This window comes from Mytilus californianus, unplaced genomic scaffold, assembly GCF_021869535.1.
Source record: "Mytilus californianus isolate M0D057914Y unplaced genomic scaffold, xbMytCali1.0.p SCAF_13, whole genome shotgun sequence".
NCBI classification, from domain to species: Eukaryota; Metazoa; Mollusca; class Bivalvia; order Mytilida; family Mytilidae; genus Mytilus; species Mytilus californianus.
Window position 1 is genome coordinate 44,967,842 of NW_026262615.1, and position 72,089 is coordinate 45,039,930.

Here is a 72,089-nt window from a genome sequence, read left to right on the forward strand (position 1 = left end):
ATGGCACACTTAATGGTGTGCTATATTTTTCAAAAGATATTCAACATCACCCTAGGTGTGTGTGTGTTATTGTATATTTAAACGTGCATTATGTCGTAATTTCGAAATGGAACGTACGTGCTCAGTCGCAACTCTTTAATGATGATGTATTCTAGAAATAACTTCGTCCGTATGATATTATTGTTTATGCTGTTGGAGTATGAACTTTGTAGAAATTGATTGTAATCAATTGAAATTTCGAACATACGTTAACTGTTTCCCAAAATATTTGCAGCAAAAATTACGTGTATTTAAAAATATTTCGAATCCGCTTTCAGTAGCTTCCGACAAACTGACTGAACTGCTAACACTCTAATTTGATTTACATTGTCCTCCTTTAGCTGGGAAACACAACTGAATCATAATAAACATTTTCCAGTTTGTACTTGCAGCTTATCAGTACTAGTTGTATACTTGCTATCGATTTAATTTTGAAGAAAGGAACAATACGTAGCAAGAATGACATCAATAATGCGTTCTTTTTACAAACCGATCGTCATTTAGACATTCTGTTAACCTTTGGAAAGCAACACCAGGCTCCGCTTTATTGGAAGCATCAGGTGCAAGTTCCTTGTTAACGGTTCAACAAGTAATAAGCAATTCATACGAATAATACAGTGTATTTTCCTGTGTTGAATTTGTCATTGACAAGGCAATAAACACTATCTTGCACGTCTATGGCATCAACAATAATATGTTCACCTTTTCTGTAGTTTTAGACAACTTTAAAAAAAAAAAAATTATGCAAGTATGTTGCTTTATATCATATTTGTTTTTTTGTTATTGGTTTTTACATGCATCAGGCCGTTAGTTTACTTGTTTGGATTTTTTTACATTTGTCACGTAAGGCCTGCTTTGCAGTTTGAGTTTAGCTCATTGTTGAAGGCCACATGGTGACCTATATTTGCTTATATCTACACCATTTGGTCTCTTGTGGATATTTGTCTCATTGACTACCATACCACATAATCTTGTTTAAATATTTTTCTGATTTTTATATTTAAATTGGATTTTGTAACGATCGGTCCGTAACAATCGTCTTCTATGTCAGTTGGTCTCCTGTGGAAATGTGTCTCATTGGAAATAATGCAACACCTTTTGATTTTGTTTAAATGAAATAAAAGCTATAATATTATGCATCAGAAGTGTTTAAATCGATTTTATTCATCACAGTCATTAGAATGCTTAAAGAAAAAAAAAGTAATAGCAAGTTATATTCTTATTTACAAAACTCAAGGCATAAAACAGTTCAATTCATTGTAATCAAAACAGCAATGCATATGTTTGGGGAAAGAGGGGAGACAGGAAAACAATTTGAATTAATGATTAGAGTAAAAACAAACCAGTTAAACTGTGATATGATAATTATTTCCAAAGAGTTTGTTAAAGTTTCGCTTGTGTGTTCTTTAAAACCTTCACAGATAAACGCCTGTAGATCATAAATTGTTCTGCTATTTGTTTTGGATGCAATATGAAATAATTAAATATACTTTGACTGACTCTAATATTAAAAAAGCCATACATGTCATATGCATTCGGAAAACGCCAAATAATTCAAAATATACTTTCATATTCTTGTATGTGTTAGATAAGGAAAAAGAACAAAATTGGAATAATATATCGCAATTTTACCCCACAAAAATGCACAATAGAAAAACTGTACGAAATAACCAAAATGATAGTACAATATTATATGTATCTTTATGTGGATTTTCAGCCGTGAGGTAAGTCGGTCCATTTAAGTCTGAAAAGAATCGATTTTTTTCTTGATGTGGGACTGCATTTGGAAGAAATAAATTGTTTTCGTCTTTTCCATGTTATCATTGCGTTGTTTATTTAAATATATTTTGCATTTCACTTTCATTCAATATTTTCAAGAGTTTTATGGACAAGGGTATGCATTTGCCCTAGGTTGTACATACTTTCATCTTTTTGAAATAAATTGTCCACTAATTTTCTGTCTTGCTTATAGGTACTAGTATTTGTTAACGTATCAAATATAAGTTACTGATCGAGTTATGTCCTGGAGTTCCACAAATTATGATTCCACGATTTTTGACTCGTTTCCGGTAAAAAAATATGATAATCGCATCTAGAAAATGATGCTATATTGCATAGAGATAGAAATTTTCCTAGCAACAGGACACCTACGGACCCCTCAAAGAGGTGTTCCAAGTGTTCTTAACATGCAGAGAGCGTGGCACTATCCCTACGCGAATCATCGGATTTGTCGTCCCCATTCTGACCGGACGTGGCAGCGTATTTTACATCACGCACAGCCAAACGGACGCCCTACTTTGGCAAGGGTTTTATTGCCGGTCGGAAGAAGATCTATAGTGGCCACATTTCTATTTCCAGCCAGCCTTGTGGTTTATTTTTTTTTGTTTGTTATTTCTTGATATTTCGTTATCCGTAAAAGTTAGCCTCATTTTGTGCATCCTTTTAAAATAAATGTTTTGCTACCAGAAAAGTTAAAGGCGTTGCCTGTTAGTGTAGTCTACGACCAACCTCAATTCTTCTGGTTACAAACTTGCACCTGATATAACCTATTAAATATTGTTGAACGAAACATGTTTGCCCTAATAGTCTTACTCGTTTCTTTTTCTATAAAGAACGCTCGAAAGAATGTTTGAAGAGCCGTTGAATGAATTTACACTATATGCTTGTACAACCAACCGATAGTGTTGCATATGTAGTACCGATAGCCAGTATTAGAGTGTGTGTGAAGACCGTCCGCGTCCTTGGTATATCATACCACATCTTCTAATTGTTATAAAAACAATCCAAGAAAGCCCTTCTGAATCTGAGTGTGCACATTCTAAAGTTATGTTTTATTTTATCATACACGAGTAGCTTCAACCATCATAAAAGTTGTTAAATTTCTCTGACATTTGCAAACGATATAGAAGACACAGTGCTGTATATTTTTACCAAAACTACTATAATATTTGTGTTGATACCAAATATGAACTTTTCAACGTCTTTTCTACCTTCATCCCAAACATAATCTATAATAAACGAAGTATTGAAATTTTTCACAAGACTGAATTGAATAATATTAATTGTAATGTTTTTCAGTACAACTTTTTTTTATGCCGTACAGTCATATCCACTTTCCGGCATGTCCAAATGTTGTCATTTCCAGCTTCACAAAAATCATACTCTGGTCACAGTTATGCCTAGGCTTTTTTAACACAGCACAAGCATTTATTGTAATAAGAAGTATACTTCGCCTTAAATAATAAAAAGAATTATTTAAAAAAAAAGATAATTATATATTTTTTAAAGGGCACCTGAAGTGTACAGCTCAGATGAATATGGAATCAAGAGAAATAATCACACAATTAATACAAATTTAAGATGTTCAGGATCTGAGGAATACATTAGCGAATGTCAATTTGGAGTTGAAGGATATTCAAACTGTTCTAATGAGGAGGAGGTTGTAATTTCCTGCTGTAAGTAATTTTATGAGTTCAAGTAAGCAATTTTACTATTCAACAAATACAGCATTATGTCAAAACCGCAATGAATTGAATGTTTTGTTGAAAACAAAACCTTTTCATTAAGAATGCGACAAAGAAAAGCAAGTACATAATCCTGATCGTTGAAGGACCTTTTAAGCAGATGAAATCGCTTTGTTGGAGTCGTTTTGAACAAAATTACAATTACAAAGTCTTCAAACTATTTTTATTTTATTTCTTTGCAAAGCTACACAAATAAGATTGGTAAATGGAATGTACAAGAATGAAGGGAGACTAGAAGTGCAGAATAATGGAACCTGGGGAACTGTGTGTGCAGATAATTTTGACATATCGGAAGCCAGAGTGATTTGTTCGATGTTGGGTTTTGATAATCCGTGAGAACTATTCAACTTAATTTTTAGATAGTAATGCAAGTTTTATCATGCTGATGTTATAAGTCCTACAATGGACTGCTTTACTAAAATTAGTGTAAAAACATCATGATGATAAAATTATAATTGTGACTGATAACTTTGTCAGAACAATCCTAGTGCGTCACAATGACACAAACTAAATATATTTTAAAAGTTAAATGGCAGTATTCTCCAGACGCACGACCTAGAACAACTGTCATGCTCATGAGAATACAAGGAATTTTATATCGAATCTGGAATTGATATGAACATTCATTAAAAATTTAGTAATAGATTGTTGTACATGTTGTAACATGCTTTCTTTAGAATATACATTTAATCAAAGATCAGTTAATAATTATAACATTGAGAATCCAAAACATGTTTAACCCCGCCGCATTTTTGCGCCTGTCCCAAATCAGGAGCCTCTAGCCTTTGTTAGTCTTGTATTATTTTTAATTTTAGTTTCTTGTGTACAATTTGGAGTTTAGTATGGCGTTCATTATCACTGAACTAGTATATATATTTGTTTAGGGGCCAGCTGAAGGACGCCTCCGGGTGCGGGAATTTCTCGCTGCATTGAAGACCTGTTGGTGGCCTTCTGCTGTTGTCTGTTCTGTGGTCGGGTTGTTGTCTCTTTGACACATTCCCCATTTCCATTCTCAATTTTATATAAATTTGCATCTTTACCAAAAGCATGAACTTTTAAATATCGTGATATGTACCCTCGAAAAGCACTTTTATTTTTAAATTAGAAAGATCTCTACATGTTTAATCACAATCATTTAAACTTTTAAAGTTATAATACATACTTTTGGCTCATTGTTAGTCGTCATGAAACATTACAAAACGACATATCTATCGAAAGTTAACTTGACACTAAGTATACTTCCTAACAAAACAGTTTGCTTTACATTTCGATATTGTCTTAAAATTAACAAAGAATATGCCCCACTCCTGAAAGGATATATACTCTCTGCCCTGTAAAAGATGTTTGCATTTCACATATTCTATACGCTTCGTGCATGCATGTTGACATTTAATTTAAAAGTTATACCCTAAATTAAATCTTGGGATAAGAAAGTGCTCTCGTATCAATCCGTCTCCCTAAATTCTACATTTTTTTAAAGATTGGCATACATTATTGCATGTTGATAATTTGTTTGTTTTTCAGCTCACTCGCAAGACACCAATAAAGGCGACTGGCCTAATTTGATATCGATTTTGTCTTTTGGCTGAGGAACATAGAAAGACTGTTTGTCTATCTGTTCTTGTAAACGCTCTCGCATGTATAATTCTTGCCAAATTTGTATAAGATTAATATCAAAGCGCGAGCGCTTAAGCCTACATTTCTATAAGAAATTCATAAAATGTCTTAAGAAACAAAAATAATGGGGACGGATAAAATATAAGCAAAATATATATACAACTCGGTGGACTTTGGAACTCTTTCTTTTCAGTTTTTTTTATTTTCATTAGTCTGGATTTGCATGTCGGATGATACAAATGTATATGTATACCGGGATATGCTTACTCAGTCGATATAACCGGTATTCTGCATTTTATGTGAATGTGTTACTCTCACTTTATATACACATGGAAAAAGTCTCGCATCACCCTGATTTTTCACACAAAGCTAATTATTATGTATATATAATATTATTTATGGCTCCTAAATCATATGAATTATGCAATGCTGATATTGACAAGACAGCTGGAATAAATAAGAAAAAAAAGGTTGGACAAAGAACATTAACAAATGTAATCAAGTTCAATTTTTATCAAACAAGAGGAGAACTTGGGAACTAAAAATGTTAAATGAGTAACTATGAATATTTTCAAGTAGAAAAATTATTAGTGCTTTTCCTTTTTTTATGGAAACAATAAAAACAACAATGTCTTATACCGAGCGAAACCACCGTTCACAAATATCATCGATACAAACCGTCTTCTCATTCTAAGGTCCAAACGTTTAATGTGTTGTTGCAGTAGTCGTAACCATTCCTTATGCTATTTATAAAGATACTTATTCGATTGAGCAAATATAGGACATAATAAGTCTTCGTGGTACGTGTGATAGTACCACTATTTCAGAATTAGCCCAAGCTTTACAGCGGGAATTGCAACGACTACCACAACATAAAGGCAAATATGAGTCATGGAATAAGAAGATGGTAAGCATTGGTGTTTCCAATAAACGTTTGTTTCTTTCGGTATTGAACATTGTTATGTTTGTTGTAACCACGGACACATATTCTCATTCTCCAAACAAAGATATTTGTGATATTCAAGTTTTATTATTGTAAGCATCCAAATTTAAACATTGTTTTTTTTTGTTCCCTGCACATACTCTTGTTCTTTAAAAATAAAAGTCATTTAAATTTGCTATTTCTCTTTAACTTTTAAATTATTGTTTGCCTGTGGTCTTATAAATATTGGAATTGGATCATTTATAAACTTTCTGGGCAATAGATAATATCATTTGTTATAATACTTTGGTTTGCGAGAAAAAATCAGGGTGATACGATAGTCTTTTTGAGGTGTACACAACACCTTATAGTATGCATCCAAGAGAAATCCGTGATTCATTTACTAGCTGAATCGAAAATGTAATATTTATTATGACATTTTAAAAGTAAAAGTTACCAATGATTCGCATGCTTAAATTGAGCCAATATGCATGTTATACATTGTAGGTTTCCGGAAATATGTAACACGTCTTGCTTTGGAATAGGGAAATTGAAACCTGTAATATTAGATTTGAACTGTATAGGAAATGAGATTGATATTTCCCAGTGTGCGTTCAAAAGAGTGGTGAAAGTTTGCAGTAATATATTAGGAATATTTTGCAGTAAGGTTATCTGTTAATTTATCAAATTATATTGAAATAACGATAAAGTCGTACTACAAATAAATACAAGTGAAATATAGTGGTTTTACTTTTTAGAGGGTACCATTTTTCGTGGATTTAGAAAAAGATATGTTCTTTATCACAAGCGTGTTCCCAAAGCTTCTAACCTAAACATAGGCAAACATACATGTTCTATCCAGACATGTCGAATTAACGTCTCTTTCGAGTTTTTTTTTTTAAATTGTTTTCATTCACCCGAAACAGATTTTAGAACAACTATTTATTAATTGTCTTGGAGAAAAACGAGTTACAAGGAAACCCTACAATTAATAATACACCGATCTGTGAACAGTTGAAGGAAAGAAAATTTATTTTGTCCTTTTCAAAAATAAGGATTGAAGACATTTACATCTGGAAAGCTAGGGAGCAGTAATACAATACAGTAACTGTTATTACGATTTTGAAACATAATATTCAATTAGACAATATGTTTCATTAAAGCCTTACTACCGTGTTACCGTCGTATATCATCCTGACCCCTCGGTCACTAGCATGGTTTGATTTTGTCTGGCTAGGCAAGCTTACAGAAAATCTTTGAACGATTAGTGATATTTATAGTCTGCCATTGATCGTCTTATGTACGTGACTATGTGGTAACACAGTTACAATACCGTTAATAAGGCTTGTAGTCATAATCAGCTTCCCGACATAAATTTACTCTAACATTCGGTTAAAGCTTGCCTTGTATATGCGGTAAAAATGTTACTCTTTGAAATGATCTGTTGTCGTCAAAACTTCAAAAATGGAAATAAACCCCAAATAATTAAAAGTTCAGACAAATTTTCCATTTCCCCCTTTATTTACAAACGTCTTCAGCCACATATGAGCAAGATTCATAAATAAAAATTTATTGAAGCTCAATTATGAATAGATTACTGCTGTAGTATATTTTAACATATCAACGAGGTCATATATTGTAATGGGATGATATAATGTGCCCTTTTATTATCATCTTATTCTATGCTTATTAGAAAGGAGTTTGCTGACATAACAGTCAGGATTCTACTTCGTCAAAATTATCTCCCCATTACGCCAGCTTATTTTTACAATCGTAAAAATAGAAGCTATTGTAGCGATTACGCGCTTATAATTAAGCTCTTGAAAACCGATATATTTATCCACATAGCACTATTGCGATCCTTATATGCCTGTTGTATTTTAAAAGACAAATGTATCTAGTAGCTATTGATCATCATTTAATGTACTTTTCTGTTTTTAGTCAACTTAAAACTATTGTCTGATCAGTTGTCAGGGGGAATTTTCGAAAGTTAAAAAAACATTTTAAAAAATTCTTATTAAATATTTCGTGGAAGGGCAGACTAAAAATTTTAAGTGGTCAACGACTAATAACCCTAGACAAAAGACACAAGAAATGAAGTTTTTTTGAAGTTATGCATTTTTAAGATCCAGTTGTAAAATCTGTCGTCAAGTGCTTATAGTAAAACATTGTTATTCGAACACACCTACTTTGTTGTTATGACTCATTAGAAAGGTATTACGCTTGACCCATGTATATTATTTTTTATAACTGTGAATTTTATTAAATCAACATGAAGCCACAATAGATAAAAATAATAGAATCTGAAGCGAGATGATGTATCAAATATTTTTGCTTTATACATTTTTAAGACAGAAAGTCAACTCAAACACGCCCGAACACAAACAGATGTACTCGACTTTCTCTTTTCGGTGAAATAATTACCCATCTTTAGAAATAATTTCCAAAAAAACTATCGCCGGTATGGAACTTAATGCTTTGAAAAGATAAATCTGTTATCTTTTTGTGGATATGTTTTCGGCAGAATTTATGCTTATGCACAAAAAAGATCCACATGTATTTGCACCTATCACAATCAACTGTTTTATGAAAATGTGTCTATAATTTAAAAGTTTACAAATATCTCGAAGCTCCATACTATAATTTAAGTAAAAACACGTATTTAAATTGCATAAAATCCTTAATTATGCAACTCAATTAAACTTTTAAAGCCCTTAGAAACAGATGTGAACATTTCAAATATACCTATTTGGATTTGTTTACCTTCTCTAACAAAGAGTTCCATTTCTTTTGTTTAATTTCAACTGGGCATCCGCCTGATGACGAAACATATATTTATACTTTGATATATGAATCAATTCATATTTGTGCTTATAAAACCAGTGTCTGATCTGCTGCGCAAATCTTATTCCATATATATATATATATATCAATTGCAAATGATACAAAAATAAGATGTTAACCTTTGCATTCATCATTGATAAAAAAGAAAATATGAATAATTATATATATTGTATCGAACACAAAAATAGTACAATGTAGTAGTTCAAACACATTAGCTTTATATCAACATTGAACAACCCGAATTACGAATCGACAATTTTCGCATATTACAAGGTCGACTTTAGTTATGTAAGCAGTCATTCCTTTGAAGTATACTTGTTTGTTAAACCAGGGACTAACGTTCGACTCCTTGATGGTAGCAATCCTTCAGAAGGACGACTGGAAGTAAAACACAATAATGAATGGGGCACAGTCTGCAGTACCAACTTCGATGCATCGGATGGCCGTGTTGTTTGTCGCATGTTTGGTTATGATACAGAGTAAGTTTTTAATAAAGCTAAATACTTTTAATAATTGAATAAACAATATTATGTGAACTATATTTATTTCATGTCCAATGTGATGATACGTATATGTAAAAACACTTCAGTGAATCCGGATATCAGAATACACCATAATGCTTTTGTTTCTGTTTAATAAAGTCTTAGCGTTTCATCAAATGGGCGAGGATTTAGAACTTTCATATTGTTAATACATCTGTCTTTTGTATAATCTCTATGTAAAACTCTACATATGTTGTAGTTAGTTGTGTCGTACAGTTGGTTTGTATATGATATAGTACACATCAAGTATGTTAACTATTAAATTAATCTGACGTCAGTGGAGATATTTGAATACATTTATTTATTCATTTAAAGATTTCTATCCGACATCCTTCCTGTTTTCATTCCGTCCGTCCGTTTGTCTGTCAATTCAACATAGAGTACATGCGTTTTTGTCATACTTTTCTCATGATTTGAAAGCTGGGACTTTTTAAAGTATTCTAGATGTTATTAAATGTATTTGAGATGTACATGTTTCATGCTTTTGCATTTAAAGTTTTTCACTATGACAGGATTTTTTTATGCTAGAACATTTTTATATTGAAGTGCATGCACATATATTCAATATTTTGATATAGTCAAGATTTTTAATTATATATAAATTTCATAAGATACAAAATACATGGCTTTTCCGGCTTATTCGTCCTACACTTGTCAAGCTATGAAATTTGTTTTATTGTGCAGACTGGAAACGATAATTCAGGACTAAAAAACGTGTCCTTCCCCTCAAACGTATTTATTTCCTGAAACATTTCAATATGACGTCATTGTTCAACTGAACATATTTACGTTGTTGTGGAGCACCGAAATGTATGTTTTTGGGGAATGCCTGATGATATTTATATTCTAATAACTCACATATGTATCAACCTTTCTAAAAGTTATTCGGTACACACTATCATATGGTACACATGGTGGGAATGTCTTTTTCCCGTAAGTCGTCGAATTATCATTTTCGACTACCGTTAAATCCAAATTGAATTTTCGTCGAAATATCCTTACAATGATTCGTATGAGGTCTCAAAGAATAAAATGTTACCGTTATTGTTGAAAAATATATACCTTGATTCATGAATATCTGTCGCATGCCTTATCTTCGTTTAAGGAAAAGCAAACAGAATATATTCATTGTCCAAACTGTTTTGATAACCTTCAGATATCTTCAAGGTCTGCAAACACGGATATTATAACGTAATATAAGAAGGGGCGTCGAAATACCATACAAAAACATGATTTGTCATTAGATTGGTATTTACTAAATGGGTATTCTTATTCCAATAAAAGTTATTTGAGTTTTTTTCAAATATATATGAAAGTCATAGAAAAATAGGGTAGTTGATATTTAAATGTGCTTGCTCAATGTTTATTTGAAAATATTTCATGTATATTCATGACGAAAACACGTTAATAACTTTTACAACTTGTAGGTGTTACCATTTGGGCCATAATTTCTTCATTTGTTAAGCAGTTTCTTTGACTAACATTAAGATCTTCACTGCGTCTGGGTTTCGTGTTAAACATACAATATCATGTATGTTTATTTATATCCTTAATGTGACCCCTCTGATCATATCCAATTTCAGAAGGTATCTATTTTTCTGCACCAGATGCAATTAATGTCTTTTTGGTGATGCTCGAGGCCAACATATTCAAAATCTTTGATCAAAGAAAAGCATCGGTCATGTTTGGACGATATGTGATTTTACATTTTAGGGACACGTTTGAGCAAACTGGACACTTTTGCAAGGACGGACACGTTTGAGAATGTACCATATTTACTAAGAATGTTCACATAATAAAAACTAAGATTGTTGTTAAAACTTCCCAACAATACGATAAGAGCGCATTTTTTTTTCTGAAATTATCCATGCGGTGTACATGATTAATACGACTAACTTCTTCAGTTATTTGAAATAAGTATATTATGCTTTATAAATTTGATAGAATGCATAATGTTTGTTAATGTAAGATTTGCATATCGTCTTTAATTTTCCACACATGACAAGTCCTATTATGTCTCAGTAATTTACTTTGTTATAACATAACTTTCGTGTAACATGTGTAATGCCGATCGTTTGTACATATAGTACAGTGCAGTGCATATTATCGGGATGTTTATTTTCTTTAATTGTTTACCGGTGTAGTCAAGAATGTGGGAAACTTAGTTTGCCCGGCTAACTTCTACAGTCGAACCAGAACATTTGAATTTACAAACAGTCTGTATATACACACTGTTTTGTAAGTATATAAAAGTGGGCATAAGGTTAGGCTTTTGATTATTTTCAACCTTTATATAAATGAAAGGAGGTTGCATTGAGTAATTTTTATGGCATCGTGATGAGAGTTCGACAAACCCAGTAGTTCGTATAACAAACTTTAAAGGGCCTAGACATCAAAATATGGAACGAACATTACTATGTCTGTCTTCGAGAGTTGAGACTAGTAATAAGCGACAAAATTATGTAAAATCGCCCCTATTCATGTCATACAAACTGTAATTGACATTGAGTTGTTTAAAAATAATTAAAACTAACACTCGTCTTGTCTAATACGGGATGATGTTTTTCTAGAGAAAAAAAACTATGGATGTATCGAGACTTAAAATGTAATTTGAAATGGATGATGGTTTTAAATTTTTATTTGTTTTGCATTATTCAACAAGAAACTGTTAAAAGTTCCAAATGGTTGTATACTCTCAGAAATCTGTTTTATTAAATTTTTGAGTGATGCAGGACCCATTCAGATTTACATCGCAAAGAGGTTTTACTGTGAATTTGACAACGAGACAAGGCAAGAAGTCAAACTTAAAGCAATACTTAAAGACAAATCTAATTAAATGAAAACAAATAAAACTAAAATAAGTTATGTACTTTCTTAGCAAAGAGAACGTTTAAGAGAACAATTATCATGATACCAAAATTTGCAGCGTTTTCTTTATTTCTAGGAAATCCTTTTTCAGCAACAGAATGTTAAAGCCATGTTAATGATCAAATGTTACATATGTAAACAAACTTGTTTTGATGTGTTATATTGCCCAAAATAAAATAAACATTTGAAGGTTTTATATATAACTATATTTGAATTAAATGTGTATCCATTGTATTCATAGAAATCCGTCTATATATATTGGGGATCATTTTCAACTGAACGAAAGTAGGACGATATGGATGAACAATCTAGGTTGCTGGGGAACTGAAGACGATCTTGGACAGTGTAACTTTTCTCCCTGGGGACTTAATAATTGTTCTCATCAACAGGATGTTGGTATAGCTTGTGGTTAGTTTTATATTTTTGATATTTTCCAGCATACACAATAAAGTAAAGTTACATGTAATAAACATTTTATGTGGTTGAACTGGGAATGGACTAGTTGATGAACCATTCTATTTAAGCTTATTAGAAATTGTATATAGTGTAAAGTATATTACTCAATAGAATTTCAATTTTTAAACTTACGGTGGATAAAATGTTCGACTTCATTCCTACATTGCTAGTGACGTTTTAAAACAACACCTGGATCAAAGCAGGGAGATCATAAGTTAGATACATGATTTTTGCAGGAAAGAGTGTTACATTTCAGCATGTTTTGACTGAATGCGGACATTCTTTTGTATTACTTCAATACATTTCGTTTAACTAACACTTGTACAATTCGTCTTTTGTATTACTGATTTACTGAGTAAATAAAACTGAATTACATACTACGTTTATTATATGATCCAGATAACACGGGGACACTAAATATAAACAAAGTAGTAACCTTTTATGTACGTCATCTAACTTGGGAACCATATTATTACTTGTCTGTATTTATATCCCTGTGTTCTTGTTCAAGTAGAAATAAGAATTGATTTCAGATCTTTTAAAATTATTTACAACTTGTCTAGAATCAGAGAATTTAACATTATGTTGACGCATTCGCGTGAATGTTGTTGAAGACCATACGCTGACCTGATATTTAAGTTTTTATTCAGTTGTTGGATTGATATCTTATTGACGTGTATTATACATCTCATTTGATAATAATGCAGTACACGATTTTTTTATTTTATGAATTAATTCCTTTAAGTACATTAAAGGACAGAAAACGAAGGCAAATAACATAATTTGTCTCTTAAACTTTATTTTGTATCTGTATCCCTATAATTTGTATATTATCAGTCAAAATGTAAAGTGTGCATGCACTTGACATTCGTTTGTATTAATAGCTCAAAATAGATGATAATAATCGTTGCATGTCTTATATATTGTTTATATATTCATTGTTTCAGGTATCAGTGTACGATTAATTGGAGGAGCTTCCTATAACGAAGGAAGAGTAGAAGTTTACCATGCAAACGAATGGGGAACTATTTGTGAAAAGAATTTCTCAAAGAATGAAGGAATGGTTGTATGTCGTATGCTGGGCTTAAATACTGAGTAAAACATTTTTTTTAACTTTAAGCTATAGATTTTAATAAATACGTCTAGCTGTACATTGTAGGTTAATTGTGAGTAAACGTTTCTTTTGTTCAGTCTCTACGATGAATGCAAACTACAACAATCTCATTGTCGGTTTTGAGTAATGATAGTGTTTGTAAATTTGAGTTTGTTTGAATAAATGTGAATGTTTAAAATCCGTGATACAATAAAAACGCACCAATATTGTCGTAGGGATGTTCCGAATATTTGACAATATTAAAAGTAATGAAAAAAAACTGGTAAGGGAGATTGACTTTTAACAATATAAACAAACCATGTTGTACGAAATTGTAATGCTTTTTGATATTGATGATATTTAATAGCTACTGATAGATAGCTAAAAAATGACTCAATAATTAAGATGTTTTAAGTAACTTAATACTGACTTACCTTTTAGGATATGAATAATTATCAAAAAACTAAAATGTTCACTTACAGATAGAGCAATATTACAAAGAGCGTCGATATATATAATATTTATACGTATTAACTTTTGGGTTCATTTCTTACACGTAAACGTTCAACTTGGATGTAACAATGTAGAAGCAATTTACTGAATGTCTGGTCTAAATTGATAACAATATCTAAAAATGCGGTTTATTTTCGTAAGTTAGATACAGGCTTATGCTTTCATGGCGTTAAGTAATATTTTGCGATTGGTGACAATTGTATAATACAAATTTACACATCAATTGTTCACAATGCTTAAAGACAGACTACAAAAACACCAATATCAAAATTTCTGTTTTAATATAGATGTTTTCAAATGGCATAACGGTAGATTGTATCGCATAACCCGACAGTACATATTCAAATTTTCAATCAATCAATTTGGTCAAAATGACCTCAAATAACGTATAAATGTTTTGAGATTTATATATGATAAACTATAATAATAATAATTGACAAAAGTAAATAGAAAGTCAAATCACAAAAATACTGAACTCCGAGAAAAAATCAAAACGTAAAGTCCCTAATCAAATGGCAAAATCAAAAGCACAAACACATCAAACGAATGAACAACAACTGTCATATTCCTGACTTTGTACAGGCATTTTCGTATGTAGAAAATGGTGGATTTAACCTGGTTTTAAAGCGCTAAACCTCTCACTTGTATGACAGTTGCATCAAATTTAAATTTAGATATTATATTTAGATAGATTTAACAAAAATTTAAATTTAATTAGAATTTAAACCAAATGGAAACCGAAAACAAATCCACCAACTCGATTCAGATCCATTGATTGATTGCTGAATACTTTATGCAGCATGAACATAAAAAGGCAATGATGCAGCGAAAATTAGAACATTTCCGTTTAGCTGTGATTGTGTTTATTTAAAAATATTTGTCACGTTTATATAACATCAATTTCTCATAACACCAGTATAGGAATTCGAATACGAATAAAACTTGAAAACAAATGTTTAGCTTATAAATCTAGATATTAAATAATTCAAATAATCAACGCTGTTTCTATTCACGACAGCTTTTGATGGAATAGTCTGTCATTATTATACATATAAAGAAATTGACTGGAATCTGAAAAGATAGCTACAATTTTGGGTAGATTCTAAATATTGCTTAATCAATCACATTCAGCAGTTGATAATATCAGATTTTAAGAGTATTTTTTTCAAGCCCCAAAATATAGAATAGAAAATGATAACGTTTTCCATGATTTAACAAGGTACAATATTCTGAATTTTGTTTTTTGCATTTATGAAACATTTAAAACTTTTTCATTTATCTTGGCTTTCCTTAACATAATTATTAATTGCATGGAGCTATTTCACATAATATGTGAATATACAGCCCTTGGATGGAGTAAATTTCCTAAACAAAACGTGTATGGTGTAATGGTGTATGGCATAGGGTGCAATGGTAGAAAGTGTATGGTGCTATGGTGTATGGTGTAAGGTTGTAAGGGTGAAACGTGCGATCGGGAATGGTGTGAATGAATGGTGAACGACATTTAAAACTATGCAATATATTGATAAGAACTGATTCTTAATTTTATACATTAATTTACAATATTGTAATCAAAATTCGTTTTTTAAAATAAAAAAAATAGTTGTGTAGTCACACGCTTTCATTGAAAGTAAATTGCTTTAAGGTGTAATGTGTAAGGTGTATGGTGCAAAGGTGTAAGCGTATGGTGTAATGGCACAGAGTGTATGGTGTAATGGTGTATGGTGTAATGGTGTATGGTGAATGGTGTAATGGTGTATGGTGTTAGTGGGAAGTTTACACCATCCAAGGACTGTATGCATATTCGTATTACAAATTTGGTACAAGTTTAAAATATATTTTCAATGAAATTTTCAAATAAACTACTAATTTGTTTAAAATTAATTTATAACAGTAAGAAGATTTACTAAATTGTATTAAAAATATGGGGATTTATTATGACAGTATGATTCCACACTATGACTTAAATAAAAAAGGGGCATCTTGTATCCAGCTTTTTGTTTTAATTGTTTTTCTTTGAAGATATTTTTATTGGTGAACACATCTATTAATATAGGTTATTCTTAATTTTACTGTTCTTGTTGAATCGATGTGGCGCATATTTTTGTGATAAATTAAAATTCGCTAACTTTTGGTTTGAAATGGTTTTTTTCTGTATTTAGTCTGATTTCAGCATTGTAATAGCTCGTATATTCCTGCTTTGCTTTTTGGTAGTATGAAATATCTTTGCAGCGTAATTACTTTTACTAATAACAGTGTAGAGTTTTTTTTCTGTACATGTTGATTTTGAAATGTGCCTGTCTAAATTCAAGTTTCTCGTCCCGCAATTGTCGTTTATAACACAGCTATCTTAATTGATTTCGCTATTGTGAGTAATAATGACGGACATTTGTATTGGTTTTTTTTTTTAATATTTTCAAAACTGATATATAGATATATAGCTTGATATATTGGGAAGACACCTATCTTCTTTTTAAGTCGGTCAGTTGTCCATTACATGAATTTTTGTCTTTGTTGTAGTTGGGGTTGTTTGTTGACGTATAACCACATCTTCAGTCATTCATACTAATGTTATGAAGTAAAATATTATTGCTGCATCAGATTATAAATACTATGTAGAAGTAAAGCATTGACATTTCTTTACATATACAAAAAGGAGAAATAATTATAAGCAATATAAAGACTTTCTTTTTCATAAATAAATTCAACTTGATTGAAAAGAAAAACTGTTAATCTTTTCGAAATTCCACGAATATACTGTGTGCAAAATCACGCAAAAATGAAATTAAAATAAATCAATAGTCGTCGCTTCCACAGTTTCAAATATCATCGAAAATAAGGACATATTACATAAACAAGTTTTAAATTTTATTAAGGTATTTTGTTTCATCTTATTAGAAATGTAACAGTTGTTTCATCCTCAACACATGGCAATGGAAATCAGAGTATCGAGATCGAAGATTTAAAATGTTTGGGAACAGAATCACATATTGCTGCATGCACATTTCGTGGTTGGGGCCATGTGGAATGTATCAGCGGGGGCGCAGTCAGTGTTATCTGTGGTAATTAAATAAAGGAGTTTACTTTTCATGCGTAAATGACATTACAGCTGAAATCAGCATGATCAGTTATTCATTCAAGTTTTCATTTTAGACTTTCGTGTATCTAAATTGAAAGTTGCTGTTAAAACATGAAATCATTATAATAACGTTTTGAATACGTTAATTCGTGTTTCTCGATCAGACATAGACTTAAGATGCTGGTTTTAATGAGAATTAAATCAATTTCAAGTCCTGTAAAAACAGTGCATACAAGTATACCTCGCAGAAACGTTTCAATTATAGTTTGCACAAAAACCAAAGAGTTTTTAATGTTTAAGTGTTTTATCCAAATAGAAGTCTTTTTCTATTGGGAAAAATTGTGTGGTACTTTTCTCTCCGTTATATAATAAAAATATAATTTTCAGGAGGAACAAGGATGCGACTTGCAGGCAGTATCCGTCCATCTGAAGGACGCCTTGAAATATTTCATAACAATGTTTGGGGTACAGTTTGTAGCGACAACTTTGACACACTGGATGCTGCAACTGTTTGTAAAATAATGGGATATGAGACTAGGTATATTACTTTTTATTTCATAATTGATCAAATTCAACTGATTCACCATGTCGAAACCACTAGAATTTTGACGTAAGAATATATTTGCATAGTTATTTCCCAAATTACAAAATGCAAACATGCCCTCGGTAAAATGACCAATCGACACATTTAACTATAATGCTTTGAGGGCTATTATACATTTACTTTCACTTAACAACACTTGAATTTGAACTTGGTTGAAAAAAAGGGCCGTTGTGAGTTCCATCATGGAATTTGATGTTTGAATTGTTTGTTCGTTGAATGTTATACATGTTATTTATTCAGCACAATCTTCAATTTGTATGCTCAGATTTGATTACTGCGTCGTACACAGTTATACCAGCCATTACCTTTGCAAGTAATTGCATGACGTAGCATCCTAAACAGGACTGGAAGCTTTAAATTCTTGCACAATTCTAAAGTATAATATGTAGATCCAAATGTCCTAAATTCAAAAGAAGAAATGAAAAAGTTCAAACAAATGAAAATATCAGAAATAATTGATATAAAACAAAAACAACTAAAATACGTAGAACAGTTGGAAAACCAACAAATATTGTATTGCAGCACTTGTTCTGCAGACTGGATACTCATTTCAATATAAACAAACATTTTGAATAACAATCTTCAAGGTATCCGTACGCCATTGGACAAGCTTTCTTTGGTGAAGGTACAGGAAAAGTATGGTTGGATGAGATAAACTGTAACGGGACAGAGGATGACATATATAAATGTGGATCGAATGGTTGGGGTCGAACAGATTGTGGACATTCAAAAGATGTATCAATTCTTTGTGGTAATAATTGCTCAGTTTTTACCGTTTTATCGTTTATATTTTATTGTAAAAACAATATATAAATGTATTGCACAACGTCCCTACATATATTTGACAAAGTAGTGCTTTAAGGGCATACGATACAGTAACAGGGGAGGTAATGACCTTTCTAACGTAAACTTTTATATTTCGCGACGCCAAACTATGACATGTCGGCAAAAACACTTTTCGATTGAATTTATTCAGTAGCTTGAAAACGAGTACATTGACCCCTCTTTTTTGAAATAACGTTTGGCTTAATGATGTATGAAGATTATTTGTACCATTTTTCATGAAAAAATTGCCAATCGAAATGTTTTAAATTAAATTTATATACAGCAAAAATGCCGTATGTGTTTTCTAAAATTATTAAAATGTAATAAAAAAGTATATTTTCCAAAGAATTATTTCACAAGTTCTGAGCATATTTATGCAAAGAAGATCTTCCAAATGGTTTTACAAAATTCCGTTTGTGTTTACCTTCTGAATGCAATTTGCCATTACAGTTAAGTAACACTTTGAGTGCAATTCAACGTTACAGTTTTAAACCAGTTAAAGTGCAATTAGCATTTATGGTTTTAAGCCAGTTTGAGTGCAAATCATTGTCGATAAACCTAAATCTGTACATTAAAACACTACTGTGGATTCATTATTATTCGTTGGATACCGATTTTCGTGGATTTCGTGGGTACAGGTGAACCACGAATTTAGATGTTCAACGAATTGTAAATTTTCAATAGGCTTGCATACAGACTTGGGCAAAACCACGAAATCAAATATCCACGAAAATACAGGCATTCCTCAATCCATGAAAATTGGTACCCACGAAAATATATGTGCCGGGTTATATTTTCGGTTCAAACATTCATTGTTTAGTTCAGATACAATACAGAATAAACATTTCGACAACTGCGGGACTAATCAAGATTAAATGAATAACTATAGAGTATGTTAAGCTTGGTCTACATTGAACATCGCTTTTACAGTCAAATATTTAGTTTACCTTGGGAGGCGAAGTGGTGTTAGGTAGCCAGATTTTACGATTTTTTTTATAAAGTAAGTTAAGAATACAATAACTATAAAATAAAAGCTATTGTCATGCAAAACAATTAAAACAAATATTTTATTTTATTATTTTGGTGTCAAAAATTCATAAATCGGAATTTCTGTGAAACGGTTTCTTCTCTTTCATTTCAACAAAACACTTTAAAATGATAAAATGCTTCCAGCATCAAACTTTGAAAAAGGCATTCTAGAACTTGTGTAGGCTTCAGACTTCTTGTGTACGCTTCAGACGTTTTTGATTGTTTATGTTTCTGAAAACTTAATGGAGTTTCCTGAATACTGTCACATTAAAGGAGAATAACCCTGAGATGCGATGTAACAGAAAGAGATTGATTTGTCCTTTCAATTCTATAATTGGAACGCCAGTGATAAGTTTTGTGTCGATGCAACGCGCCTCAGGCATAACTAATCTTTGATGGAGTTTGATAAGCAATTTACATGTTAAGATGACATAATTACATAGTGCATTCTTGACTAACCCGTTAGAGCAAAATAAAGGCTGTTGAGGAGGTAGAAAAACATGCAAAAAAACACATCGACACAAAATCACAGATATTTCAGTTATTCTTTCGTCGTATTCGAAAAATTGAATGATGCAAAACACTACGATGACTTCAACCATGCAACCATGTATATATCTACGTAATCCTTGATATTCGGGGAAAAAATGAATGTATGGAATATAAAGAATACTGATCATACGGATATTTCTTATACTGCATATGTATTTTAATCTATGTCTAATGCGCTCTTCATTTTATGTATGTCAGACACAATGGTTCGATTAGCTGGAGGATCTAAATCCGCAAATGGTAGAATTGAAATACTTCATAATGGACTATGGGGTACCATATGTGATGCAAATTTTGACCAGGCCACAGCGACAGTCATTTGTACTATGCTAGGTTACAATAACTCGTAAGCTTGAAATTGAAGTAAACAATTCAGTTTACAGCTTATAATTTGTATCTCATACAGAGTATTATGCTACGTATATGATACCACTTGCGGAACACGCTCTGAAGTTGAATTTCTTCTAATTTCAAGTTTCTTGAAATATTCTTCAGATTTTGAATTGTTTTACATTAGCCGTTTCGGGGCTTTTTATAGCTAACTATGCGGTATGGGTTTTAATCATTGTTGAAGGCCGTACGGGGACCTATAATTGTTAATTTCTGTGTTATTTGGTCTCTTGTGGAGAGTTATCTCATTGGCAATCATACAAAATCTTCTTATTTTTATATTTCATTATCATATGTATATATATTGATATATATGCAATAAGTCTTTGTAATTTGTAGGTTAAGTTGTAGATATTTAAATGGATGCATTATCGTAGCATGTACGCAAATATCTATATTCGGTAGTAAACATATTTAAAATACTAAAAATAAAATCTGCATTCACACAAGTAGAAATATGGAAAAAAAAAGTTCGAAATGCACTAAAATACAATTTATTAATTATATTTTTCTCCAGTTCTCCTTTTATATATAAGTATATTATGGTCGGGTTGTTGTCTCTTTGACACATTCCCCATTTCCATTCTCAATTTTATATAATTATGTATATAACTTTTTGGAGGTTAGCATTTTTGTTATAGCGATGCAGTCATGTATCCACATGCTCAATATGGACCAGGAACAGGGAAAATATTTTTCACCAACCTCCATTGTGCTGGAACAGAATTAGACCTAGAAAACTGCAAATATTCTACCTGGGATAACTCACAATGCACCCATAACAATGATATGTCAATAGATTGTGGTATAAATTTAATTTCAATTATAAACGTTTACAATGTTTAATAAAAAAAACATCCCTAAGATTTTGTTATTAACACTATAATGATAATTATATAATACTAATACTACAACTATTCATATTACTGCTTCTACTGCTATACATGTACTACTACTTGATAAATACAATAACTGTTAGGCAACCCATCATACAGGAAAACAATAGGGTCAATTTCAAAATGTTGACGCTTACAAATTTATCCATGCTCAATATCTGTATCACAGTGCGATAAATATATGACTGAATTGTCTAAATGAGAGTTTCAGTATGTTTTTAACCAAATTGTTCTATTTTATCGGAGGTGGGGAGGTGTTACTTCGTTAACGCACACACACATTATTTTTTTCAGAATTCAATAAAGTTATTTAATTTAAAACCTACAATCATACGTTTTTGTTCCTTTAATCTGATATTTTTTTTACTTCCTTATTTTGAACGAACAGGAAAAAATAATAACCTTTCTTCTGAGGTTCAATGGTATCCCTGATGTCTGTTTAACTAGTATATAGATGATGTGTTATTGTTATTCACGCCAGTTTAGTATAACTGTTTGTCTGAATGCATTAAACCTTTCAGAATGGAAAAAAAGTTTTTCATTTAGATGATTTGCAATTATATTGAAGCCTTTGGTCTACCGTAGATTACAATCGAACTTGTTATATAAAATTTTCAGTCATATTTTATAACTTCAATAATTTGTATATATATACTTATTGTTGATTTAAGGCAATGTAAGTTCATGTTTCGCTTGAATCATATTTTAATTTTACGTTGATGGCATCACGTAATATAAAAAATAAAATAAAATAGAATACCGTAAAAATCGTGTATACATAATTTTTTTTTGTACAATTTTCAAAACTCTTGTATGTTAGATATAGTATACTCATAACATTGAGTTCAGTATACATACAGGTTCTCGGGTAGTACATGTAAGTACCTTTTGCTGTTCAATTTGTAGTTTCCCTGTACCATTTCGGTTACTAAGAAGTTACGCGATAATCGTATAAAAATGCATGCAAAAATAACCGAAAAGTTGATCACATTTCAATATAACCCGATATACCTTTATTTAACTTTCATGTAGCTTAAAGAGTGTACGTTTATCTCAGAACGTATATGATGATGATGATGATGACGATGACGATGATGACGATGATGACGACGACGACGACGAAGACGACGACGATGATGATGATGATGTTGATGATGATGATGATGATGATGATGATGATGATGATGATGATGATGATGATTTTATTTCAATTAGCTAACTTTCAATCAGATATTCACAATCAGTTTATATTCGTTTTAGCTACTCCTGTACGACTGCTTGGTGGACGAGGTCCATTTGAAGGAACTGTAGAATTGTATCATTTAGGGAAATGGGGGGAAGTTTGCGATACCAACTTTGACGTTAAAGATGCTGAAGTTATTTGCAGAATGCTAGGTTATACAGCCGGGTACGTTTAAATAACGCAATATAACGTGGTTTTAAAGATAGAGAAACATCAATTGTCTTCATTCTATTTGTTACAAGAAAACAGTAAAATCACAAAAATACTGAACTTCGAAGAAAATTCAAAACGGAAAGTCCCTAATCAAATGGCAAGTTCAAAATCTCCAACTCTTCAAACGAATGGACAACAACTGTCATATTCCTGACTTGGTACAGGTATTTTCTTATGTCGAAAATTGTGAATTAAACCTGGTTTGGATTAAACCTGGATAAACCTGGAATGCCATTCTGCAATTAATGTAAATTGAAAAACCATGACAGTCATTTAAGATTTTAACGCGTTATCTCCGGGAAATAAGCATTTGGCAGGGTCTGGGTTAATCAATTTTTGCGAAAAGAATATACTCTAACATTATTGATCATTTTTACAACAAATTAAACATTTAGAATTAAAAAACGCATCTCAAAACTCAGAAACCAAAAATAGTTTTTAATCTTGAATTATTTTACCTGATTATTCCTTATCTTATTGCAGAATTGATTAGGATTAATATGTTGCTAGAATTACCTTTTTTCGGAATTGTCCATAGATCCGTATTCAAGATTGAGCACTTAATTATTCATTCAGATTTTGTTTACGCTGCTAAATTTATTTCAATTAAGTCGATCGAATACATGAAGGTGTGGTGAAACTAAGTAGTTTCGATACTTTATATAACAGTAGGAATTGAGTATACGCCAAGTTATCATCAACCGAATGACAGAACGGCTAGTATTGATTTAGGAAATTATAACCAATGCCAATTAACATAAATTAACTGATAACATGTAACAAGCCAATCTAGATTTGTTGAATATTTCGGTTTTGTGTTGAAATTATTTCCCCACAAGTGAAATTTGTTATCAGAAAATAACCCTTAAATTGTTATTTGAACTCAGTTACAGTACACATGGTGCTGTTACCAGCTAACTTTTTGAAACGATCTGAAAATATGTAGTTAAATAAAGGCAACAGTAGTATACCGCTGTTCGAAATTCATAAATCGATTGAGAAAAAACAAATCCGGGTTACAAACTAAAACTGAGGGAAACACATCAAATATAAGAGGAGAACTACGACACAACAGAAACACAACATTAAAATGTAACACACACAGAAACGAACTGACTTAGTACAGGACATTTTAAGAAAAAAATGGCGGGTTGAACCTGGTTTTGTGGCTAGCCAAACCTCCCGCTTTTAAAATATAAAAATAACATTAAAATGACAACATTACATGACAGGACTACAATACAAATAAATGGGAGAACATACGGGACAGAGAAACATACGAATAATCGCTAACAAAAGGTACCAGGTGCACGCGTTTCGTCCACAAAAAAACTAACCAGTGACGCTCAGATAAAAAAAGTTCGAAAGCCAAAACAAGTACAAAGTTGAAGAGCATTGAGGACCAAAAGTTCCAAAAAGTTGTGCCAAATACGGCTAAGGTTTTCTGTCTGGGATAAGAACATCCTTATTATTTAGAATAATTCATACTTTTGTATAAGATAGCAAAAAAGTATGTAGTTTTACAACCAATTTTTTTTTCTATGACACCGGAATTACAAAAAAAAATAATGTGAAATTGACTTAACTTATGTTTCCAGCAACAAAAAATGAACCACGAATAAAGTAAATATACGTTTGATGACAGAAATGTTTCTTTAAATGTCCCTTTTTACGAGTAAATTGCAGAAAAAACCGATTTTTACTTACGTTGCAAATTTTTGAAATTTTACGGGAAGCGGTATCATTGATGTCGATTTTGCTATAATACAAGAAGGACTGTAACAAATCAAATCTTCTTGCCAAGTTTTATAATGTAAAGTTAAAAAATATAATATAAAGACCCATAAGTCCGATCTATCGCACACTAAAATGAAAAGTTTCTGTGTGGAAATGGGGTAATTAAGTGTTATGATTTTTGGTATTTAAAATTTCTATTATTATTTCAAAGCTACAAAAATGTACTATACTCAATCCAAACATAAAATACAATACTTTTATCGTGCTCTACAGTTAATGCGTTGCATTTAATGATAGCCTATAGCAAAAATAAATTGGTACAAATATCGTGCGAAACTACATTCTGGATCACCATATGTCAACCATAAATAAGAAAATGAAGCATACTTGTTTGGAAATTGACAATGTTTACTTCTTTTTGAGAAACATTTATTGCTGTGTGTTTGTTTATTCCACATTGGTAACAGGTATAGGGGGAGGGTTGAGATCTCACAAAACTTGTTTAACCCCGCTGCATGTTTGCGCCTATCTCAAGTCAGGAGCCTCTGGCCTTTGTTAGTCTTGTATGTTTTTTTTTTTAAATTTGGTTCATTTATATGATTCGGAGCCTATTTGACGTTCATTTTCGCTGAACTAGCATACATGATTGTGTAGGTGCCAGCTGAAGCCCGAATCCGGATGCGGGTATTTCTCACTTTGTTGAAGACTCATTGGTGGCCTTGGGCTGGTTTCTGCTCTTTTGTCGGGTTGTTCTCTCTTTGATGCATTCTCAATTTTATGGTAAACTGTATACAAAATGTTAACTGAATTAATAAGAAATATACTCATATTTATTTTAAAAATTTAATTAAAGAATACCACGTTTGCTGAACAGTACTGACAGTGGAACAGGATTAGTTTGGATTGATAATCTTCTTTGTAATGGAGATGAAATAGATGTCGCTTTATGCAAATCGGATGGTTTTGGATCGAAAGCATGCTCCCGTAATAGAAAAGCAGCAATATACTGTGGTATGAATATTGTTGAACAATTATTATTTTTGAAACAAATCAATCTTAATTAGTTTTCTAAAGTTACGTACTTCCATGTAAGTAAAATGTTCTGAACTCTATATATCAATGAAAATGAATACCGATTTAAATGTCTGATCAACATGAATAAACACTTTATCGAATGCAGACTCAAATAATAAATTGAAACCAATAATTAGTTGTATTCATTCTAGGTCAAGATATTCAAGTCCGAATTCATGGTGGAAAAGGTTCTTATGAAGGAAATATTGACATTTTTCCAGGAAACAAATGGTATCCTGTATGTCAAGAAGGTTTTAGCATGTCTGCTGCTAAAGTGGTATGCAGAACGCTTGGCTTTCCCGACAGGTTATTTTTGTTAATTTTATAAAGGAGTTTTACATAGATAACATTGAAAATTTAACGATAGATATTTTCTTAACTCTGTACATCGTTCATCGCTGTAATCACTTTTGTATTTCCAAATTCTGTTTGCACAATTATTCTTTATAATATTTCATCCCATTATTATCTATATTTTATATTTTTGCTCAGTTTTCTTGAATCGTTATATCTTTTCAGCCCTTATTGTTTTCTGTAAAACCTACCCAGACCCTCAATTAATCAGCAATAGTTTTGTAATTAAAAAAAAACTCCAACTTTTCCCTGCATTATTTTGAAATTGACCATCAATTAGAATACAGAGTCAACTCCCAACAAGATTAACGACGTCATGATTGAACTAGCAGGGGAAAAAAACCAACACACATGTACACCTGTATTCATTAACAAGATATAGAAAACTAAAGATTAAAAGGAAATAACGATATGGCAGAAAGGGCATCGTACCGTTGCATGATTATAATAGTAATACAAGTAAATCACTTTTATTTAAAAGAACAATAAAATTAAGAGAAATCGAAAAAAGTTTATATGCTTGACTTTTCCAAGTCTGATCGATTATTTTTTTCCCTTTACGACAGCAATGATCCGGAACTACTGAACAGTAGCAATAGTTATTTTGTTGACAGTTTAACAGATTCTGGACAATTACTCTCTTGTTCTGGATCAGAAGGAGATATCGGACTGTGCAATTTAAAAGAAACAACAAGCAGGTGTTCACAACAAATCATAAGATGTCGTAAGTAACATTTCCATTTTGATAAAAAATTACTAATAAAAATAGTTATTATATAAAAAAAAACATTCAAATAGTCGATCAAAAAAACATTAGAAACATGTTTTAAATAATTTTATAGATTAAACTTTGGAAAAAACAGAATCTTTTCAGTTATATATTACACAGACATGACAGAAGTCAATTGTGTTTTATGAAATATCAAATTGAAAATGTTAAGTTGTTAAAGTTCTAAAAATCAATTGTTAAAATTAAGATCATATTCAGGCAAAATATAATAGAAAGATTTTCGAACAGCATAAATGTAATGTAATCATAACATTAAAAGGTAGATAGAGCGTGAATTTACCTTTTTTTCTATCTTCGGTAACCAAATTCGGGTAATATTTATAATGATTTTTTTAATATATTGAAATTTAGATTATTTGTAAAAATACTAACACACAATTGATTAACCAATTAAATTTGAATTGTTTAAAAGGGTTGAAAATATTTCAAAAGTATACTTTTATATCACACCCGGTTTTTTGTGGAGTTCGTGTCGCTCAGTCTTTGGTTTTCTATGTTGTGTTTTGTATATTGTTGTTTGTCTTTTTATCTTTATCTTTTTTACTATGGCGTTGTTGGTTTATTTTGGACTGGTTTGAATGTCTCTTTGGTATCTTTCGAATGAGCAATACACATACCAGTATCCCTTATAATGTACCATATGTCTTACTTTGCAAAAAATAATTATTATACTATATAAAATAATGTATGACATCACCTGTTGACTTTAATCACATTGAATTGTTTTAGCCCGAATAGCCGTACGACTAGTTAATGGTAAACAACCAAACGAGGGACTAGTTGAAATATATCATAATGGTCAATGGGGTACAATATGTGGTGGAGGATTTAAAAAATATGACGCTAACGTTATTTGTAGAATGCTTGGATTACATACTGAGTATGATTAATACAATACAAAATATCTATACTGATTATTGAAACTGAAAAATTTTATTTCTGGTTGTGGTACGACATTAAGCTATTGGTTCACCTTACATAGACATGTATTTTTGGAAATACAAAAACTAAAGTTATAGATATAAAATAAGGATATGTGGTATGATTGCCAATGAGACAACTATCCACCAAATTTCAAATAAAATGAGTTTATCATCTTTTTTATAACAAGCTTCCAGAAGTGTGGATTATTAACAGTTACCCTAGTTAATATGTTTTGACAAAAGAAATGTTATATTAAAAAAAATAATTGCTCTTGAGATATTATTTTTCGTTTCTATTGAAATGTGTATTCTTGTGTTAATTATGTTAAAGAGATGAACGCCATTCAAATTAGTACTATCGTATCATTTTACCTAAATTTGTTGTAACGATCTTTTTTTTTTTAATTGTTTGTTCTACTGCAACTTATGTTTTATCGTTTCTCAAGATAAATTTATTTTTCGTTATTATTATAAAGGGAGCAGGTTTTTCTTAACGAAGAATTTGGAACATCATACGGTCCTGTTATCCTACAAAACATTTCTTGTACAGGAAGCGAGAATGACATATCAGGATGTTTACTGAACTGGAAAGTTAACAATTGTTCTAACCAATCTGCTGTTGGTGTTAGATGTGGTAAGATTAAGCATGGTATATTTCCATAGAAGTGAAGGTGGATTTAAAAATAAAAAAAATAATATTAACCAAAGGAACAATCAAAATGCCTAAGTCAAAGAAATAACAGACGATACCAAGTTAAAAAGAAATTCAATTAAAAATTAACAGAAAACTAAAAAAAACTTAGCAACACAAACCTTACCAAAAAAAAGGGTAATCTGAGATGCCCCGGAAGGGTCAGCAGATCCTGCTCAAACAGTAAAAATCTCTGTATTATTGTAATTAAAAAAGATTTTTTTACCTACAATATCCCGTTGGAATTATTCAAATTAAGATCAAGAATTAGGAGATCTAAAGTCTGCAAATTTAGGAAATAAAAAAATGTGGGAAAAATTTTTCTTTTAAATTAATAAAATAATGTCGCTCTTTGGTCAAGTGTTCAATATAATGAATTTATTTTTAGGTATTTGACCTCTTTGTTCCTTATATGGGCCATGTAATTTTGATTTAATAGGAGGCGTCATTTGAATTATACTGAAAGTTTGATTGTTATATCTCATAAAAAATGAGGCATTGTGTGTAAATATTGTATATATCGATAAAAAAATCACAAAAAAATCTAACAAAATATTTAAAACAACAATACCAGAGAAATTGAAAATTTGCCAAATTAGGGTCTGCAAATATGACACTTTGCAGTTATATGAAAAACAAAATTAAGCAATTGACTGAAACAATTCTGCTGACATTGTTTTTTTTGTAATCCTAATGCACATTTCAAAGTAATCGTTATTTTATCACCAGTTATTTTGAAAACCGCAGTTGACGGAAAGTTTGAACAAAACTACATGTAAAAAACAAGATGTCAATCAATCGTAATGACTTTTGTAATGCTTAATCAGCTGTTCTTTCTCATATTATTGCTAGAACAGTAAGAAAGAAACTTCAAATCTCATTTTTTTACAACTTAGAAAACATAGTTACATACTTTTATCTTCAATATCATTATGCAGTAACAAAATTATTCAGTTAGACTTCATAGGGAATATGATATGTTAAATCCAAATTATAGCATAAGTGCAATACATTTGAATTGTGTGTTTTTAAGAGCTCTAAATGCTACCAAAGCTACAGTTATCTACATTGTAAAATTCTTTTCAGTGCCAACTCCGATACGATTAACTGGTGGAGGTGGCCCATGGGAAGGACGGATAGAGGTTTTTCACAACAGTCAGTGGGGTACAGTTTGTGACACAGGTTTTGGAAATGAAGCAGCTGGAGTTGTATGCAGGATGTTAGGATTTCTTGATGGGTATGTTGTTAAACATTTAAGTTATAATCAATAAAAAGGGGTTTCATTAACTCATGTGTTAACTGGAAGATACACAGATTACATATCACTAAATAAAACAATTGCCATATATCATATTTCATTGCCAATACAATTGTCAATTTTTAACTCGTTCTATCGTACCCGTATTACACATGGGCAGTTCTTATGATCTGATAATTCTACACAATGCTGTCACAAAGCACAAAAATCATACAAAATTCGATTCGAAAGTTAAAATTGTATTAATTGGGAACATTTTTAAATGTAATAATTAATGTACTCATCTATTTGAATTTATAAAGGGTATTTTCACAAGGTAAAGAGCTATTTTTTCCAGATTTTAGTTGTTCTAGTTTTCATTGTATCTAATCTAATCTTCAAAACAATTATTAATCTAAATTTGATTTTAGTACTACAAACGCATTTGCTCACAGTACATCTTTTTATGGACAAAGCAGGATGCCTATTCTTCTTGGTCAAATATCATGTACCGGAACAGAATTGGATATAAACGGATGCAGAACAAAAGAGTGGGGATATCATTCGTGCGACAACAACCATGAAGCCGGAGCATTGTGCAGTTTGTATTTATATCATTATTTGATTTAATTTAAGGAAGTAATGAATAGAATACTAGTGTACGGTTACAACAGTGTTTTAAACGAAATGCACGAACATGGCTGTTTACTTCTGCTCCCCTCCCCCCCCCCCCCCCCCCCCCCGAAAAAAATAAAAGAATTATCTAAGGTCAAACGTTGGCTTATTCTCTTAGGTCGTACGTTGACTAATGGGTGCTTACATTTACGTCATTTGATCTCTTGTTGACCGCTATTTCACTGGCAATTACACCACATCTTCTATTTTTTATTAAATGGGATCAAAATTTTGAAATCTTAAACATGACATGAGAGGAAAAGCCAAATAATATGTAAAATGTGAACAGCAATGGTTATATTATTAACAACAACAATTGTTCAGAATAGCAATAAACATTTCTCTAAAAAGCAGAACTCGGAACAAGAAATGTAAAACATTGAACCATACAATATAATTGAGATAAAAAAATTATGCTCTTTGCGCAGAATCCATATTGATACACTGTAACATTTAATACTAAGAACAAGTCCTTGTTTTAGAAAAAGAAATTAGGTAAAAGCTGTTTCCATTTTGTACAAACGTCGATGGGAGTGTAACATCAACATGTGCCCGAGGTATTGAAATGTTTGATTATTCAAATACTTAACACAGCGTTATATTCTTTTGCATTTCAACCAGGAGCAACGAATATGAGACTTTCTGGAGGATCACACACGATGGAAGGACGAGTTGAAATAAAGATCGAGGGGACATGGTCAACATTGTGTGATGAAGAATGGAATGATAATGAGGCAACAATTATCTGTAAAATGTTAACAGAATATCCCTTGAATCGGTAATATAACAGAAATGCATACATTGTCTTTATTGATTTCATTAGGACAATGAGGTAATTAGTAGTTACAGAATATACATGTACCTTAAGGTATCATGTCAGTTGTGAAAGCCAAATCACTCAATTTTAAATTTAAACATTGTTATATTCATATCTTTAAAAAAGTTTGATCACGCATATTTTATTCCTAATTGCTCTGGACATTAACCTTTTATATGCGGTGACACCGTGTGATTTCCTAATATACATATAAAAAAAGAGTAGTGGTGGCTTTTATCGAGTGATACTCTAGTACTCGCTCGGAAAAAATATCTACACAATAGGAAAACAATAATGCGCATTTTACGATTTGTGGGTCGTAACCTTTGACGTTTAACCCTCTACATCATTATATTGGGCTAAATAATTATAGTCACAGGAATGATCCATTATAACTAATAGCTCAATCACTACAAGTACCAAATAAGTAAAAAAAAAATACAATTATCAAATAAAATCATTTGAATATGATTGATTACAGAGTCAAACCAGATCCAACAACCGTCACATTTTCATATTCTAAAAGAAAATACATTTCTGAAGATGTTATATGATTAGATGTCACCGATGCAATGCCTGATTGTCCATTTTAACGTTAATGTGTTCTTCGGGACGATGTTTTGGTCTTATATGGTGCTTCTTGTTTGTTGCTCCTAAACAATAATTCAGGATAACTTCACAAAGGTGAAACATAGCAGAGTTAATGTCCAATCTGTTCAAAGTATTTCAACACGCAAGATTCCTGAAGAATGTTAACAATTCCGAACAGACGTACGAAACGTTTTTTAACTACGATTATCTAATGATTTCTATGGAATTCTCCGAGTTGCGTTCTGCAAATATTTTAAAATTACTTTATGGAAAGAATGGGACAATATCCTAAATAAAAAGATTAATCTAGTATAATTTTGGAATTCTATACCTGATACTACTGAGCGATATTCGAGTACTCGTTGACATTCTTTCTATTCAGATTATTTTTGCCCCCGCTGGTCCGTACACAGTAAAACGATATTTCATGTAAACGTTTAGCACATTGATATAGTATAAGTCATTATCTTTTTTGCCTGTCTGTGTCCGTTCGCATCAAATTGTCAATACTTCTCTTCACAAACTGTATTGCAAAAATCTTATCATTCAGAATCGTTTTTATAATGTGAAGTTGAACATATAATACAGACATTCCAATAAGCCAATATATACCGGAGAAATGGAACTTAGAACATGAAATTCACCATTTAACACAACGTACTAGACATTTGTATACTTATTTTTGGTATTTTATAACACAACCAAAAAATTTCTGCTATAAAACCATATGTTTGAAAGGGTTTATTTGAGGAATTATTTATGTTGGGATTTGTTAGTTACATGTATCTTGTATATTTCAACATATCCTAAGGGCTCTTTGAAACGATTTCTTCCTTACATGTATCATGTATATTTCAACATACACTACAGGGCTCTTTAAAACTGCCATTGGGAGTCTAATCTGGAGACTAATGCAATGGAAAGTTTCAAAGGCGCGAATGCTAGCTCGCTCAAATGTAAAAATCCTCTAAATATTTGTGCAAATTCGTTATAGATAATTGGAAACACAATTTCGAAACATTCATATGTTCGATTAGACTCATACTATTATGTGCTGAATTAGCAACTGCAACGTTCAAACCAGTAACATGTATAGTTAAAACATTTTTATTTACATCTAATTTTTTATAAGATTTGTAATTTTTTGGTGCATAAAATATGATGATACACTCATTTTGTTTCTGTCTTAGAGAATATCACGGAAAATGAAATTTGATCAAAACATGCAAAAGATTTATAGTTAAGTTTGCCTAAGGTAAATTGGATCATATATAGTTTAAGTTAAATTTTTTAATTTTCCAACGGGAAATTCAAAATTATGCGATGTTTGAGATCACGTGCATTGCAATTTTTGGCTTTATTTGGTGGCAAATTCTATACAGGCATAGTATAACATTATTACGTTTTGTTCATTATGATGACGATAAGTTTAGAAACACATATCGTTGGAAAATAGTATCAATCGTCTACTATGGATCTATTAATATTAGTGGGTAACCAATATTCGTAAATTTCGTGAGTATGGACTAACTAAGAATACAGTTGTTAAAACGAAGTACTAATTATCTGTGAGCTTCAGTGTAGAATTAGTGAAAACATCGACATACAGTGTTCCGTAAAGACAATATTTCTTAAACCTACAACAATTAATAACAGCGAAAATAATTGAATAAACAGTAATTATATTGACATTTGATTAACATTCACATTTTCAGCTTCGTTCACGGCAAAGCATTCACAAACAGTTATTTTGGAGAAGGCAGTGGTACGGCCATGTTATCAAATCTTAAATGCAATGGAACAGAAGTAGACTTATTACACTGTTCAATGAAAAGAGGTGGGCGTCCACATTGTGACCACTCTCATGATGCTGGAGTGTCTTGTTCACGTAAGTAAATTTACATAAAGTGGAACCATAATGCTTTCACTTAAGCAATAGGCCGGACTCTCGAGGAAGCGGCATCGGTTTACAATCAAATGTCATTTGTCATATTTCAGATAGCAACATCATTTTTGTGATAGTGCACAGATCAATATGATAAAAATCCAGTGAAAAGAATTCCTTAAATAATTATAATGAATCTTATTTTACAGCACTTTATAAAGTTAGATATATTTGATCCGTGATAGATACTAAATTTGGTTTGTTGGAAATACGAACTCTATATCTTCTTACTGCAACTTGTATTGCTACCGGATATATACAATATATGTACATTGTCGGAAAATATACAATTTATTTGTATGAGCTTTAGAAACAGGACGAAAAGCGAGGCTCGCCGAGCTTTTCTCCTGTTTCGTAGCGAGTACAAATAAATTGTATATTTTCCGACAATGTACATATATTGTTTTTATCCTGAAATTTACACCCAAAACTTGAAACTTTAGTTGTTAAAATATAAATCATTGTCTATAATTATTCAAAGAAATCGACATAGTTTAAACGCGGACCGCAAAGAGGACCCCAAACTGAACTGGTACGCAAAAAGAAATATCCACATTACCGCTTGCTCAACATGGAAGCGGGGTAACAGGATACTTTATTTGTACAAGTACAAATAAAGCAAAAATTTATAAATACAGTTTATTGCTTGTTATAAACTACTTTTCTGTTAATTGTTCATATTTAACTTATTTACTGTTTATTGCTTCTATTTAACTCACTTCCTATTTATTGTTAATCTAATTAAAATCATTTTCATAGTGTGACTGCATCAGTTAATCATTTACTCTTTATTATATACCTGCATGGACTTATTTTCTTTCAGAACGATAGGTCTTTCTTTTGAAAAATCAACCCGGACGATACCTAGTTTCAATGAAATATGCTTCTATGCATAAAATAATGACCTGCGTAAGGTCATTTTTTTCCTTATTAAAATGCAAAGTTTAATTTATTCAAACATTTGATTCGTTTAATAGTTATCGTTTGTTGTTACCAATTGGGGTTTTACTTTTTAATTTTCCATCTTTAGTAGGTTTAAGACAGAAATAGTTCTTTCCTTCGTTTATTGAAATACAAAAATTGTCGTTGACCCACATTTTAACTTTCAAAACAAATAATATGAAGTTTTGTTAAAGGGACAGTATGTGAGATGAATTTAATGATGCAAAACTTTTCAAAATATTTTAAAACAGGCCAGATTTAACACATTCGTTTGTAGGATTTTGGAATTCTTATTGATTCACTCATACTATTATGTATTGGAAATCATACGTTGACCTATTGTTATTCGTTTTTCGTGTTACCTGTACATGTATCACGATTTCGTACTCTTTTCATTCCAGTTCTTAACTTTTTACATTTATATATATCTCCTACTCTATCTACTGTTCAAATGACCCAATTTTCGTTTTTTCTATAGAATAATACCACTTACTTTAAAATGGGGAAGGGGGTATAATGGTTATTACTGATTCTGAGTTTTAAAAAAAAGTTGTATTGCCAGACAAAAGAAAGACAACAATTAATCTGAATAGTTCGTTAAAAAAAATGTTGAAAAAATAATCTGCTTTTCCGCGATTGAAATGTCATGAAAAAAAAAACATAGCACCCCTCTTTCATAAACAAAATTGATACAATGAACTACTTACAAAGTGACATGTATTTTTCATACACCGTAACAATTCATTTCTGTTTTGCCTCATGCAGTTACATTTTTTTTTTGTATTGTAACTGGACAATGATTTCTTAAGTTCATACCTAGATTAATTAGTGAGTTTTATTTCACATTATAGATGAGCCGTAGGAGGTATTAAAACATGAACGCATCGGAACAAAATATCCTACTTTTGTGTGGTCGGTACAATAGGAAATTTATACTGGAAATTTTTGCAGAAAATAATATTTTTTGACGGTATATAACAATGTATAAATCAGATGATGCATATTTTAAGGTTTTTCTTGTCGTATAACACACCTCGGGGGGTCAGGATTACCCTAAAAAAACACCATTTGATTAATGCTGACACACCTCGTTGCGTTATATAACAAGAAAAACCTTAAAATATGCATAATCTATAACATATTGTGTAGGTCTACTTAACGATGCGGTTTAACAATTACCTTTGATGTCTTTCCCAAACTAATACTGCGTTTGCATAATGTACTGCATATATGGACAAACAGAAAAAAAGGTGTCTTTTACTGTTTAGATACTGTTCAAAATACCGAACTATAGCTAACCCCATGCTCCTTCCAAGAGCTTGTGATAACATGCCAAACTGATGTTCTTGACGAATTCATTAAATGCGAAATGCTCTTTTCAGAACTAGACCAGTACCGGGTCTCGATCTGCTTCTTATATGCTTGTATATAATTGTATTATTGATTGAGATTTCAATTATGGGCCAACAGTAGTAGCTGCACTATATATATAAAAAATAGCTTACCCGCTACAACTCAACATTATCAAGTTGCAGACAAATCATAAAATCTTTCCTGTTCAAATAACCCATTAAATTTTGACGAAAATTTCTTACCAAGGTCTTTCGGACAGAGTCGGGTGGTTACTGTAAACCAAATTATTTTCGCGGATATTCTATTTCGCGTTACGTCCTTTCTAGCCCATTTCGCGGCGATTTAATTTCGCGATTTCCAAATTTACTTGATGTAGTTAGATAAGGAAAGATCCAAGTTTTACATGTCCGCGACGATTTTTATATGCGTTATTTTTCTACTCGCGAAAGTCGCGAAAATAAATCGCTCACGAAAATTAGTTGGTTTACAGTACTAGACCTGTTGTTGCTGTTGTGACGAAGGTTTTTGTTTTATCTTATACAATATTTCACAAGGAATAGAGAAATTCTTAAAAAAAAAAAAATAATCTGTTTTTTTTTAGTTAATTCCACAACATATATCAATGGCAACAACAAATATAGAGGCACCATACAAACGCATGTTGGTAATTTCTCTGGTAGCATTTGTGGAAGAAATGTTCACGATATTTTGGGAACAGTTTTATGCAACAGTTTAGGATACTGGTAAGGTGTTAAACTAAATGGTTCTTAAAAATAACTGAAAGTTTGATTCATAAACAGGCTAAACCGTGGATAAACAAATGTAATTTTACTAGACGTTGACTCCTCTCAGATATAATATGGAACGTACAGCAATCATTACTCCAGTGCGGATTTAAACATGGACTTCGATTGCCATTGATATGATTGCAAATTATTTCAATCCATAGTTGATATATATATGAAATTCCATATGAAACAACCGAGAAACCGCAATGATTTATTTTGACATTATTTACATATATTAGATTTCAAACATTATCATCCTCTATCGCCTATATATAAAGTCAGATATTTTCAAGACAAATTCCGAAAAAGATACATATTACTACAACAGATCAAACCGTTTTGTACAAAGGTAGTTGATGAAAGTTTTTATCTAAACATGTATTACACATGTTACAAAATACTTAATATTTTAGGTACATTCCATTATAAGATTTCCTAATATCAAAAATATAATTGATTGCAATCTGATCCAGTATTTCCAAAAAAACATCATCTTTTCAATACATGTAAGTTTTATTCTAATTCCATGCCAATTTTAGGACTAAGGACTTAGTCAAGTGTATGATAATTTGCCGTTTTTAGAGATATTGTTACTTCGCTTGTTAGTTTTCTCTGATAGGAATTAACGAAAATGTTTGGTGTACGTCAATGACTAAATGAGACAGAAACGTCCCTTTACGATATTAGGATATGTGTTACTCTTATGGACCAAAGTATATAAATTATACAGAAAATATACCAAAAATCTTACTGCAAACCAAGGTTATCCTCCTAAAACACGAATAGATAAATATAAAAAAAAAAAAATAATTACTCTAGAAACTTGAAATTGTGCTACTATTACGAAAGGGTGACCAGAAAAATATCTCTAATCGATTGCCTTACCTTAATGAAAACCGTGCACTTCTATATGTTTAACTGTAAATGTATCACATTTCTACATAACAATAGTTAACCAATGTTGAAACATTGTATTTACACATGACCTTTCCCTAGTTATCAGGTACTAAAATAGCACTCTTAGTCTTCCGGAAATCTTTTAAAAGGCAGACCATGCAGCACACCTATCCTACACTGAAGGACAACTGTAATGAAAAAATTGGATGTAAAATGATTTATACTTCAGTATGAGAGAACATGATTTATTTATAAGTTGTAATTGGCTTTGAACTCGCTTTCAGTAACTGCGAGTATTCGTATTTCTGTGCTTTGTGTCTATTATTATTATGGTAGTTGTTTTGTGTCTCGTACTTATCTATTGGTGTGAGTCAATTGCAACTGATTTTCAATGTTTGTTCTTATATTGTGGTTTACAACCACTGTCCCAGGTTAGGGGAGGGTTTAGCGCTTAGCAAACATGTTTAACCTTGCCACATTCTGTATGTGCATTTCCCAAGTGTGGAGCATAAAGTTCAATTGTCGTTGGATCATGTCTGTCATATTTTGTTTCTTAAATTATATTTGATCAATTATGCCAAGTTTTCTTAAATGAATGGTTTCAACTTTTTTTATGTCGGAGCCTTTTATAACCAACTGTACGGTATAAGATTTGTTCTCAATGTTAAAGGCCGTATAGTTGCTTTTATTTGCTTACACCCTCTACATTTGAACTTTGGTTGATAGTTGTCTCATTGGCAATCATACCACGTCTCCTTGTTCATCTTATTTTATACGAGAAAGATACATAAAAGTCAAAACAATAAAATCAGCACAGAAAATGACTTAAGTTCTTAATGTGTAAACGAAAATAATAAACAATATGAACACCGAAGCACAATAAAAAAAATGATGAGAAGTAATACAATATCAATGAATGCTCGCAGTTAAACTGAAAATGATTTCCCAGTTGAACTGAAATCAATCCGTCCATTAGTTTTGCATCAGGAGTCTGTTTAACAAAAAAACTCACGACTAAGATTGATCACATACAATCAATCTTAGTCGTGAGTGTTTTTGTAAAACCGACTCTAGTAGCTGTACTTTAGAGCAGATTCCGTACATAATCATAAAAAAATATTAATAGGAGGACAAGGTATTTAGACTAACTTGTATAAAACATTTAAGATTTATTGTTTCAGGATGAACACAGCAATACTCTACAAAAATGCATGGTTTGGTCAAGGACATGGAGTATCATTTGATCTACAGACAGAATGCTCGGGAAAAGAATCAAAGATTTTCTTTTGTCCTCTAAAGAATACATTCGGAAAACAAAACTGTCAGCATACTGAGGATGTAGGTGTTCAGTGTGTAGCCACACCACTAGGTAAAATTCAAACGAGAAATTTTTCACGTCATTGTTGAGTTCTTGTTTTTTTTTTTTCTGACTGCAGTGTAACGTACAACAGTTCTTTCTCAATCATCAAATATATGTTTGTACTCATTTCCGAGGTAAATAATTAATTGACCACAGCTTTGGTACAGTAAATATATGTCTAAGATAAATACAAGGTATGCTTTAATCGTGGATTGTAAAATAGCAGTATACAATCGGTCTAATTCTTTGCTCAAAACTTCAAATTTTGAGACAGATTGGCAATTAATTTGTAAGCCTGTTTGTTACAAACAAAGAATAATAAGTTAATATTCATTGCAATATTAACACTGGTTTATTAAAAACCAAAAGTTTTTTTTTTAATCATTTTTCAACTTAGCCATTTAAGGGAAGGTAACTCTGATAGTAAAAACTCTTTAAAGAAATAATTTTAAAAAAGTTTAGTTTTTAACATGTAGCAAGAAAACAAGATCGGTGACATTATATGTTTCTGTCTATTTAAAAGCATATTATAAAACCTATCTTCTCATATTTTATTTCAAAATTCTATCTCATAGATTTATTTATTGACAAAATAGCGTTTTTGTCATGAACTATCGTTTCCACGACTTGTAGCTTGAAAAATAACACAGTGATCCATACTTTGTATTATATTTTTTTTTTAAAGTTTGGTGAAATCTACATTTTAGAAAACTATGAGGATATTCTATCGTAGGAAATATATACCAATTCTCCACCTTAAACTTAATAAGATTTATGTATTTACCATTTCATAAATAACAGTTCTCCTTTTGTTGCAGGTCTTGATAAAATTAGACTAACTCTTGGTCAATCAAAAGGCAATGGTAGACTTGAAATAAAGTATAACGGAAAATGGGGCACAGTGTGTTCCGAACAATGGACATCACAGAACTCAAAAGCCGTTTGCAGAATGTTGGGTTACCAGTAAGATATTTAAAATGAAACATCGCAGATGTCTAAACGTATGACCTTTTTGAGGTATTAATTTTATATAACATCATTTCTCAGGTATACATCATTCGAAATATAACTGGAAATTATGCATAATAGGAATATCATAAAACAAGAAGTCTCTCGACTACCACTATATATGTTACGATTTTATTTGTTTTGCAGAAATCGTACCATTGAGACAAACACGATACAAAGGAATGACACAGCTGTTGTTCTTGGATCTTTAGACTGTCTTGGAATTGAAAATGATATCGGATTCTGTAAAGGTGACATCGATAAGTCGCAATGTAATGATGACATCGTAAACATTGACTGCTCAGGTACATTATAACTACGATTAAGAATATAAGATCATATTACGTTAAGGAGATGTGGACATATATAATTTTGTGAATTTAAAAAGGAGAAACGAATGTCACAACGATCTGCATACCTTTTTAAACACAATGGCAGCTACTGGATTATTTTCTTCAAATAAACTTCTACTTATATTTCAAAGATCTATAATCTCTTGAATGCTCTTTAACTTAGACATTTTTTAATATGATTTGTCCGTCTAGCTGTGTTGATTCAAGCACAACTGGTATTGGAGGCTAAACGCGCGTCTTAACAAATTATAAGTTGAAGAATTTTTTATATTAAATTCTTCTAATATGTCCAGAGCAACAGTCTTCATTTAACAATCGCTATTTTCAGATTTTGATGGAATAAAAAGGGAAAATTTAATACTATTGGGGTGTCTGCCAATTTAAAAATATTATTCGCGGAACAAAATGTGAATCTGCATTCACTAGCAGAAAATACTAGTATTTGATATTTTTACGATTTCGATGTGCAAAATACATGTACACCACACGTGAATTACACAATGGTGTGAAGGACAGATCGTGTTTGTGTGTCCTTTCTATTCACAGTTTTTTTGTGGAACTACGGCAGTTGGACTTAAGTTCATGTTTTTGTCTGTTTCTGTTGAAATTCCTGCAGATTCTGGAATGATTTGGTGTATATAATTGGATAATAATGAACTTACTTTTAGTAGGAACGCTTCAATCCAAACATACGTGGCTATTAATGTCACTAGCACTGTTATCGATGCGGGTAGTAGTTTGAGTGTGATAAATGTCTTTTTCTCTTTCGTATAACAAATAAATCGCTTTTATGTCTTGATAATACCGATATCGTCTTCCAGGATGATACTTACATATTTATATCTCTGTCACGTATTTGTTCTCTTGTACTAGTCATGTTAACTCTGATACATGTTAGAATTATCAAAACAATTCAGTTGATTTCGCTTTTAAAAGATAATATTCGACAAATGGTTTACGTTCTGATTCCATTCAGTTTAGGTTTGAGCATTTCTGATGAAGGTATATCCACAAAAGCGTTTCGGAGGCACGAAATTTAAAAGAAATTATTATCATTTACATGTATGACTATGACAGCAACTGGGACAACTTACATTTGCACGCATTTCTTCCTTCCTTAACTTTTCTTTGACAAGGGATTTCTTGTACACAAATATTTGGTTCCTCTTACATGCTTCATTTCTAAAGATATGAAAAAATTATCGCTTTGCTTTACCTTATATATATGGATATAAAACATATTATACTGTTTGTTGTTTCTAATGAACTCTTCGCCACTTTTCTTTTTATGATTTTGATTAAAGGGGGAAACGAAGTTAGACTTTCCGGGGGATCGTCACCAGCTGATGGTCGAATCGATTTAAAAGAGAATGAACAGTGGGGAAGTCTGTGTGACAATAATTATGGACTCTCAGAATTGCAAGTGCTTTGCAATACGATTGGGTACAGGTAAGCTGTTTTCAAAACTGTGAAAATCACTTAAAAAGGGGATAAATAAGATAGAACCGATATTAACAAGATAAGCATGTAGTTTAATTATAAATAAGAAGATGCATGTGATATAATCGATAACAGAAAAACTTTTTAACAATTCTTTTTTTGTGAACTTCAATTTCTTGAAGCAAAATTGCGAATGTACGTGCCTGTGGAAACTACAATTGAACATACAAATGGAGATTGTCTTCAATAATTCAGCGTGTCAACTTGTGTAAATATTTTTTTACGGAAATTCTGTTAGATGTTTAAAGAAGAGGGAAATAAGAAATGAAAGATAACAAATAGGAGAGAAAAACAATTGTTAATGTTATGTTTTTGTTGTATTTTAGGGACACATTTCCCTACTTATATCACTTGCCTTCCTTAGAAATGCATCGGTCAGCGTTTGGAGTTGATCAGTTGACATGTAGCGGATTGGAGGATCATATAGCTCAGTGTCAAATTTCAAAAACAGCATCCTGTCATCATCGTTACGCTCATTTAAAATGTTTTGGTAAGAATAGTTATTGCATTACTGGTTTGAATTATTAATATGAAAGACAACAAATCATATGAAAGCATGCGTTGAGTGAAATTTGGAAATGTAAGGTTTTTTCAATCTCTATGTAAATACAATATGAATGAATACTAATGAAAAAACATAACAAACATTAATACACGCTGGCTGCTTCACATGAAGTATCAATAATTATCCTGCAACGATGAAAAAACTCAAAATTAAATGTACATCGTCATGCTTATACCTTGTCAGAAATTGTCTGAATGAAAATCCCAAAATTTGTTTAGTAAGCCATTTTTATCAAATGAACACAAAACTAAAAAAACTATACGGAAACACAGGAATGGGTGTATATGAATTGGTTAAAAAAATGAAATATGTTAGTACTATGTACTGTTAAGGGATCTAAATATTGAAATTACTATGGTAGTACAAGATAAATAGTATCATTAATCAACGGAAACATCGAACAAAATAAAAAAAGCTATCAATTGGGTGCGACAAAAAAAGATCACCACGAGATGTATACAGTTTTCAACAGGTTCTGTCACATGCCTAAGTAGGATATAAATTTCTGTTAAATATAGCGTTAAATTTTCTTTCGCTATATCATTTTCAGAAACTATTGCGTTTTCAATGTTCTAGGTAGAAAGTTGTGTGTCGTTTTTCTTTTTTTGCCATGACATTTTTTTTCTCGACTCATGAGTTTTAATATCCCTTTTGTATCGTTCGCCTTTCTCATGCTACATGTTCTGTGATGCTAAAGAACTTGGATTTTGTAAAATATGAGAGCAAAACCTCATTTTTGCATTACAGTAGATAGTTAGTAAAATTTAACTTTAAATGAACTTCGTTTTTTAAAGTAAACTTTCGAGTAACTTTTAGCCTTATTTGACTCTATTAGTATTAAAAAAGAATATACTTTTGCAATTTAGATTGTGTACAACAGTATTACTCTGCAACTGGTACTGTCATGTCTGATAACTATCCTGGTCGTTATAATCCGAATACAGATTGTTTGTACATCATACAACCACCTCCAGGTCTGTACAAACTATCAGTTGATGTCTTTCAAATGGCAGACACAGGTGATTTCCTCCAGGTAATCCTTCTTGTATACAGTTAATTGATAACTTATAGTTGCTTATACTAATGAATGCCAGAAGATAATGTAACTGAAGCATACTATTTAGTTTTGTTTACTTTCACATTAGGTAAAGTGCATTCCTTGATAAATGTACACATTTGTACACTGTTTAACTATTGAAACGAGTTGTCGCAATGAGGTAAGATACATGTACAAATGATATGATTTGTTCTTATTGACAAAGGAGATGTGGTATGATTGCCAATCAGCCAACTTTACAAGAGCCCTAATGACGGTGGATTAAAACATCTATAGTTCACCGTACTGCCTTCAACAATGGGAAACCCTATACCGTATAGTCCTCTATAAAATGTGAAACAATTCAAACAATAAAAACATCACAACCTGATTTATGACATAACACTTTACGACAAACTTATATTACAGACAACAACCAACTGCGACAAACACTCAATGTCCAAAAGTATTCAAAGCGTTTGTAAATGTTTAACGTGCTAGAATTGGTATGCATATATAAACTATCATAAAAATCTTTTCACTAATTTGCATTTCTTCTTTGTTTTGAATATCCTGTATTTTCTTATGGTTGTTGCCCGTTATTATTTCCCCCATAAAGAGATAATTCTCGTACCACATTGCTAGGAGTGTGATACAAATAAGTGATACGACAAATTAGTTTAATTTGATTGGCTTATCCAGCATTATTAGACGATAATGCGACATTTCTATTAGCTATTCGTTTTGTCATTGATGATTTTCGAAGGTTTATAATATGTAAATTTCGCCCATGGCAACGGAAATATGTGATTTTTTCAATTATATACAATACACTCACACTTTTCATCTAAAAAAATCTGCTAATTTGTTCAATTTTAATACATTCTGAAGCATACAAAAAGTTTTAAAATGTCTGATGCTAAAAGTTTTAATGCAGGAACTAAATATATGACGTCATATTTGTATGCCAGTGCAAAGAAGATAAACGATTCGTTGATTTTTTTTTTATTTAACACGATGAGAATGTTTACCATAAATGAAATAGGTTAAACAGTCGTGAGAACTGGATATCGATTGATATAAATCTCGTTATTTAATTTTAATAGTAACAAATTGAATATAAACTCGCACAAAGCTCGTTTATTATTATCTTGTAATCAAATAACTAGAGTTGATATCAAGCGATATCCCATGTTCACTAGTTATGAAATCTATTCTTATCATTATTAAACAATATAACAATGCGGACGATTCAAGGGGTCAAATCGTATTTAGAAAAATATATGCAGTTTTATTTTCAATATATTCTCGGTATCTTCATAAACAAAGACAACAAAGGACCATAATAATGTCATTAATTGTCAGAAGCTGCACGATTAACCTAATTCTATGTACCAGAATGATTTTATATATCTTTAGTTTCTTTTACCAAAAAAAAACTTTGAAAGACATGATATCTCCGTTGTATTGTAGATAAAAGATTCACCCTTTGGAAAAGAACTAGGAAAATATTCCGTGTCATCATATATTCCTGTGGCCTTATCCAATCAGTTTTGGATAAGATTCAAGACAAATGGGCAGAGATCAGCAAGAGGTTTCAAACTCCATTGGTCTCGTAAGTGGTATAATATTTCAGCAATGTTTGCAAGTAAACAGTTTTGTTTTGTAAGCTAAATGTATTTTTAACAAAAGGAAATGAAGGAATCGTGTTTCGCTGTTGACATTAGTACAAATATCTATTTAGGGTTCAAAACAGCCGGAAAGTGAGTTTTCTCTACAATCTTTTTCACGAATGTGACCTACCGAATTAGTCTACTTTCCAAATTTGTAATAACATAAGCAACACAACGGGTGCCACATGTGGAGCAGGATCTGCTTATCCTTCCGGAGCTCCTGTGATCACCCCCAGTTTTTGGTGAAGTTCGTGTTGCTTAGTCTTTAGTTTTCTATGTTGTGTCATCTGTACTATTTTTTGTCTGTTTGTCTATTTATTATTGGCCATGGCGTTGTCAGTTTGTTTTCAATCTATGAGTTTGACTGTCCCTCTGATATCTTTTGTCCCTCTTTTAAAAAGAATATGCAGAAATCCTCCTGTTTACATGACATTTCCTTTTTTTGTAGCATCATTATCATGCTTCATATAATGCAAGACTAGAGCAGCATTATATGCAATATCCACTTGTTTTTAGCGTTGAGTTGTACGCATTGACGTATATCCCAACATCTACCTTTGTTCATTTAGCTCTGGAAATTACTATGTATTATTTTTGTTCCTTTTTTGTCTGTTTACATATAAATGTCTTAATTTGAAAATAGATTAAGGCTTTGTAATATCAAGCATCGTTTGCTTAATTCGACATTAACAATTTTGTTAAAAATCATAACTATATGACGAATAGACAGATTCATTTAATGAAAGATAGATTCGTCAAATTTGATAAAATGTCAACGATTCTTTACCCTCATTATTTTAAATGAGAGCATAAAAATAAAATATCGCTCGCGTTATTGATGTTTCGGAGCCACGTGTTCTAATTGTAATTTTTCAATTACTATCTCAGACATCTGTTGAATGGAACTATAAGATTTTTAAAAATTTAGATTACTTTAGATTTTTTTAATCTGCCTTATTCCCAATAAAGAGCTATAGATATAATGATGTGTTATCATCGTAACATCCTTTTTAGCTTACTTGGGACAAGTGGGCTTTTCTCATCACTTGGCGTCCGTCTGTTAACTTTAACAAAAATCTTCTCCTCTGAAACTACTGGACCAAATTAAACCAATCTTGGCCACAATCATCATTTGGGTATTTAGTTTAAAAAAGGTGTCATATAACCCCGCTTGCCAACCAAGATGACCGACATGGGTAAAAATAGAACATAGGGATAAAATGCAAGTGTTGTCTATTTTTTGAAAACCGTTATCAATAGAAAAAATCTGTCAGGGGCAGAAATGTTTACAATGTTTACATCCCAACTCCTTTGTTCTAACAGGGGTGATCTGAGTCAGATCACCCTTACCAGATCACCCTACGTTGAGTTTCTTTGTTATGCATGCTTTCTTTTGTTCTGTAACATTTTGGCGGGAATGTCGAACACAACAATAAAACTTAGACATATTTTTATTCCGTATTATGCGGAATAAAAACTAACTTTCAAAATTTATGTATAAACAAGAATGTGTCCATAGTACACGGATGTCCCACTCGTACTATCATTTTCTATGTTCAGTGGACCGTGAAATTTAGGTCAAAACTCTAATTTGGCATTACAATTCAAAACATCATATCATAGGGAACATGTGTACTAAGTTTCAAGTTGATTGGACTTCAACTTCATCAAAAACTAACTTGACCAAAAACTTTAACATGAAGCGGGACGGACGGACGGACGAACGAACGAACGAACGAACGAACGAATGGACGCACAGACCGAAAAACATAATGCCCCTCTACTATTGTAGGTGGAGCATAAACATCTATTTACTTTCCAGTGTCTATGCGGGGAACCGAATTCAAGGCCTTAAGCATATGAAGCCACGATTCATAACCCTACACCAGGACGACTGGATTCAAACTCACTGTTAGTTTAACATATTTAAACATTGTATCTGGGGATCATAAATTGTATATACTATATAGTTATATATAAAGTATATCATAATTATTGTATGGCATTCTGAACTAGATGTCATGAAGCGTAAATGTTTTTTCATATAGTCTTAAAGGAGCTGGGATGCAAAAGTGTTAACCAACTCGGACTTGGTGTGTCAGTGTACGATCACCCTCCGGCCTCCAGCCATCGGGGTTATCTAACACTAACACACCGTATCCTCATGGGATAACTAATACTGAGCTCTTCCAATTGACTAATTACGTTAAAACTGTCAGAGGAATTCTTATATGAGTTATTGCCCTTAAATGACAAATTTTACCATTTTTTTTCTTTTGTGCCTATCATCTTTAAAACTATATGATATACAGAGAAACTTTAATTGCAATAATAATCACCAAGACGAGACCTTGAATTAAGTCCCATAGTCGAAATCATCAGTCGACTCCTTCTATGAGCTATTGCTCAATGATGACAATTTTTACTATTTTTTTGCGTTTTTGCCTTATATCTTGATAATTATAATAAATAGATAGAAACTTTAAATAACAAAAATGATCAGCAAGGCAAGATCTGCCAATAAGTCAAATTTTGCCCATACAGTTATTAGACGGTCACTCTTTATAGACGTCATTGCCTTTAAATGAGGATTATTTTACCCTCTGTTGTGTTTTGAGTAAACACTTAGGAAGATAGAGAGAACTAAACAGACAAAACGATCAGCAATAGAATCAACAAAAAAAGAGATTTTTGTCATGAATTCTATTCTCGTCTACAATGTAGGATATGCACATAGACCTAGTTGAGCGACACAGGCTCTTTAGAGCCTCTAGGTTTGTTTTTTTTTTTAGAAATGATTACCACAGTAATTAGCTTATTAACACTTTAAAAAATACTATTCAACCAAATGATTAAGTGACTGTTCAAATGTGACGATTAAGTGACAGTTTAAATGTGACGATTAAGTGACTGTTCAAATGTTACGATTAAGTGACTGTTCAAATGTTACGATTAAGTGACAGTTCAAATGTGACAATTAAGTGACTGTTCAAATTTGATGATTAAGTGATTGTTCAAATGTGACATATTGTCAAATTACTTCCTCTGTTTTTATCAATCTTTTTAAGTAAATTAGTTATTAATATAGGACCGGACGTACTAAAAAAAATCTTCTCTTTTCGCGCTGCAATTTTACAATAAGCAATGAAAATGTGCCAATACATAATTACAAAATCTGAATTTGTTAATTTTCGAACAATTAACCTAGTATGACTGGCCTGATAGGGGGGTCTCATCACGATTCACGAGTTGATTTTTTTGTCAATCACGATTCACAGAAAATAAATTTCCATGATCACGGAACACGAAAATATAAAAATACAATCTGTAGAAAAACCGATCACGATAGCGAAAATGCGCCGATCACGAAGAACGAAAATAACCCATCAGGCCCCTCTAGTATAATTGTTCGTATCGCCAATGAGTTTATTATCGAATTTTGATTGTAGAAAAAAATGTACTTATCGCCATCAAGTTTATTAGCGTATTTTAACTGAAGTTATCATCATAAAGTGTATCTACGGATTTTAACTGTACGTGTCGCTATTAAGTTATTCAAAGCTGATTATGACTGTACGCAACGCCATTATATCCATTTAAACGATTTTAACTGCGTGTATCGCCATTATGCCATTTATGAATTTTAACAGTAGTTATCGCCTGTATTTAATATACGGATTTTCACCGTACTTATCGCCATTAAGTTTATTTACGGATATTAACTGATCTTATTGACATTTAGTACAAAAACATACATGAATGTTGATCATGTTGATGAAAAGAGTTTTATTTTGAAAAATTAGAAAAGAAAATATGAATATGTACATGTAGCGACTTATTGGAATGTTGTTATGATGTATATGAAAATATGTAACGTCAATACATGTTAAAATATAAATAATTGTTGTCTTAACGTTGTTTTGCAACCATTTCGTGGACAAATAAAATTCAGTACGCGAGTTCTAAAAAGTGACTCGAACAAGCTGGACGGGAAGTTGCTGACACCGAAAGAGAGAGAGTATTGGACAGACGCAGATGTAGGGCGTTTGAAAAGGCTACCAACGGATCAATTAATTTTTTTTTTTCGTTTAATGGTGTTTCATTATTCTATTGTTTAAGTGTTACCGTACGACTTACATTTTGTGAGCATCTTTAAGAATAATTCTATATCAGAGAAACAAACAAAGAAGCTCAAAAATTATAAATTATAAAAGTATAGACAAGAAATTATTACTTTAGACATTTCGAGGCATTGAAGCGCTCTTCTGATTAACGATTATCAGGACCGCTTGAATTCAAACATTTTAAAGCAAGGATGTGTAACGACATTTTTACAAGATTTTAATGATAAGGCGGTCACAACAATGGAAAAAATGTTAAGGGCCATTGTCACACTATGGCGTTTCGTACTGTGTTCATAGATTATCATGTTTGTAATCATTTATAATGTGCCATAGCACCCATCAAGATTCTTATTTCGTTGTTCAACACAAAATTGTGTTAGTACATCTGCATGTAAAAAGATAGTACGATAGAATTTTTAGACTCACTTTTTTGGGCCACAATTGTTTACTGAAACGTTTTGCATTTTTTGCACCTTACCATTCATTTGAACTCAATATATATTTTATATTAAATAACTGTTTTTCTATTTATTTTATTGGAGGTGAGAAACTGAAATAATTTTGTGACCTCCGCACGCAGATTTGTTTAAAGCAGAAATAACTATTTTGTTCACTTTATTATTAAGGAGTCATTTACCTTGAAATAAATGTAAACATAGTAATCTTATTTTGATATATTTAATTATTTTTGAGCGCTAATTATCGGATTTTGTTTTCAGCATTTGATTTCAAAGATCTGTTGTCCCTGAACTGTGAAGTGAATAGATGGGGAGCAGCAATCAACATCACATTATTAAAAATGGCAAACCTACAAGTCAATTACTCTGACATATACATGATGGATCCTGACTGTTATGGACAAATAGTTGGTGACAAACTTCTGTTTAATCAGCCGTATAATGAATGTGGGTCAACCAAAAATGTAAATACAAGTTCTTGATTATTATATTGTATAAAACTGTTTAACGCTTACTAGTATGTTACAAAAAAAGAGAAGAAAATCGGATTAATATTGATGATAAAAAACGTTTAAAACTGTGAATGTAAAACTGTAAGACTTAAATTATTGCAACAGAATGCTAATGAAACGCGCTGGTGTAGCCTGCGAATAGCACATCATGCATTGTCTATGTACGATGCTTATTGTAAATTAAACAAATGTTAGATAATTTTATTGTTTAATAGAAAGGGTGTTGTGTGGATGCCAAAATAGGCATTGTTTTGGTAAGAACTTGCATGTTAACTTATAATAGCATTATTTGTATACAGCAGTTCAAGAGATCACATTCACTTATCTCGCAATTGTGTTTGTTGGTCATGAAAAAAAACCTGTAGCATTTTCTTGCGACTACAAATTCAGCAGAATTATCAAAATGTATAAAACAAATTTTGCGTACCAATATAAAGCACCTTCTTTTGGAAACGGCCAAGTCTATTTTTTATCAAAACACATACGTGCCAAATTCGAATGTTTCCTTCCGTGATCAAATAGGTTTCATGTGTAAAAGAATCAACGCGTACTTGTTGTTGGTATTTGTAAATGTTTAATGGTAAGAAAAGATTTATAAAGGAATGAGCGTGACTTATTACCGAATATTTTTCATCGACGGATTTAACAGAGTAATCAAGAAGGATAGCATGCGGAGTAGGGACAAGATTTCATTAATTTTTGTTAGCTTTCGTGTAGCGTAATCCTAGATTTTTAAAATGTTGTTTGTCTGTTTGTCGTGCTTACGTCGGGACATTATAAAGCAAAGTTTTATTAGATGAACGATTCAGAGTTTTCCATTGGCTTGTTAATATCTTCTTTCTCTTCGACACGAATAGATGCGCGCAAAATTCTCAAAGTATATATCATGTATATAGTATTTGATTAACATTTAGCAGAGACGCTCGATACAACAAATTCTACTGAAAAAGTAATACATATAACATACCTTGGGCAATATTACCAAACTTCTTTATGTATTTAAGATTTCGTGCGTTATTTGATTACTGTCCCTTTGATAGTAACGCCCTATCTTCTTTAATTCTTCTGAAAAACGCATGCAATGTATGTGCCAAAGTGTAGAAAAATTACATGGCCATGCTTTCTTTTCATCACTCCATTTTTAAATGTTCATCTCCTCTCCCGAGTAATACACATATCTACCATTAGACGGTTGATAATCATTCGAGACATGCATGCAAAACATGCATATTTTCATTTCTGACACTTTTCGCTACCAAATGTAAGTGGTCTGTCAGTTGCCAAGGAAACTCTCCGCTCAAATGCCATATCCAATTTAGAAAGGATTTGGTGATGGATTGTTATTGAAAAATTCAGTTTGTAATTTATGTAACTGTTGATTGATTGGTTGATTGTTGGTTGATTAATGTCCAGTGGCAAATAGTCCATGCGTGTTTAGAACGAGCACAAAATAACAATAAATAAAATAGGTAGGTTCTGTTATAGAGGCCGTCCGGGATGAAGGTCGGGGAAATTTAAACTGCCACTGGAAAATGAGGGTAAATTGAATAGGGACAGATATTTTTACTTGCAACAGGCCACCAACGAACCCTCAAAGAGTTGTTGCAATGCTTTTTAACGTGAAGAGAGCGTGGCACTGTATCTACACTAGGACGTCCCGATTCTGATCGGACGTGGTTGCGTTCTTGTAAATCCCGCACAAACAAACGGACGCCCCACTTTGGCAAGGGTTTTACGACCATATTTCTATTCCCCAGTCACCTTTGGGGGTTATAGATGTTTAGATATGAGATCACACGGCTAACTCTGTTGGATAGTTGTCTCATCCCACATCCCTTCGTAAATTTTATTGACGCCATCACGAGTTGGTTGACCGTTATGGAATAACCGTTTCACAGATGATATCGGATATGTTCCTTATGTCGTAACTACAATACCCTCCCCTTTTCACGAATGTGATCTACCGAATTAGAATATTTACCGGATTTGTAATAAAATAAGCAACACGACGGGTGCCACATGTGGAGCAGGATCTGCTTACCATTCCGGAGCACCTGAGATCACCCCCAGTTTATGGTGGGGTTCTTGCTGCTTAGTCTTTAGTTTTCTATGTTGTGTCATCTGTACTATTATTTGTCTGTTTGTCTTTTAATTTTGGCCATGGCGTTGTCAGTTTGTTTTCGATCTATGAGTTTGAATGTCCCTCTGGTATCTGTCGTCCCTCTGGTATCTTTCGTCCCTCTTTTAGGCAGCATTTTTTTTTTTTTTTTGCAAAAACGAACTTTTGTTTTAATGTGTTACGGCTTATAACGTGTTTGACTGTGGATTTACCAGAGGAAAATCATTTCAAAAGTGCGTGTGTCGTGCATACTGAAATATGCTAGATCGGTACATTTAAATAAATCAAAAAATATTCTTCTTATTACCACTTGTAGCCATTTATTGTAGAAAAGATGATTGTATAGTTATTATATTGTTTTATGGTGCTTAAGAAAAAAATAAATTCAACTCAGAAGACATTCTTTAATCCCCGTTGCTAAACGTTTGGTTTTATACAATGTAGAGATCTGATCAATACATACAACGATTCAGTAAGTCTAACATTTTACACATAAACATTATGTATAAATTGAGGTATCTTATAATATTTGGTATGTGAAGTCTTGAATAACAAAACCAATATCACTTGCCCTGTGGAGATTTATCTTCAATTCATTAATTCTAAATAAATTGCAGTTTTTTTTTTAATATATGGACTATCTTAAGAAAAGGATAATATTGGTCTTCCTTCTTTCAGATATCCCATTTCTACATTACTTTTCAAAACAACATAACATTTATATCAGAGGGTGTTACACATGAAATTCCTTTAGAGTGTCAACTTTTTAAGGATGACAGAATCCTTCATTACCATCAGATCGATGGAAATTTAGAATTAGATGATGACAACGGTAAGAATGTTTACAATATTTTTAAAACTGTTTTCAGTTTTTCTATAATTTTGTAATTAATATATTGAATATGTCATGGATACCAGGAGTACAATTGTGTACACCAGACGCGCATTTCGTTTACAAAAGACTCAACAGTGACGCTCGAATAAAAAAACTAGATTTTTTTGCAATATCGTAACCAATAATCAATCAATCTAACCAATCAGTTTGATTAGCTCTTTTTATTTATTTACTTATTTATTGATCTATTTTATACCTACATGTACCCACCCCCTCCCAACAAAGTACTCTACGATGTCATAGTTACGTTTACTTTTTGTCGAGAAAAAACAATCCCAAATTTCGTCGTCAGGTGGCGGCGTCGATGTTAGAGGCGTAATCATTTGAGTTCCTTCTGTGCTTTAAATATTTCAAGACATTAAAAACTTTGTCAAATATGACTGGAAATTTAAGGAACTTGGACAGTAGCTGTTTATGAATAAAAGGCACATTTTGAAGTTTTGTTCCACTTTTTCGGAATTTACTGATTTTTGTAGTTAACATTTAGATACACTCTGGAGCTAAAGTTTGTCTGACATCAATAACTTTGTCAGACCATATGAAATGTTCCGAAACTTAGACGGTACCTTATTATGATCAATAGGTAGTATTCAGACGATTTGATAATATGTTTTTTACCCATTTTCCATATATTAGAAAAGAAAGGATATAGGGTATCCATCCATGACACTATCAGTATATGGACAGCAAAAAAAAAAGAAAAAAAAACAACAACAGAATAACGCCTTTATATTGTTGTTCTTCATCTCAAAGTTCTAGTGAGGCCTTCAACACGGAGCAAATAACTCTCACCTCACTGCAAGTTTAAGACGGCCACTAGCACCGGTTTGAGCGAATTTTTTTGCAAACTGACGACCACGCCACAACTATAAATTGTTATTAAGAACAAAGCCATGGAGTAATATCACTAAAAAAAATCTGGCAAAGAAATCTAACATATCCCTTCATAATTTATCACGTGGCATTTGAATGTTATATAGGAGACTAATCGTATCGTAGTCAGAACATCTCTTCCAGCTAGGATTACATGACTTCTTGTGAACTGTTACCTTTTGAACTAACACGTTAAAAACTCCAAAATGGTGATTCAGTTTGGCACAAACAAGGTTCTAATACATAACACACCAACATATTATCACCTTGATTTGAATGTCAAATTAAACTCGTCAATACATTTATTAATGCATAATCCGCTTTGGTATGTTGAAATATTAACACAAATATTAAATACTTACAGCAAATGGCTCTGAAAAAAGTTTATTTCATGTCGACCTGTACTATGATTCTGAACTGACACAAACGGACGACAAACAGTTCAGTGGAAAATTTGTGTACAGAATAGGTGTAAATGAGGACCACTACGATCACTATCTTTCTTTAACCCACTGCTTTCTCACTATGAAGAAAGATGGATTGGATGAAACATTGTTAATTGTAAAAAACTCGTAAGTATGAATAAATGTGCGAGTTTGAACTCTTCCACTGAAATACAGCAACGTTATTTTATAAAACTGATTATGCGCTTGTATTTATAATTTTAATCGGCCCTCTGCATCTTTTTGTTATTCCTTCAGCACATTACATATATTTGTATTTTGCTGATTTTGACCAGTTTTAAGTTTGATGAGACTAGATACTGATTTTGTCTTTTAACATATTTTTAATTTAGATAATAAGAGTGTCGAGGTAAAAGTATCAACAAACAAAACAAAATAGAACATCCACATGATAATATTCCTATTAAGAAAATTTTAAAAAAAAACAAGACAAACAAACACCCAATACTAAAAAGAAAAGATCCCTTTTTATTACAGTTGCCTTTAATGAACTACTGCTCGAAAAAAAAATAAACAGTTTCTGTATTTATGTTTATATTATAGGAATTTCTGATATTGGTATTTTTTTATCTTCATTTAATGTAAACATAACAGGATTTGCAAACTGCTTTTTATTTCAAATATTCCAGCTCCACTATTGCCAACATCTACTTTGCTATTTTATCAAACTTCGTGTTTTTTACATTTTAGATCACCTTTAATGGAAAATGTACTCGTCAGATACCTTGCAAATGATGTAATTGTGTTAGAAGTACAAGTTTCAGACAATGTTTCTAATAATCTAGAATGTGAGGCCGCTTGGAAGTTATAATAATTGTATTCAATAAAATTCGTTGAAAAATGATAATTACTGTCTAGTTAAGTAAATCTTAGCAGTACGGAATTTTAATATTTTGTAAGAATAATTCTTCACAATTTATGATAATAAATCGTAGTTGTATGAATTGCATCAACATAGTATTCTTCGCGCGTGTGTAGAGCCCGCTATAACGAAGAACATGTACACATTTATTTTATTTGGACCTGTATTTCCTAAAAATGAAGTGAAGTTTATGAATTGCTTCTTTTTTCTTATTATTCAATTAAACGTAATATACAGATAAATAATGTCTGTTGCACTGTTTTAATAAAACCGAAAAGGAAACTAAAAGAATAAAAAACAATGTAGTGGCGTGCTGTTCAATCGGTTGATCAAATATCTGTTTGCTGATACAATGTATGTTACTGATAAAGAACTTATTTTCCCTTAGTTTTTTTTTAGTTTAATGATTTTGTTTGCTTACCATCCAGTTACAAAATATTTATTCATCTTTTTCACGAAAACACAATTAAAGAAATGCACTGTAAATGAGCTTTGAAATAAGGAGATGATTTGCAATGAGAAACCATCGACTAAAGGACAATTAATCAAACAGATTGTGTCGACATAATTTCTCTTGGATTTAGATTAATAAACACAAACATGAAAACGAGAACACCCTTCATCTATCTCGGCAGTAGTTGTGTTGTATCAAGTAATGTATTTATTCAATCACAAGTTGGCGTATCGTTATGGAATATCTCTTTCACATATGACGACGGACATGTCCAAATTGCTGTAACCACAATTTAACAAATTGCTCGTCCTCTTTTCATCGAATGTGACCTACCCAATTAGACTTATGAACGGGGTTTGTATTTGCATGAGCAACACGACGAGTGCCACATACGGAGCAGGATCTTGTTCTGACGGAGCACCTGAGATCACCCCGGTTTCTAGCGGGGTTCGTGTATTTATTTTTCTATGCTGTGTTCTATGTACTGTTGTTTGTCTTTTCTCGGTGTTCGTTTCTGGGCAATTTGTTTTCAACTTATGAGTTTGAATATCCCTTTGATATTTTTCGCACCTCTTTTTTGATAGTTTAAAGAATTTGCAGTTGATAACAGATCCTTTTGAACATAGAGGCGAAAGATACCAAAGGAATATTCAAACATATGATTCGAAAACAAACTAACAATGCCATATCAAAAACATCAGACAAGTTTCCCCTTGTCCTTAGAGTAACTTTTATTTACAATTTGTTTTACCGTATTTTTAAGTTGTTGTTATCTCTGAAAAAAGTTTTTATAAACACAAGATACGTGCTGTTTTGGTATTTTTACAATAAAAAAAAAAAAAAAAAAACTTTCGGCGAACAATTATTTACCATTCCTTAATCATATTGATTGTTAAAACATAAATGAATTACTCTCAAAATATTGAACATCCTATCAAAATGTCGGCATTTTACAAAAAAAAAACTCTCAAAGCTTCAGATATGTTGTCATCCCAAGTGTATCCTTCTGCCTTCATAATTTGCACACAGTCCTGATTCCCTAGATAGTTATCTGGCCAATCCAGGACACAGTCATTAACTGTAACCACCGTCTGACTAGTATCCCATTTCCAAACACCTGCCGTTTCGAAATCTATTGCACCAATTCAATAAGATGTCAAGGAAAGAATACATGTATAAAAAATGTTCGTACGCTTTACTAGAATGGCCACATGATCTGGTTACTGAAAATTAATGCGTTAATGACAGAGGTTCAAATCCCACTATGTAAACTACAGTACTAGTATTTACTTTTTTATACATATAATTATAGTCATAGGATTTATTACAAAACTTTTAAAACAGAGACTATTACTCATTTGTCAAACGCACTTTACAATATTAATTGACGTATTTGTAATAAATAACGCCTTTTTCCAGTAATTCTAGTGAAAATGATAAAAATTAGTGAAGACCAAATTATTGCTCTGTGATTCAATCGTTAATCATCACAAAACTAAACAACATATTTCATTTAGTGCTCAGGATATTTTTCACATCATCAAATTACTGCAATCACGCTTCATAATAATTAAACAGCCAATCCATGCAGTTGCCAAAAATACCACCATCTGCAAAAAGATAGCTTTTTAGTTGTTCTTCGTTAACTCTTTCAAAAATGTAGTAATGTTCATTCTTGACCTTTCACCTTAATTTAACAAAAAATGCACCGTAAGAATTATTGACGACCGAGCAAAACAGAAAGTACAGATATTAATCTTTCAAATGATATATAGTATAGCCGTATGTTGGGTGGGTGCATTAAAGCTGTTAACTAAGCCTCTTTGTTCAATGTCACTCGCCTATTAATTACGATATTTGAAAGAACAAACCCAAATGTAAAATAAAATAAAGATTGACTCTCTCATTTGTACTTTATTATTTGTTAAAATTTTTTTTATCATATATCATGTATATTTTCATTAACAATTTCACAAATAGTCTCGCCATCAATCGATTTCTTTGCAAGTGAAACATTTCATATTTCACTTCTTGGCAAAAGTCTGCTCTGTGTTGTAAACCAAATCGATATTCCAATGTTCCACATGTAAGGATAAAGAGGTAAAGAAAAAGGTTCGGGTTTAAAAAAAAAACAATATCGATATTGTAAACTGAGGTTTGTTTCTCATCTGTTGCATGTGTTGTTCGTTCTTTGAAAATACTGTTCGAGACTATTGTTGTTTAACGACCTTTATTGCGTGACATAAATGAATGAGAACGACAGGTAATATAACCTTTCCATTATTATGACCTACCATTTTTTCACATTTCAGTTAACAAGAAAAAAAAACCGTACTTGTTGTATGATTTGTTCAAAGGACATTTGAAGTGAAACATAGGCATGATTTCTGAATGACATACTCAATACTGTATTATAATCATAATTTTCACTAATTAAAAAGCAAAAGTCAATCTAATTTTAATAACTTTACATACAACTATACATGTAATTATACTTGTTGAAAACCCGTTTCATATATGATAACTAACTTTGCTTGATGTTAGTATCTAACAAAAAAAAAAGAGCACACTCTACTTAGCCTACACAGAGTTTACACACATGTGAAGAAATAGTTAATGTACTTGAACTGTTACATCATGTATATAATGAGCATAACACAATGAATAAACTAAATTTGTCATACGATGTCATATTGATACCTCTCCTTATTTCCATTTATAATGAGTTGGTTTTTGTTTGACCCTATTCGAATTGAGTATGGACTTTGAAGTTCAGCGGATTTGTCCAAAAGTACTTTCATTCTTTGACCATCAGGTGAAAATCCAAGGAGTAGTTCTTTTTCGACATCAACAACGTAAGCAATGCCATTACTATCACAACATATATCGGCGGGTTTTGTAAGAAGGGTGTCTTGTTTTTCCCATATGGCATTGCCCTTCATATCACAGCAAGTAACTTTCCTACTATTAAAATAATAAATTTGCATGTCCTTAAATTTTGAAATGTGTGCCTTTTTAAAAACAATTCTGCAATCATGAAACGATATTGATTGGTCTAAAATATTGACAATGTTCATGTCATTTTCCATGTATCCAGAAGAGATATAGAAAAGCTTGGTGTCATTGAAGACTATATTTGATTTAACATCATTTGTGATACAGTTGAATACAATTTTCATTATTCTGACCGCCATATTGAAAATGCACATCTTGTTTGTGTTACCAAATAAGTTCACTATATCTTGATCATCAATATGTATTGCATGTTTAGGTTTCCAAAATATGCCGTATTCATTTATTAATTTGCCCGAAGTTGAAAATTGATAAAGTTGTTTACCCTTACGAACAAGGAAAGTGTCGTTAAGTAGAAGTCTAGAACTTGAATAGCTTTACCACGACCCTTTTTCTTAAGGGAGATATTATCAATGTCTATGCCGGCTGATACTCCTGCCGGAATTTGAACCTTGTTATCTTTACTAAACGTTATATTTAATGGCTTTGACAAGGCGTCAATTGATCTGAAATCAAGGATGGTGTTCAAGTTATTTGAAGGAACAAACTGCAGCTCAACTGCAAAAATTTTTGGTTGCTTTCGAAGATTGCAAAATACGAGTTTTATGAATAAATTTGTTTGTCAATTTTGTAAAGCCCTAGAAGAGTTTGATGGTCTGTTGCATACTGCTTCATATCTTTATAATGTGTTAGAAAAGTATGAACACAACGCCTTCTGTTGTTAAGTTTAATAGTTAATTGAACGATATTTTCTTTTAGTTGTTCCTTCTTTTCCTTTTCGTTATCCCTCAACTTTTCCTCAAGATCATCTAAATGGCGAATAATCTCTAGCCTCCTGTCTTTGGTTTGACTAAGTATAGTCGTAGCTTGGCTGTCAACCGTTTGTAGTCGCTGTATCGTTTTATAATTCATTGTTTTGTAAAGATCTCTAAGGTGAGTATAATGAATTTCAATATCAGAGAAAGCGGACGATGATTTTATGTTTTGTTCTATTTCACGGATCGGTTTGGTATCGAGACAATTTTCGTGATTTACTTTCAAGCATTTTAAACAACAAGGAGCAGCAAGTGTTGTTCGAATGTTTTCGCATGTTCCTCACATCTTATATTAATTGCCCGAACGAAAGCTGGAAGGTTCAGGAAATTTTCGATCGGTAATGTGGGATGACCTCTGGTTGCTTCACTAAGACCTTGGTGCTCTTTACATTCGGAACAAATTGATTCATCACATTCAGAACACCAAACAGTAGCTGATTTAAAGATATCACGAAGACTGCACATGTCACAGTGTGGTAATTTACCTGCCATTTTTCTGCAATATTAGTTAAAATACGTAGCTTAGAAGATTAAATTGAATAGTATATTGAATGCTTATTTAAAAAAAGATATGAATTTTTTTTTTCAATTAAACACCAAGGTTGTATACAAAATTATGAACCGAATAAATCGATTATCCGACAGCACCAAATCTAAACATTTTAAGTTCACCTTGTTACCATTAGGTTTGAAAAATATGTGAATGAGTCCGATTGGTTAAGAGTTGTGATATTGTAAGTTAGGAACTTGACTTTGTTGCAGGTCAATGAAAAAGCAACAAAACGTCACAAATAATAAAATCAAACAACATCGAAAATTCAGCACTGGCTCTGTTGGTTTTTAACATCATTTTTGTATACCAAATTCTCCAAGGACAAACCCATTCCAATAGTATACTAAAAATTAAAACAACCAAAAACGTGGATCTGTTTTACATTTATCATTTCGGGACCTTTTATAGCTGACTATGCGGTATGGGTTTTACTCATTGTTGAATGCCATACGCAGACCTATAGTTGTAAACTTCTATGTCATTTGGTCTCTGGTGGAGAGTTGTCTCATTGACAATCATACCACATCTTCTTATTTTTCTTCCTGTGTAATTTGCATTTTGATACTAATTTTCTTTGTATTATTGATGAATAAAATAACAAAGCGGTATTTATTTTTTCTCCAAAAGGGACAGGATCAAGAACCTGAGTTTGCTGATGAATCAATGAACTATGAAAATGATGTCAAGTTTAGATGAACCTTGTCAGTTTGACATGTTAACCTTACAATCATTCAATTCTTTTTTTGACATTTCACTTGCAATATCTAAGAAAACGACATGACCACCAAAACTGTATATTATCCACTGAACAACAAAATGATATCAAGCGATATGGACATCCTCACCTAGCAATGATTTTATAGACCAAGTATAGTAGACGTTTTATTCATTAAAACTATAAGAAAATCATGCAATCATCCGAATAACACTTGGCTAGATGAAAGTTTTATTCGACGGAAGATATCAACATTGTGCCAGAATATCACAGCCGTTACCTGATCATCTCAATCGGACATACTTTATAACATATTTAGCTTAATACAATAATAGTCGTAAAGAAATAGATAAAACTGTTATTATACGTTTGTATTGATAAAAATAAAAACAATACCAATTAAATGATATATACGTTATCTGTATTGATGATATCACTGTCATTTTGTCAATAACTGACTGCCCTGATCGCACTTTCCGGTGGGAGAAAATTCATTCAGATGTCATTTTAAGTTACGTTGGATCGAGTTATATATGAGAAAGCTTTCATTTGGTTATCTTTGGCATCAATTCTCCTTTTAAACAAACATTTCAAAGATCGGCAATGAATTGACGAAGAGTCGACCTACCCTATCCATATATGATTTTTAACAGCTCAACAGGAAGTTTCTGTAAAGAAGATGTCTCACTAAACCATAAACAAATCTCTTAATATGTGATTCATCAGAAACAACCAACAATTTAACGTATACAGGTCGTAGATTTGAATTTAAATCATCAAAATAATATTAAAAAAAAACAAAATCGCATAAACTTTCAGTATTCTGTACTGAGAAATTTATGAATCTGCATAGTATCTGTAATTTACAAAATGAGTCATATTCGAACTAATTTCTTAGTAAATATAATACGTGTGTTACCAAATTTAAGCAAGAAACATATTCCTAGGTGATCTGCCAATATGCAACTTTAAAGAATTGATATGAATTAGAACAGATGGAATCAGCCTATATTTATAAAAATAAAAATTGACAAGTTGAATGTTATCATTTTCTTTTGAAATACGAAAAAAGCCAATAATAAACCAAAACACAAACGGGGAAAATCCGTTCTGATTGCAAAAAATATCAACATATATAAACATTACACGCAAAATAATAATTCATTGATTGTTGGTTGCTTAACGTCAAATGGCAAATATTGCATTCATGTTCATGACGAGAAAAAATTAACAATGCATACAATAGGTAGTTTCTGTAATAAAGTACATCCGAGATGAAGGTCGGGAAAGTTTTTACTTCCACGAAAAAATGAGCGTATATTCGAAAAGTTGTTGTAAGGGTTCTTTACATGCAAAGAGCGTGGCACTTTCTTTACACGAGGCATCGAATTTTACGTCCCAATTATGACCAGCCAATCGGACGCCAAACTTTGGCAAGGGTTTTACTGCAAGTCGGAAGAAGACCATAGGTACCATATTCTATTCCCCAGTCGCCCTTGGGAAAAAAAAAATAAGAAAAACGGAAAACTAAAGAAAAGGGACTTCAAACAGAAAACAGGAATGCGAACCTCATCCGAAAAATCATTACTTTAACTTTGCCTCTTCAACATTGTTTAAGGCCTTCATCTTTTTTCTATCTTTATAAAGTCATTCATCTAAACCTCGTAACTACAACATTATATTATAAAGTGTCTATTATATATATAAGTCTAGAAATTTGCACAACGATACTTATATAAGATGGTATTATAAAAGTATGAATGTTATTTACATTCTAGAATGTTCGGTTTGTGGCTATTCTCCCAGTTTCTCAGCATTTCAGACAGTCTGGTCACAAACTTGATGACTTTAACCGCATGCTAATCCTAGTGATTGAACAGATCATTCACTGGAGTGATGCCCAGCGACAGGTTCGGGAAAGCTTTTGGATATAAAGGAACTAAATGTACATCATCCAAACGGCATCAATAAAAAAATACTAAGTTTTATTTTTCACTCATTTTGGTGTGTAAATATACACAGTCACGTATATTTGAGTATCGAGTTTTGTTTTATATTATGATGTTCAGGATTTTGGATTGAATCAATAGACCAAAACTTACCTGTATTACAATCAGTATTGATAAAATTATTGACACTGAAGAAAGCTTTTTGTTAAGCCGAAATATTTGTCAACACGATTTAATAACAACATCTTCGTATAATACCATCTTATATTAGTATCGTTGTGCAAATCCCTAGACTTATATAATGTTTTCCTTATCTGCACAGTATCGTCTATTCTAGACGATCCGGTACATAGTAAATTTGCTGGTTGGTCCTTTGTATAGACTTCTATATATATATATATATATATATATATATATATATATATATATATATATATATATATATATAAACAAGTCTAAATTGAAAGCAACGTTCAAACCTATGGTTACGTTGGATAAAAACTGCAATTTTTATACTTGTGCATGCAAAACAAATTTCTTGTTAGAGGGGTCTAAATACAGCACAAACAACATTTTTCAAAAGACCAAAAAAGTGAAAAAGTATATTTTAACAAAAAGCATTTGACTAACAGGTCGAACAACAGATGTTCTTAAACCCTGCTGACTGTCATTGGCGATTGCCAAATAAACGGATCACAAGATGTTACAAAATGGATCTTTTAAAACTATTAATTTAATACCAAACAGAAAACAATAAACTTGCGGAAAAGATGGTATACCGCAAACAAAAGGTACAAAAACTAGTACACCATATCCGGATTTCGACAATTAATGTCTCTTCAATGATGTTAGGGATCGAAACGATATTTGGAAGGCAATATAATTTACCTCAATTTAGGATAGACTCTTGAATTTCGAAGAGTCGAAATATTAAAAATATGATGAACGGATCATATAAACCAGAAGAAAAATATAATACAAGCCCAAACGAAAAAATATAAACAAGTCTAAATTGAAAACAACGTTCAAGCCTATGATTGCGTTGGATAAAAACCGCAATTTTTATACGCGTGCATGCAAAACAAATATCTTGTTAGAGGGGTCTAAATACAGCACAAACAACATTTTCCAAAAGACCCAAAATGTGAAAAAGTATATTTTAACAAAACGCATTTGACTAACCGGTCGAATAACAGATGTTCTTAAACCCTGCTGACTGTCATTGGCGATTGCCAAATAAACGGATCACAAGATGTTATAAAATGGATCTTTTAAAATAATTAATTGATTACCAAACAGAAAACAATATATATATAAATATATAGATAGATAGATAGATAGATAGATATATATAATTACTCTAAATATCAGAACAACAACGTTAAATCTGCAAATTTGCGGAAGCAAATTTTTGTTCTTCCCTCGCCGGGATTCGAACTCATGCTATTGGGATATCAAGACATCACCGCCTGCACTGTGTCCAACTCTCTAGACCACACGGCCACCTAGACTTAACTGATAATTCAGTTTTCGATGGCTTAGTGTTACCTTTCCTCGTCAGTTGAATCTAGAGTTGTAACACAGTACATGATATATTAGGCATAAAGATGGAATTGATTGCAGATTAGCTTAATATCTATCGTAAAGTATTAAAGATACAGTCACAGAAATATTTATTTGATAAGTAAGTCTAAACAAATGACAACTCTACGACAGATCCATCTATTTGATCACCAGTGAAGGTGATACACGGCTGAAAACACATATTATATTCATAATTACTCTAAATATCAGCACAACAATGTTAAATCTGCAAATTTGTGGAAGCAAATGTATGTTTGTCCGTCTTCGGGATTGGAACTCATGCTACTTGGATATCGAGACAACACCGCCTGCACTGTGTTCAGCGCTCTAGACCACACGGCAACCTAGACTGAACTAATAATTAAGCTTTCGGTGGCCTAGTGTTACCTTTTCTTGTCAGTAGAATCTAGTGTTGTAACACAGTACATGACATATTAGGCAGGAATATACATATATATATATACAAGTCTAAATTGAAAACAACGTTCAAACCTATGATTGCGTTGGATAAAAACCGCAATTTGTATACGTGTGCATGCAAAACAATTATAATCTAACATTCATCTATGTTCATTGATATATATGTATATAAAATAGATCTTTGAATTATAAATCATAGGTAGCCGAGAGGTTTCGTCGATACGTATAATGCCAGTCATATATAACAGACTTTAAGCAGGGGATACGGTTCCCAGAGAAGGCAACATAAAACTTGTACAAAGGATAAGGTAAGTTAAGCAGTTAATTCCATAAGTGAACAGAAATCAATAAATTAGCCAATTCAATTTAATGAAATTAAACACAGAAAGGAAACAATTGAATATACTTTGGTAAGTCCATTTCCGCAACAGATTTATGAAGCATTGATTCTACAAAACGCATCAACGATAAATGAATAGGCTGACGTCACGGCAAAGGTTAAAAGATATATAACTCATTATCTACTCGATTTATTCTTCCGGAGATTGCAGTTATCCTTTACAAAGTTCAGCTTTATAATATTGATCATTATTAATTTTCGGCTTTGTGGTATGTTTACAAATTTAGAAAAAAAAATTAAACGGTAAAAAAAATATAATAATCCTTTTATTCACACAAAATAATTTTTATAAACAGAATCACAAAACAAGCAAACGTCTAGGTGTTAAGACACATTGACCGCTAGTGAGGTGATCAGTAAAATATAATTTGTATGCAGCTAGTTGAAAAAGACAATGGTTTAATAATTTAAATTCAGAAATATTTGCGTGCATTTGTTATTACGATATTTAAAATGGACAAAAGTGCAAGAAAAACTATAATCACTTCACTTTTGCATTAACTTACTAGATGTTCTACACTGAGCATACCAATTTCTCCTTTTCTCCAATTCAGATACACGAAAACCGCCCACTTCATGGCTACATGAATCAGTAAATACAAAACTTACATGATTTGATAAATATATTTCATATCATTCTACAAATAGGTTATGTAGGTTATGGGTTAGGGTTGTTATACTTTTATTAACCTATTCATATATAATCAGGCATGGCTACATGGCTACATGTATCAGTACATACAAAACTTACATGATTTGATAAATATATTTCATATCATTCACAAATAGGTTATGTAGGTTATGGGTTAGGGTGGTTATACTTTTATTAACCTATTCATAGATAAATGATTAACCAGACAATAACGGTTTACGTAAACATATTCTAAGGGATACTATAATGGTAATCTTCTTTATCAGCTAAACTGGCTGTATATTTTGGAATTTATTTGTCCCTGTTAGTGTGCTCCTAAATTAAACAGCGTAGGAAACATCTATTTACAACACATATCAAGCGCCAGAAGAATATGAAGGAAGTCTTTCAGAACATGAATATTTCATTTGTGGTGTCGATGCATCATCCCCTGGCCACCATGGGTAAAGATTGTATATAGCAGAGGAGTACGATCACTCACCGTTACAACTTGAAGCCCCCGATATAATGACATCATTGTTAACAAATAAATGTATTGTCATTGATTGTTAGTTATAGATATAAAAAGAAGATGTGGTATGATTGTCAATGAGACAACTCTCCACAAGAGACCAAATGACACAATTATAGGTCACTGTACGGCCTTCAACAATGAGCAAAACCCATACCTCACTGTCAGCTATAAAAGGCCCCGAAATGACTAATGTAAAAAAACTCATATGAGAAAACTAATGGCCTAATTTGTTCACATCAAAAGCTGCTAAGTGACACAGGTGTTCTTCAAAGTTCTTACTGTAAATTAAAATGTCTTCTACATAAACTAGTGTGCTTTTCCAGGTGAGTTCCCGGATAACTTCATTCATTGTCATGTTGAACGTGGCAGGCGAATTTGCTAGGCCATATGGAAGTTGGTTGAACTCGTACTAACCCCGATGCGTCATAAAAGCAGTCTTTTTCTTTAGATTCTTCTTCAAGTTCGCGCTGCCAGAAGCCCTGTCTCATATCAGAGACGCTATATGTCTGAGTCTTCTTTTCTCCGAGTGTATCAAGGACGTCAAAAAGGTTTGGGAGAGATTGCGTGTAGACTTTCGTGTGAAGGTTAGGTTTGCGATAGCCAACACATACTCTCTTCTCGCCATTGGGCTTTGCTACTAGTGAAATGGGACTGGTCCATGGTGACATGCTCTTCCGAATAATATCTTGTTCCTCCATTTCGTCCAGTAGAAAGTTTATTTCTTCCTTTGCTTTCGGAGTAGCCCGGTGTGGAAATTGTCTGCCTGGATTTGCCTCGCCTGTTTCGATGTGTTTGTCTCTTTTGGTACAGCTCAATTTGGTAATATCTTTAGCAAAAGCTTGCCTATATTTCCCTAACAAAGTCAATAACTGATATTTTTGTGCTTCATTTAAATCAGACTATGATAAATCAATACCCATCTCGGTAGCAATTTTGATTTAATGGTTATTCGAATTAAAAGTTTCGCCATTTCTGATACTATTCATCAACTCAAAATTTTCTTTTAATTCTCCAAAAATTTTAACATTTGCTAATCTTTATGCAAATTTTTGGAACACATTCCGTATAGTATTCCCAATAAGTGCAGTAACATAAGAACCGTTAATGGTTTTACTACTACTAGGGAAATACCTCTGCTGGTGGTCTATAAGTCACCCGAGGGTATCATTTGCCTAGTAGCAAGTACCATGTTATAAGATTTCGAAATCATTTTGAATTAAGGAATGTCTCTCCAAAGTCAATATAAATAAAAAGATGTGGTATGAGTGCCAATGAGACAACTCTTCATCCAAGTCACAATGTATAAAAAGTTCGCAAGTATAGGTCAAAGTACGGCCTTCAAAACGGAGCCTTAGCTCACACCGAACAGCAAGCTATAAAGGCCCCAAAATAACTAGTGTAAAACAATTCAAACAGGAAAATCAACGGTCTAATCTATATAAAAAACGAGAAACATTTATGAAAAACACCAACAAACGACAACCACTGAACAACAGGCTCTTGCCTTAGGACAGGTGCATACAAATGCAGCGGGTTTAAACTTATTAACAGGCGCCAACTTTTATCATAACCTGAGACAGTAGTGTATCATTACAACATAAAAAGACACTATAAAATATCAATTGAAATGGCTTAACTCGATCAAAAAGATAATTAAACAAAAATCAAGGAAACATACACTGAACGAATAAGGTTGATCTATGACACAATACAAATATAATATTAATAAAAAAGATGTAGGAACAGTGTCATAAAGACAACTCTAACCTGACACAAAATGATGTTAATTAAAACAACGTACACAGGTACCTTTAAATATAATAATTTCGTTGTTAGGAGTACAGAAGTAAACATTTTTTTTACAAAACTAATAAAGGAGAATGTCCGTTAAGGGCTAGTTTTGGCCTAATATTCGAAGTACATCTAATGAAAGATTTTTGAAATTTTTTAAACACTTAAGTGTCTTCTTCAGTCGATTCGTATAGTTTATGTAAATGGTAAGAACAGATTTTGGTCATTAAAGTCGCTCAAATGGAAGCTTAAATATGAAAAATCTATCAAATATGCCATAAAACGTCACTTTTCAGATGGTTTTTTGTCTAAAATGGACGTGGCCGCATTCGTGTTCAGTCTCAACCTTTATATATGTTATGTGTTATCATCAAATACAACATGTATTTGAATATTTTAGACTTAACACACATGCGGCCACTTCCATTTTAGACACAAACCATCTTAAAGATAGCACACATGCTAAGATTGTGAAGATTTCAGTAATATTGCATGAAATTATGATGCTATTATCAGATGCATGTGCATTGAATTGTCAAAACAGCCCATATTTATGGAACAGAAATATTCTACTTTCCAATAAATAGCTAATAGTTTACATTTTAACAAATTTGTAAAATGCTATATTTTGGGGCCAAAAAGGGGTCTTACTGGGCCTGCTTCTTTGTTGTTCACAGTACGAGTACAGAAGTGAAAATTTATCGTCATACTAAATACTAAATCAATAGTGGTACATATTAACAATAGTGAGACGAGATATAACACAACACAAGTAAACATTGAATTACAAAAATGCATTACAAATTGTGTCAACAGGTCAAATTAACACGAAAGTACGATTTGAGAGTACTCGCAGTTACTGAAAGCTAGTTAAAAGCCAAAAAACAATAAATAATAAAAAATCATGTATCAGAGACTAAAATCAATTAAAACATATCCCAGGGATTTAGTGTTTTAACGCCATGGACAGTCATGTTACATATAGATAAAGCAATCTCTAAATAGAAAATAAATGTGGATGTGTATTTATACATCTCAAAAACCATTCAAAAAGAATATAAATTTAGTTAAGTTTTTTTTTGTTGATAACAAAATCGATTTTAAGGCAAATGTAAACAATATTCATAGATCTCATTACAACATTAATAAGATAACCTTTACTAATAATATTGTTTAAAGGTTTGATGAGTTAACATGGATTACGTAGTGATTTCCGCGCTTTTAGTACAATATAACCGTACAATGTAGGATGTGAAATACCGTTTTTAATAAGTTTTTTTACAGGTACAGCCAAATTAACTAATCAAATCTTTGTATTTGTGAAAGAATTTAGTACATGTTTTAAGCAATTAATTTTACCAATGATGCATTGATTACGTTCGTTAAAATTTATGACATCACTACACACACAGGCATAACGAACGAGTTGGGATATATAAACACCGTATGATGGAGCCAAAGGAACATCGCCTTCTAAAAAAAAAATAAACAACAGGGAATTTTAATTTAGTTGTAATGTATTCCTGTCACGTAATGTTGTCATTTTAGCGGTATTTCTATTATTGCGATATAAGCAGGAGGTTTGGTTAGCCATAACACCAGGTTCAACCAACCAATTTTTCTTAAAATTTCATGTACCAAGTCAGGAATATGGTAGTTGTTATCAAATAATCCGTTTCTATGTATGTTGGCGTTTGTTTTTGTAGCAGTTCAGCGTTTATGTTGTTCCGTTGTTTTCCTCTTATAGTTATTGTTTTCCTCGGTTTTAGTTTGTGACCCCGGATTTGTTTCAGTTAAATCGATTTATGACTACTGAACAGCATAATACTACTGTTGCCTTTATTTAGTATGGAGTTGTGCTTTACAAATGTTTTAGAAATTGAAATGTCTAAATCTAGAAAACGACAACTACTGCTGTTTATGTTAGAATTATTTAAAGTAAGTTCCTTTGGGTACATTTGTGTAGTATATTTAGAGAACTCTGCATTATTCAAAGAAAACATATCATCAAGATAACGGTAGGTATTGTTTAATGTGTCAACCAAATGTAACAATGACGTGTCTTTACTGAGTTTGGCCATAAACTGTGATTCAAAGCAATACAGGAATAAATCTGCTATTAAAGGGGCGCAATTATTGCCCATAGGAATACCTATTACCTGTCGATACACTTTATCGCCGAAACGTACATATATGTTGTTTAGGAGAAAACTTAAATCTTCAATCATATCTTCACATTTCTAGTAATTGTATCTAGCATACTTTCCTATTTCGTTACATAAAAAGTCTTTGAACGAGTTACAGCAAATAAGTGTGTAATGAGAATTTTCAAAAGACCATTTAAATAAATATGAAAATGTTTTCTTGATAAAATTGTGTGGAAGTGTAGTGTAGAGAGTAGAAAAATCGTAACTATCAACAGAATTAAAAGGACCATCAAAAGCACGTATTTTATCAAAAACCTCTAAAGAATGTTTAACACTCCTGAATATAACATGAATAGGTATTGAATGAATACAGTTTAGATACGGTTGATCAATGTTGCAATTTGAATAAATGCTAGTGGTTAAATACCGGTTGAAAAATGCTCTTCAACTTCGTTTTTCATATGGCATTTAACAGTTTTGATTCGATCGTCAATGATGCTACTGTTTTTACAAAACGCGCGCCTCTAGCGTTCAAAATAATACTCCTGTTATCATTGATGAGTGTTGTTTTTTGTGAACAGTTCATACTTCAATAATTGTACGTGATAAAGTTATGGTTCTAATAAGAACAGCTAGTACTTGGAAAACTATAAACTGTTTAGATTTGGTTAGGATACGGCGGCTGAACGAATAAATATACAGTTTTTTCGGTTAGATGTTTGACATTCCTGTCAATTTGTGATCTAAACGGAACCCCCTTCAACCGATAAAATTTTTACATCTGGAATACAAAATATGAAATATCATGGACAAAAGTAAATTGTGTCAAAATATAATCGGGGAATTTAATCCTTCGGAAAAATTTAATTTTCATTCCGTAATTTTAAAATATTTTGAAATTATTGTAAAATCACAACAAATCTTCTTTATTGCAATATTTTGAAATTAAAACGATCAAAAAATCAGTTTTTTTTTCTGTTTAGTAAATGGAAAAAAAGTGCACCATCTGGTTACCTTTGTAAGTTTATATGTTTGTGAAAAAAGTTTTACATGCAACAAAATAATTTTGTATCAAATGATATTTTTTGATATTTCAATACAATCAATTCACTGTTCTCATTTGTTATGGTACATCATTGTATCAATATGTTACAGAGTTTTGTCGTGTTTTCACTTTTGTTCGCCGTATATTCTTCCTTGGAATCAAAAGACGTAAAA

The 72,089-nt window shown here is 31.8% G+C and overlaps 1 protein-coding gene and 1 long non-coding RNA gene across 2 annotated transcripts; both read left to right on the top strand.

Moving 5' to 3' along the window:
* The first annotated feature begins 3,333 nt into the window (after window positions 1-3,333).
* Window positions 3,334-6,748, top strand: LOC127723748 (uncharacterized). The gene is made up of 3 exons (XR_007992236.1): window positions 3,334-3,494; window positions 3,748-3,895; window positions 6,610-6,748. It is a non-coding gene; the product is annotated as an uncharacterized LOC127723748 (long non-coding RNA).
* Window positions 6,749-9,096: 2,348 nt separating this feature from the next.
* LOC127723954 (scavenger receptor cysteine-rich domain superfamily protein-like) lies at window positions 9,097-55,850 on the top strand. The gene is made up of 31 exons (XM_052230670.1): window positions 9,097-9,115; window positions 9,278-9,425; window positions 12,598-12,764; window positions 13,760-13,907; window positions 17,317-17,480; window positions 17,885-18,035; window positions 18,689-18,852; window positions 20,706-20,854; window positions 21,525-21,702; window positions 23,054-23,201; window positions 25,840-25,997; window positions 26,213-26,366; window positions 26,981-27,138; window positions 27,934-28,084; window positions 28,604-28,761; window positions 29,905-30,055; window positions 30,487-30,656; window positions 31,352-31,508; window positions 33,854-34,026; window positions 36,980-37,121; window positions 39,245-39,432; window positions 40,242-40,386; window positions 40,579-40,736; window positions 42,089-42,233; window positions 42,611-42,774; window positions 43,716-43,882; window positions 45,359-45,500; window positions 50,402-50,604; window positions 53,450-53,603; window positions 54,904-55,111; window positions 55,694-55,850. Exons 1-31 carry the CDS (start codon window positions 9,097-9,099, stop codon window positions 55,812-55,814), a joined length of 4,803 nt encoding a protein of 1,600 aa, XP_052086630.1. The 3' UTR covers window positions 55,815-55,850.
* Window positions 55,851-72,089: the final 16,239 nt, after the last annotated feature.

Coding starts and splice junctions, on each gene's coding strand:
- LOC127723954 (XM_052230670.1), top strand. Junction 18,036..18,688: donor ATAATGGGATATGAGACTAG/GTATATTACTTT, acceptor ACAATCTTCAAG/GTATCCGTACGCCATTGGAC. Junction 25,998..26,212: donor AAAAGCAGCAATATACTGTG/GTATGAATATTG, acceptor TATTCATTCTAG/GTCAAGATATTCAAGTCCGA.